General features: G+C 43.2%; 1 protein-coding gene and 1 long non-coding RNA gene across 8 annotated transcripts; one reads left to right on the forward strand and one right to left on the reverse strand.

The window, feature by feature from the left end:
* Positions 1-3,259: 3,259 nt before the first annotated feature.
* Hmgcr (3-hydroxy-3-methylglutaryl-Coenzyme A reductase) lies at positions 3,260-25,234 on the reverse strand. Of its 3 annotated transcripts, none has more exons than NM_008255.2 (20): positions 25,109-25,234; positions 20,819-21,006; positions 20,411-20,522; positions 20,108-20,195; positions 19,060-19,144; positions 17,327-17,432; positions 14,416-14,522; positions 14,192-14,308; positions 13,515-13,675; positions 13,169-13,416; positions 12,881-13,056; positions 10,861-11,055; positions 10,152-10,310; positions 9,848-10,005; positions 9,114-9,219; positions 6,956-7,126; positions 6,394-6,534; positions 6,154-6,312; positions 5,308-5,462; positions 3,260-4,931 (listed from the first exon to the last, which is right to left on the reverse strand). In NM_008255.2, the coding sequence occupies exons 2-20, from the start codon at positions 20,981-20,983 to the stop codon at positions 4,877-4,879; spliced, it is 2,664 nt and encodes an 887-aa protein (NP_032281.2). In that variant the 5' UTR covers positions 20,984-21,006; positions 25,109-25,234; the 3' UTR covers positions 3,260-4,876. The 3 variants fall into 3 exon arrangements, with proteins under 3 accessions (NP_032281.2, NP_001347094.1, NP_001347095.1); NM_001360165.1 differs by having other exon boundaries at positions 24,746-25,234; NM_001360166.1 differs by having other exon boundaries at positions 24,699-25,234.
* A 27,086-nt stretch (positions 25,235-52,320) lies between these two features.
* On the forward strand, positions 52,321-58,045 carry Gm33171. Of its 5 annotated transcripts, none has more exons than XR_382778.2 (4): positions 52,321-52,761; positions 55,799-55,899; positions 56,015-56,593; positions 57,130-58,045. It is a non-coding gene; the product is annotated as a predicted gene, 33171 (long non-coding RNA). The 5 variants fall into 5 exon arrangements; XR_382780.2 differs by having other exon boundaries at positions 56,314-56,593; XR_382779.2 differs by having other exon boundaries at positions 56,419-56,593.
* The last annotated feature ends 14,044 nt before the right edge of the window (positions 58,046-72,089 follow it).

Consider the following 72,089-nt stretch of genomic DNA (forward strand, 5'->3'; position numbering starts at 1 on the left):
AAATGAAACAATTACATCATAGTAAAAAATTTTTTAAAAATAAAGTAAAAAACCATTATATACATCTGAGATCACGTAGTGTCTTTAAATAGGTGATTCCATTACAGTCCAGTCCAGGGCCGTGAGGATCTACAAAATCACAGCACACACACACACACACACACACACACACACACACACAAACACTAAAAACCATGACGTTACTGTCCCCCAGAGGGTCCACAGCAACTAGAAGACACAAAAACTGCCAGAAAGTAAAATGCTTGTCGCTTCTTACACACAGCAGTGCTCAGGCCTTTAATCTGTGGTATCTGGGCAGGAACTATGGGAGACGAGGGCTGGCTGCCCAGGATACAGGGCGCTTGCTTCCCTGATCCACACAGCAGGTGGGTATTAAACTTAGTACTTTACTCATGTTAAGCAGTCACTATAGTACTAAACTCCTATTTGTATATATTTTTTATTTTTTTTTTGTTTAATATACATGAGTATAATTCACCAAAAATCACAAATGTATTGGGGTGGGTTCTCTTTGTCCCTTGCTGGGATGCTGAGGGTTTGAATTCTTGCCTGCAGATGTCAGACAGGCTTTCCACTAAGAGCATTCTATTTAAGAGCAGAAATCTCAGGGTAAGATCAGCAGGGCAATATTAAGCTTTTTTTTTCTTTTTCTTTTTTTTTTTTTTTTTACCAAGGGTTGTATGATTGTAAGCTTGGAGCCCTGGCACAAACAGGCAGGTGGGCAGGCTGGTTGGTATAGAAATATATACGGGATGGGGCACAAAAATGTGTGGGCACATGTGTTGGTCTGAGCAGGACCTCAAGTATCTTCCTTTGTTTTACTGCCTTGAGACAAAAATCTCACTAACTCAGACACTTGCCTTTCTGCCAGGATAGCTAGCCAGCAAACTCCTCATAATCTATTGTCTCCCCTAATGCTGGCAAGTTCTAGGCACCCCAACTTCAGCTTTTCCCACGGGTACTGGGGAATCTGAGTTCAGGTTCTCATGCTTCCAAATAAAGCTCTTACCTACTCAGCTGTATTGAGAAAATACAAATTCTTACATTATGCTGTACATTAGGAGAAACAGGCCAGATGTTCACCAAAACTTGACAGATGTGCACCAAAACTCTCCTGGAAGCACTTTATGAACCAGATCTGTGTAGGGCTCACCTCATGGGCAGGAATGCTGGGAAATGAGACACTTCCCTTCCGTGAAGCAACGAGAGAGTAATATTGCTTGCTTTATAGGTTCATGCTTTGAAGCAAAACTGAGCCAGAATTGTTCCCTCAATTTTCTGCCACCCCAACTCTTTGTCAAAGTAAGAGTGACAACAGAGAAGTTTCTTAACCATCACAAACTAGGTAGCTTCCTTTTTGGATCATTTCCGATAGTTTCTTGTCGGGTTTCCTCAACAAAGCGAAAGACACTGTTAGCAGCAGCTGGGAGTTTACCTATTCTATTATCTTTGCTACCTAAATGCATCAAAGCAAGTTTCCTGCTCATTTCAACCCTAGCAAATACAACAGAATAGGCATATACATGGGGAAAGGATGGACAGTGGAGAATGGTACATGCAGCCTGGCTTTTGCCTACCTCTGCCTCCCCTCTTCAAGCCCCCCACCCACCCACCCACCCACACACACTTAGCAGATGTGCAGTTTGGTCTTCATGTGGGTCTCGAACTGGAGCAGGGGCTGTCCCAAAAGCTGTTGCCTGTATATGGGCTAAGTTCTTCTAGCTGGGCTGCAATGTCTTGCCTGTGGGAGAAGCAGCACCTAACCTCATAGAGACTGGATGTGTCAGGGAGGGAGGATACCAAGGTGGGGAGGGCCCAACCGCTCAGAGATGGGGTGGTGGATGCGGGATGGATTGCAGGAGGAGGTGACCAGGAGAGGGGCAGTGAGCATGATGTAAAGTGAATACGTAAAGATAAATAAAATTAATAATTTGGCTTTTGAGAGAATGCCAAGATCAAGGGAAAGTTTCTCTGGAAGAGTTGGTCCACATGTGTGCTTGCTTTTAATTTTAATTTGACACAAGCTATTGTCACTTTGGAAGAGGTAACTTCAATTGAGAAAATGCCCCCAACCAGACTGGTCTATGGTGATTTTTTTTTTTTTTTTTTTTTGGAGATAGCCCCAACTTTCCTTGGACTTGCTACCAGACTGGTCTTGAAATCATAGATCTACTTTGTTCCCCAAGTGCTGGGACTAAAGGCATGCACCACCAAGCCCAACTTAAATGTAGCACATTTTCTTAGTGATGGATTTGAGAAGGCTCAGCTCACTGTGGATGGTGCCACCCCTGGCTAGTGGTCCTTGGTGCTAGAAAACAGGCTGATGGGGCTGGAGAGATGGCTCTGTGGTTAAGAGCACTTCCAGAGGTCCTGAATTCAATTCCACATGGTGGTTCACAAGCATCCGTAATGTCCTCTTCTGCCATGCAGGCATATATGCAAACAGCACTCATATTCATAAATAAGTTTAAAAACAAACATGCTGAGCAAGGCAGTAAGCAGCAGTTCTCCACGGTCTTTGCTTCAGTCCCTAGCTCCAGGCTCTTGCCTTGACTTCCTTTGATGATGGACTGTGACCAAAGAGTTAAAAGCCAGAGAATGAACCCTTTCCTTACCAAGTTACTTTTTGGTCATAGTGTCTCACCACGGCAATAGAAACCATAATTAAGACAGCATGTGAGTACAAACACTGACAGTGTGTCAGAGGCCTAAGGAGAGTCATACTAATGTAAATGTGTGCCAAAGAGCTGTTTATCACTCCAGGGTTAGTTCTGACTTGATTTGCCAGCCTTTGGTCTCTCCACGAGCATTCCCTGTGACTCCTGAGAAGACAACTCTCCAATCTTTCACCTCTAACAGCAAAAGTGGAGAAATTACAAAGGAATGGAAGTCAGTTCTGAGGAAGCCCCTTCCCTACCCCACGAAGCTGAAACATACTTGAAGGGGCCATTGTGTCAGCTAGCTGATCTTCCCTTCCTCTTAACTTGCCCCATCTGATCACCAAAGAGAATCTGGTTGAGATTATGGATCTGAATTTTAAAACCCTTAGTGTAAGAAAGATCACTGAGACAAACAACACTGGCCAGCTGCTGATGTTGCTGATAGTATAACGGATAATGGAGGGAGGACCTTATGACCCTCAGTGGAGAGGTCAGGCTACCACTTGGCCAGACTTTGCTAACTTCTGGACCTCAGGCTTGGGGTTAATCCTCAATTTTAAAAAAGCCACTGCTTACACTTTTCAATGTTAACTTCCTTTCATAATTTACTCAACTGGAAAAAGTATTCTATAACAAAATGTATACAATTTAGTAATTGTACAAAACATGAATTTAGCAAGATGACATTGGTTACAGTCACCAGCATAAAACACTCAATACTTTTTACTGCCACTTCCATGACAAGCTCAGGTAAATAAAATGGTACTGGCTGAAAAGTCACAAGAGGAGCAATTTGAAACTTTACATACAACAGCAAAGGCAATCTTCCACAATAATACTGACACAATCACTAAGAGGCTCCCATGCTGCCGCGGCACTCTTGGAATGTCTTTCAGAGTCCATCTTCTACACAAATGTCAGCTTCCCAAGACCAAACTTGAAGCATTAGATAGAATACAAAATAAGGAGCTCTTTATTATTATTTATACAAAACTGGTACATTAAAAAAAAAAAATTAAGATTCAACAACTCTGCTGACCCCCTGAGGAAGCTAAGAGCTTTTATGGGCCCATTAAAGGAGCCCATAAATGATTCAGTCACCAAACTCCTGGCCACAGGAACAAGGCACACAGCTCCAGGGCCATTCATGTGGCTCCATCATTGGCTCTGTAAGCTGACTTTCCCTTCATTGGGCTTGGAAAGCAAGCCAGGGTTTCCTGGACCAGTGCTAACGAGCACTGTCTTCTCTGGCCCAAGCTAGAGTATTTTATCAGTGTAAAAGTTGAGTTCTTTTATTTCTTAAACACTTCCAATAAACTCCTAGCATTAGACACTTAATTACAACATATACAGATTGATAGTTTACCAAAAAATCTAGAGTTCAGCTAAATAAGTTAAAATGTCTCTAAAAGAAACTTGGCTTAGAGAAATGGTCGTTTGTTTTTTGTTTTTTTTAAAAAAAAAAAAAAAACTGTTCCCACACTCTAAGTTCTGAGAGGTCCGACTTGCTTGTACTCTCCTCTAAGTAACACTAAGAGCTCTGATATCTTTAGTGCAGAGTGTGGCACAGCTGGCAGAATCTAGACTAAAGGCCTCTCTGAACAAAGACTCACAGAGATAAATGCAGTGACTGTTTTCTTCGTCAAGAACTATTTAGCACTACTTAGCACATTATTCTGTAGTTTGAGAATAAAAGTAATTCTTCCATGAAGAAGTAGGCCCCCAATCAATAGACCAGCACCAAATGAATTATTAGTTTACAAAAAATAAACTTAGATTGCAAAGTTCTACAACCCAGACTGAATAAATAAAGATCAGAAGTTCTGTCAGCTACAGTGTCATTTAAAACCATTTTTAACCCACGGAGAGGTGAGCCCCACACTGATCACCAGTTTCCAGCTTGTGGTAGCTTTCAGAAACGAACTGTAGCTCACATCTGTGGTGCTCAGAGCACCGGTACCATCCACGTGAGATCTCTCCAGAACACAGCACGGAAAGAACCAGAGTTCCCACATCTGAGGAGTCTCTGTGCAAAGAACCTCAGACGTCTCTGAAAGCGCCAGAAACCAAGCAGGGGTGTCACTGATCATGTCCATTCATCTTCCACTAGACAGTGCATTGAGATTTTTAATTCACAGATTGCATGTTAGTCCTTGAGAACCCAATGCCCGCGCTTCAGTTCAGTGTCAGGATCCTCAAGCTGCCTTCTTGGTGCACGTTCCTTGAAGATCTTGTAAATTTATCTTTGATCTACGTCAGAAAAAGACAAAGTAGTAACACAAAGAATATCAGCAATGCAAAACTGGGGAGTTGGGGTGCATGTGAATGTGTAGATGTCAGAAGACCACAAGGCCACACACTCGGGTCTCTCTCAGTAGCCTGGAACTTGCCAAGTAGGCTAGGCTGCCTGGTCAGTAAGCCCCCAGGCCCTGCCTGTCTCTATCTGCCCAGAGCTTGGACTTTAAAGATCATGACACTACACCTGTTTTGTTTTGTTTTGTTTTGTTTTCTTTAAATCTGGATTCCAGGGCTTGGACTGAAGTTGTCCAAACATTTTAGTGGTAATTCCCAGACCAGGATTATAAAACTTTCATTTGGGAAAATCTCATCTATGTGGAAGTCTTACCTGTTGTGAACCATGTGACTTCTGACAAGATGTCCTGCTGCCAAGGCTGCCATCAAGGACAGCTCACCAGCCATCACAGTGCCACATACAATTCGGGCAAGCTGCCGTGCGTTTTCTCCAGGATTGTCTTTGCATGCTCCTTGAACACCTAGCATCTGTAATCACAGGCCAGCATGGAAGATTACTGCACGGAGAAGGAGCCCTAAACTCCATTAGAAACGCTGGTGGCAAGCCAGCTGATGGTACTAAGCACTTGCTTGCTTAGTTTATCTGCTCATGATTTACTAGGCATATCGCCCAAACCATATATATGTGTGTATGTGTACACGTATACACACGCATACTTTCTTTTTGTTCTTATTTATTTTTGAGAAAGCCTACACTTATTTAGACATCCTGAGGCTAGACTGGCTGAAAGCAAGGGTAGAAAGAACAGCTAAAATACAGAATAGAGTGCTGTGCTATACGGGACACATTAGTATGATGGTTAAACTTGGTTGTCAACTTGACACTTGTAGGAAGAGGGAATCTCAATGATAACCTGGCTCCAGCAGTTTGGCCTATGGACATCTCCTCGGGATGTTTCTTGATTGCAAACTGATGAAGAACCCAGTCCCTGGGCCTGGGCAGTCAAAGAATGTGAGCTGAACATGAGGCTAGAACCAGCCAATATGCAGTGCTCCTCCATGGCCTCCACCTTAGTCCCTGCCTTAACTTCCCTTAGTAATGAATGTCTACCTAGATGTGTAAGTTGAAGTAAACCCTCTTTCCCAACTTTGTTTTAGTAAGAAACAAAGAACTGGGAGTCAGTGGCCTGAGACCAAGTTGTGTGCCAGACAATCATACCTGCAGGCAGGCTTGCTGAGGTAGAAGGTTGGTCCCACCACCCACGGTTCCTATCTCTATCGATGGCATGGTGCAGCTGATATATAAGTCTTCATTTGTGGGACCACTGGCTTCCATTAAAGTAATACAGTTTGAACTCCCCACATTCTGTGCTGCATCCTGGAAAGAAGAAAGGAAAGCTACAGTATAGCTCCTCCAGAGAACAGCAGAGCAGAGGACCGTGGGAACAGCGGAGCTCACCTGGCCACATGCGATGTAGATAGCAGTGACAATGTTTGCTGCGTGGGCGTTGTAGCCGCCTATGCTCCCAGCCATGGCCGAGCCCACAAGATTCTTGTTAATGTTTACGTCAACCATAGCTTCCGTAGTTGTCTTTAACACCTAGATCAGAGTATGTACGTTTTACACAGTCCCCGGGAGAACGGAGTAAAAGCCACTCACATCTACCGCTCTGTCTCTAGAAAGCAGGGGAATACCGGTAGCCCCATGTAAACTGTCCCAGGAGGGCTGACTACCTGCACACAGGCACGAACAATAATAAAACAACCATCTGAATGGAAAACTACTCTACAAATGTAATCTTATAAAAGGTTGCAGCATTCTCATAATGTTTTATTATTTTTAAAACTTACTTTCAGCCCTGGCTGGCCTAGACCTATACCCACCCTGGCTTCAGACTTCCAGGGCTGCTCCTGCCTGACTCCCAGAGCCGGGATTACAGCTGTGGGCCTCCACCCTGGCCTCAACTCAGCTAAAGACACTACCATGTAAAAGGCAGGCTGAAACATCCATCCACACTCACCTCTCTCACCACCTTGGCTGGAATGACGGCTTCACAAACCACAGTCTTTCCTCGTCCTTCGATCCAATTTATGGCAGCAGGCTTCTTGTCGGTGCAATAGTTCCCACTGACTGCCAGAATCTGCATGTCAGGAAAGAACTCCTGAAGCTTCAGCAGTGCTTTCTCCGTACCCTAGAAAGAAGCAAACAGACACAATGCGTGATGGAGCCCCGTTCTGACCACCTTAACAGTTGTAACGCAGCCGTTCCGGACACGAAGGTATTAGCTAGCCAATGTCCAGAACTCTCTGTATCTGTATCTGCCAATGCTAATGTTCCATAACCTGACAAAGCATCAATCACCCTTCCTGTCCCTGTGCCACTCGACTGGTGCCCATGCACTTAACAACTCTGGTTAGCTCAGATAAGTGGAACCGTGTAGACTTTGGTAACTGACGAGTTCCCTTAGAATGATGTTCTACTTTAATGCATCTCTCCCTTGTGCACGTATCCACCCAATCAACACTTAGCTTACTCCTTCCTGCTGGCTAGTATGAGTAATGAATGCTGCGAGCATGAATATACAGATAGCACTTTGAGACCATTTTCAATTCCAAAAGCAGAGCGGGAAGACAGATGACACAGCAGTTCTATTTCCAAGCTGTTAAAAAAACCACTCCCGAGACTAAACCACCAACCAGAGAGCACACATGGTGGGACTCGTGGCTCCAGCTGCCTATGTAGCTGAGGATGGCCTAGTCGGTCATCAATGGGAGGAGCGGCCTTTGGTTCTATGAAGGCTCTATGCCCCAGTACAGGGGAATGCCAGGGCCAGGAGGCAGGAGTGGGTGAGTTGGTGAGCAGGGGAATTGGGGGTGGGATGGGGGAGGGGATACCATTTGAAATGTAAATAAAGAAAATACCCAATTAAAAAACAGTATGAAAAATAAAAACCACAACCCCCCATACTATTTCTTACAATTTTTCATTCTTAGGCATTTAGTTATTTTCCTCTTTCTGAATAATCTTTATAAACAAAAAATCTGTAGCCTGACTAGATGATTTTAACATTTTGAATTTGTCTCTGGGTAAAAAGTTATCAGCAAAATGAAATGTATACCATATAAAAACCTCTCAGGAAACAAAATGAATGGATTATACAAACAAACTGAGTAGGTTTGATATCTTAAAGTTGGTGTTTCTTAGCAAGGTAACACCTGCCTGTAAACCAGCAGTCAGAGTCAGACACAAAAAAACTCACTATGAGTTGCAGGTTAGCCTGCTCTACACAATGTGCTCCAGGTTAGACCAAGGCTACAGTGAGACCCTGTCTCCCTCTCCCTTTCCTTCTCTCTCTCTCTCTCTCTCTCTCTCTCTCTCTCTCTCACACACACACACACACACACACGCACACACACACACACACACATTCACAAAGCAAGCAAAAAGTCTCTAGAAAAGGTCAATTTCAAAATTTGGAGACAATTTCTTTTGGGGTACCTTGGGTGTGCTCAGAACTGATCTGGGGCCCATACACCTCCCTACAACACTCAATCTGCACTGAGCTGAACCCTCAGGGCCACGCCTCCTCAGGAAGGAGTCGTTACTGGGCAACCTTCTGAAGTTTTAGCCCCAGATCCCTCCAACCCTTGTGAGGACATTTAGGACACAGACAGTGTCAGATCCACAGCAGTGCAGCTAGGCAGACCACTCTGCAGTCACGAGCTCTGGCTGCTCTTCCTGAGGGCCAAAGTCCAATTATCAACACCCACTGGAAGCTCACAACCATATCAAACTCCAGTTCAGAGAAATCTCATGTCCTCTTCTGGCCTCTATGGACATCAGGCACGCATGTGGGACAGACATTCATGCGGGCAAAAGACCCATATACACAAGTACATTTTATCTAACTAATTAAAAGAAAGAAAAAAAAACAAACAACAACAAAAAACAGAAACACTACCAAACCAAACTATGTTAGCTTTTAATAAAGGTGAAATCAGTCAACTCTGTTAGGTGTGTACCACAGGGATATGGTGTATCAATAGGAGGTATGGCTGGGTACGGTAGCACAGTTATGGTCTCAGCACTCAAAAAGCAAAGGCCCAAGAGTCAGCATGAGTTCAAGGCCAGCCCGGTGCCCACCATGGAGCCCTGAGAGGCAGAGCGCCCACGCTCACCTTAGAGATCATGTTCATGCCCATGGCGTCCCCCGTCCTGGACTGGAAACGGATATAGAGGTTGCGTCCTGCCATCGTCACGTGGAGTTTCTGTAGACGAGCAAATCTGTAAACACGAGGGTTTTATGTTAATCCAAGGTAAGAGATTCACATTTTACTCCTTAGTTCAGCAAGGAGTATTTTTTTTTCCTTTAGACACATGAAGGCATTCTCAGGCATGGAATAGAAGGTGGACCAACTCTTTAATACACGTGAAGTCCAGATGAAAGCAGACACACTAGCCTGAACTGGCCGGGAGCTTTCGATTACTCATGAGCTTCCGTGTGACTGTGACAGTCTTCAAAGTAAACACAGCTAGACGAACTCTCATGGTCTCTGTCGGAAATCCTTCTCTAGGGAAACTAACAGTCTAGTCACAGTGACGGCTTCTGTCTGTCTAATTTACTGTTACTGAGTGGCTCAGGCCACCAGGTCTGCACAGGAAGTGCTTTTACCTGCTGAGCCACCTTACCAACCATTAAAATCCAATGTATTTCTACGGGACAATTTGTCTGCATCAACATCTACCCTAACCAGGAATAAGTATTAGTCATATTAAATGAATGGATTCAGGGGGCACTACATTACCCTAAGCAGGCAATGTATTTAGCTAGCACAGAGAACAAGCTCAATATCCATATGAACACATGAACACACATGTTCTCTCTCACACACACACACACACACACACCTACCTGCTGGTGCTATCAAAGGCCTCCTTTATCACTGCAAACCCTTCAGGTGTTTCAAGCCAGGTCTTTACTTCTGCAGAGTCACAAGCACGTGGAAGACGCACCACTGGGCCTCGAGTCATCCCATCTGCAAGGACCCGGCTGCTGGCACCTCCACCAAGCTAAGCAGAGGATTATGGGACTGTATTAATCCACTTCAGTTTCTCCCATCGTCCTTGTGTCTGTCCCCGAATCTGTCCTGGTTGCCTTCCCCTGCCCAGCCGCCTTCCTCCCTAGTTCAGCAAGGAGTACAAAGTAAACAACTCACGCTTATGGCTCTGCAGCCTCTGTTAGTGCTGGCCACAAGACAGCCTTCCGTCGTTGCCATCGGCACCTGGTACTCCTTCCCATCCAGGCACAGAGGCCCTGCCACTCCAACAGGGATGGGCATATATCCGATCACATTCTCACAGCAAGCTCCCATCACCTAAGAAACACAGGTGGGCTACAGGTGAAACCCTGCACCGTAGCAGACAACCACTCATCTCAGTCCCTGTCGCTAACAATTCCTCAACCTTTCCCCTATAAAAGATTTCAATACTTTCAATGGATTCTTTTTGTTGTTAAGGTGTTAGTGATCAAACCAAGGGCTTCATCAGTGTTTGGTAAACATTCTACCACTAAGCCAAACCCCACCCTAAATTTACTTTAGAAATATTTAAATTGGCTGGGAGTGGGGTGGCAGATGCCTTTAATCTCAAACCCTTGAGAGGCAGAGGGTAAGTGGATCTCTGAGTTCAAGGCCAGCCTAATTTACACAGATCTAGTTCCAGGACAGTCAGGGGGACACAGAGAAACCCTATCTCCAGAAACCAAAATAAATAAATAAATAAATAAATAAATAAGCAAGCGAGCAAGCAAACAAACTGTTGGACTTTCCCAGGGATGATTATAAAATCATGAAAAACATTTTTAAAGTAGCAACAGAAGGTCGGCTACAAGTTACAGAGCAAGCCCTCCCTAATCAAAGAGCATACCAAGGAATAATTATAATCTCTGTAAGGCAGGTACTGTAGAGAGGACGGCTCTGCAAGCTTTGTGGAGAGGAGCTGCCGGCGAATAGACACACCACGTTCATGAGTTTCCATTAGAGTTTCCAATTTGTAAGCTGGGATATGCTTGGCATTGACCAACTGGATGATCTCTGCATCACTAAGGAACTTTGCACCTTTCTGCAGAAAGGAAGAAGAAAATGAAGAGATGGGATTAGATAAGAAGGGCAGTTCATGAGCAGAAGAGCAAAGGCTGAAAGAGCACAGTGCAGAGCTGTTCACAAGGCTATAAAGCAGTATATACCAACCCTGGGAACTATGACACTTAGCCAGACTATGCCCCATCCCCTCTGAAGAACAAACCCAGAACAAAGCCTTGCCCTCAGTCCAGCCCCCCTGCCTCTGTACAACAGGACCTCCTCTACACTTAAATGCTCGTGGACTGATCAATGAATATCAATCAATACATATTTACTTACAATGGACAATCAATATATACTCTCTTCATTTAATATTTTTGTGGGTACAAATTGTGGCCCTTAAATAGGATATATTTCAGCTGAGGATACCAATTCTCAAAAGAGCTAAAGTAAAAACATTAAGAGTAAAATTCAAAAGGCTTTGGGTTTGTAAAGGGGGAGATATTCTGAAAAATATCAAGAAGATCCAAGAAGTGCTTGCTATGCAGACATGAGGCAGAGTTCAAATCCCTAGCAAGCACATAAAAGCCAGGCACAGTAGTATACATCTGCAATCCCAGCACAGGGCAGGAGGAAGACACAGGCAGTTGCTGGGGACTTGCTATGTCCAGTTTAACCAAAATGACAAGCTCCACATTTAGTAAGAGACCCTGTGTACTGGCTGGTTTTGTGTGTCAACTTGACACAAGCTGGAGTTATCAGAGAAAGGAGCCCAGCTGTGGGGCATTTTCTCAATTAATGATCAAGGGGGGGTGGGGGAGGGCCCATTGTGGGTGGAGCAAGCTGAGCAAGCCAGTAAGCAGCATCCCTCCTTGGCCTCTGCATCAGCTTCTGCTTGACTTCCAGTCCTGACTTCCTTTGGTGATGAACAGCAGTGTGGAAAGTGTAAGCTGAATAAACCCTTTCCTCCCCAACTTGCTTCTTGGTCATGTTTTGTGCAGGAATAAAAACCCTAAGAAACCCTGTCTCAAAAAAAAAAAAAAAAAAAAAACCAGATAAAGCCAGGAGGTATTACACGCCTTTAATCCCAGCATTGGGGAGGCAAAGGAAGGTAGACTTCTGATTTTGAGGCCAGCCTGGTCTACACAGGGAGTTCTAAGCTAGCCAGGACTACATAGTGAAATTTTTTATTTACTTAGCTTGTGTTGATTACTCATAAAACTATGCATTCTAAATATCTGTAATTTCCTCTGTCAATATATCTTAGTAAATGATGGTAGAATGGAACTGTATCTTACCAAACATGGGAAAAAAAAAATCAATAGGCCAGGAAAACATATTCTTATTACAGAAAGAATTAGATTAAGCTGATAAGGCTGGAAGCATGAAGGGACATCTGTAAACGTGGTGAGAGAACACAGTGTACAAACACAGCTCACTTCAACACACACAGATTCAAAAGCTCCCCATGTCTACAAGACAGTAACTCACTACAAGGAGCTTTGATTCTGGGACCAGAAAATAAGAAACCCTGCTGCTAGCTTTACAGTTTCCTCAATGGTAAATATCTTGGTAAAGCCTCTTGAGCCTGGCCTGCTCATCCGAAGGGTGGGGATAACACCCCCAAAGGCTATAGGGATTTATATAGCTATGAATAAGCCACGTGACACAGAGACTAGGGCACAGTAGGCCTCGGTAGTACCAGTCTTAACTTCCCTTGATTAAAGAAAGGTACCAAAAACATCCTCTATAAAAGAAACCCCCAGTGTGAGCACACCCTTGTCCCTCCTCTGTATTCTCCCCCAGTGTGAGCACACCCTTGTCCCTCCTCTGTATTCTCCCGTGTGAGCACACCCTTTTCTCACCTCTGCATTCTCCAGTATCTGCAGACATTCTTCATTAGGTCGTGGCTCGATGGGGAGTTCAATTCCAGGCTCCTGTGTCCCCAGGGCGGATGGAGGGCTGGCTACAGAAGCCCCAAGCACAAACGTAGCTCTGCTTGTAGTCTCTGCTTCCACCACTAATGGTTTTATAACCTCAACTGTGTGAGAGGCAAAAAGACATCTCAAAGTCCTCAAATCACTTTCAGAGGAAGTCAACTCAGGGGGTGGCCTCGGACAAGAGGACCTGAGATGAAGAACACAGCACGGTACCTTTTCTCTCTTGGTTCGCTCCTGGATCCTCCTCTACTGACGAAAGCTTCTGGTTCCTTCTCACAAGCAGAGGCTCACGTCTACAACAGTTGTCTTGAGCTTTCTTTGAGGTCACGACGGGAGACGTGATAGGATTTTTTAATGACAGTGTCGATTCTGTCTCTGCTTGTTCAAAGAAAATATACTTGACAGCCAAAAGGAAGGCTAAACTCAGGGTAATCACTTGCTCAATGTCCATGCTGATCATCCTGGATGAAAGCCAAGATAAATGTTGTCAGTTCAGAAATAGTAAAGTCACAGCACAGCCCCATGAGAACACAGAGTATTGTGGGTTCCAGTCACTTACTTGGAGAGATAAAACTGCCAGAGAGAAACACTTGGTTCAATTCTCTTGGACACATCTTCGTCCAGACCCAAGGAAACCTTAGCCTGCTCCGCTGTGCTGTTCTGAGGAGAAGGATCAGCTATCCAGCGACTATGAGCGTGAACAAGGACCAAGCCTAAAGACTGAAGGGACATATTTTAAATTGTATACCTTCTGCTTTCTTTCTCGTCCCTCCCAACTCCATAGCCAGACACTTTAGTCCTCAGCCCCACTTATCATGGTAAGAAAGCCCCTAGTTTGTTAAATAAAAGCAATGGTGCTGTAAGGGTTCAAACATCCCAAAGAATAGCCTTTCAAAGACAGGGGTCTGTCTGTTCAGGAGAGCAAGAATAACAAAGACCATAAGCCCAATGGGGCATGGTGGCAAACACCTTGTATCCCAGCACTCAGGGGGGCTGAAGCAGGATGATTGAAAGTTCAAAACCAGTAAGATCCTGTCTCAAGACATCAAACTAAAATCCCCAGAACTTCAAAGCAACAAAAAACTAACTCAGAAAAAAGAGAAGACTGGAACATCACCGAAAGGAACAAATATTAGATAAACAAGATAGGAACTAAAAACACAAGCAAAAGCCCCCAAATACCCAAAGAATAAGACACACCGAAACTACAGATACTGGAGAAAAAAATGCCATTACCATAATCATCTTGACCCTTTGGGTTACGGGGTTTGGTTTATTTTCTTCTTCTTCTAAAACTCTGGCAAAATGGCTGAGCTGCCAAATTGGACGACCCTCACGGCTTTCACGAGAAAGCTACGAAGGAAGTGGGCACTGCGTTAGGAGGTATGAGGGGACTAAGGAGAGGGGCAGCATGGGAAGTACTACTTTACAACTAATGACACCAGGAAACCCCGCCTCACCTCTAGGACCAGCGACACACAGGCCGGGAAGAATGTCATGAACACAAAGTAGTTGGCCAACACTGACATGCAGCCGAAGCAGCACATGATCTCCAGCTGGCGGACGCCTGGGGAGAGAGTGAGACACAGCTGCTCAGTGTGGGTCTCTAACATGCCACTTAACTTACAGGCGCTTCATTATGCACAGCCAAGTCTCACTACATTACATCCTTTGTCATTTAGTACAACAAAATTAGCAACACAAAGATGATCTATGGCCTGAGGAACAGCAGTCCTGCCAGGACACAGACCCAAGCATCAGCACAAAGCTGTATGTAATGGGGCTGTTTCACACAGCTGGCAGACAAATGCTTCCAATTCTTCTATAAATGCTATCACTTTGGCTGAGACAAGCAGCTATAAGACCAGCTACTCTACAGGAATTACTTTATCCTCCAAACTACACTACTCCCCTAGACTCACTTATCATAAAAGCAATTAATTAGCCCATGTGTCCACGTTGATTTATAATATAATGCACAGATCAGTAGGCAGTTATGCCTTTCTGACACGGCATCTCAGTACACAGTCCTTACAGAGCACTAAGTGCAGCTCTCTATAACCCCACAGTGCCTACTGATGTTCTAAGCATTTTACTTCATTGACCTAATCTGAAAATGATACAATGCAAAAATGTTAATAACTCAAGAGTGAAAATTAACAAACATTTCACCACAAAATTATTTCAAGGATCAGTCGGTAATCTCAAATAGAAGGTGCCAAAATTGTACAGACCAGAAAAAAAATTAAGATCACCAACTCCTACTCTTTGGCTCAAATTAAAGTAAAAAACTACATTACATTATTTATTCTCACAACCAAGGGCATCTGAGAAACTGCAAGTTATACATATAATAAATAAAGCAAATCTATACATTCAACTTAAACACTAAATGAATAGATTTTCATAATCAATACTTAACCAATGCTTTTCACAAATCAATCACCAACTTTTTTTTTTTTTTGGTTAAACTCCCTGTTGCCATCATTCTTCCTGACTGTTCCAAAAGCAGCTGCTCTGCCACTTTGATGTCACACAGGCCACAGCTCTAGTCCAAAGACGTCTGAGCAGCTGTGGCTTGTATGTGTGCTGGGAACTGCACCCTGTACCTTTATATGTGCAAAGTACATAGTAGCACTGAGTTAGCTACACTTAGCCCAACCCTTTTCTGAACTGGCCTTTTCAGTTATGCCCAGGATGTGGCAGAATGTGTCCAAAGCACATACAAGCTCCAGGATCAATCCCTCACACTGTGTAAAAAGGTAGGCAGTGGGTTGCTGCCTAATTAATTTTAAGCCCTATTTCTGCAGATAAAGATGACTTCAGTGGCTTCTGCCACGACACACCCAATTCTTTGATTCATTTCTCTAATGATTCAAGACAAGGCATCAGCCCTACTACTTTCTGCATCAGATTCAAATACACAGCCTTTGCTTCCAGGCCTGTAACTTCCTGGCCCACCTGCAACATCTCAAACTCTCTTGTTTATGTGGCTGTGTTTTCACCTGATCAACATTTTATTTAGTGGTGATGACATGACAGTATCGTCATTAAAACTCAAAACTATACCTTTAAAGAAGGTAATTTTTCCGTGTGTGTGTGTGTGTGTGTGTGTGTGTGTGTGTGTGTGTGTGTGTGTGATTGTGGGGCACGTATGGAGTCAGGGGACAGTATCAGTTGTCTGTTATTGTATCTGTGTTACTAGAGACAGACTTGTCTCTTTGCGATACCACAGGTTAGCTACAGCTAGAGCTTCAACTTCTGGAAATTCTCTTTGCCTCTGCCCCATCACAGGAGCACTGGGAGGGCAGAGACGCGCTACCATGGCAGGCTTACGCGGGTCCTAGAAACCCCAACTCAGCTCTCATCGTTTCATGGCAAGTGCTTTACCTGCCATCTTCCTAGGTTACACAAAGTACATCTTAAAGTCTGAGAAAACATGTGCTATAGACTGAGCCGCTGAGCCCTATCCTTAGCAGTAAATTTTAAAACAATTTTTAGAATGTTTTTTCTTTCCTAAATAAAAACCTTTGTTGAATAGTAGAATATGTGTTATTACTATCAGAAATTTAAAGAAGTACATAATATTTAATAAATGAATACAGAGACAACCAAATTTTCTCCCAAAAGAAAGACAATTAGGGGTTGGAGTAGCAGATAACTCAACAGCTAAAAGTGTCTTGGGCTCTTGCAGAGGACCCCAGTTTGGTTCCCAGCACCCACATTAGATAGCTCACAACCACCTATAACTCCAGGGGCCACAGATGGATGGATGGACACACACACACACACAAAACCAGAACTTAAAAAAATCTAGTCTAAGACCAGGATGCCTCATAATAGCATGATACATTCACTCTGGCAAATCTCCACTGTACGTAATGGAGTCCTGTTTGAAGCTTAGTATTAATTCTCCGTGCTGCTTTAAGGATGAGGAAGTGTGTAGAGGTTGGTGCTGCGGCAGGCTACGATGTATGGCCTAGTACCTAATTAAACCTTCCCAACTACCTGCTTAGATCTGGCCTCTTGCACCACCTCCAACATGGCAATTAAAATACAAGGAAAGGAATCCCTACTTCAGCCCAGATAACAGCAAGGGTCTCCAGGCCTTGCAATACCATCTTGGTTATAAACCAAGAGCAAACCCCACGTACCACAAGTGGACACAAAAAGAGAGGACAGCAAGCATGGGCAATATCCGAAACCTGTTACTACTTTCTTACCATGCACAGAGGTCCATAGCTCCACACACTTACAATATCCCCGTTCAAGTCACTCAGGTCAGAATCCAAGAATAAACAATGTAAATATCAGATCTGCTATCTTCCCTTTTAATGACAACTGTAAGTGTACTAGAAATTGTTTACAAACCTGACATGGTGCCAACTCCAATCACAAGGCATTCCACAAGAGCGTCAAGAGTGAATGTGGGGCCCAGGATTGCCATTCCACGAGCTATATTTTCCCTTACTTCATCCTGAAGAATAGACCAAATATATCGGTGGTTGTAAAGTGCACATTAGCCTTTTAAAATGCTAGAGAGCATCCTGGGTCCTACATGAAACTTATTTTACTACGCAAACAAGATAGAATGCATTCAATAGTCAGAGCGGGCAGTGAGAGACATGGCCTACGGATCACTCCTGTGGTTAATCAATCATTGAACTCCTACCTGACCACACCCTTTCTGTAGTGGCCCTTCCTGGTTGTCAACTTGACTATATCTGGAATGAACTACAATCCAGAATTGGAAGGCTCACCAGTGACCCTTATCTGGAGGCTGGGAGATAGAAGTTTCTGATCTGGATCTTGGTGTGTGGTGGAACACACCTTTAATCTGGGCTACACCTTCTGCTGAAGTCCATATAAGGACACTGGAAGAAGGAAGGTTCTCTCTCTCCTTCGCCTGCTTGCCAGGTGGGACAGAGCAACTGCTAGATCCTTGGACTCCCATTCACAGCTGCTCCTGACCACTGTTGGGAGTTGGACTGCAGACTGTAAGTCATCAACAAATTCCCTTACTCTATAGAGACTGCCCCTAAGTCCTGTGACTCTAGAGAACCCTGACTAATACACTCTTTCACATTTCACATTACATTCTGGCTCCCACCGACAAAACCTTAGCTGAGATTCTCTGAGGTCACATTAGTACAATAAAACCTAGAGAATTTTTGTATCAAAATGTTCAAATGATCATAAGCAGTATCCAATATTTATAATTGGGATAGAACTATGACCTCTTTCAGAGCTTGGGGAAGGGGCTAGTTCAGTGACGGAGCACTGGAAGATCCTGCTAAAGGTCCTTAGTTTAATGGTCCGACAGGGAAGGAAAATCATAAAAGGACGAAATAGGATATGGTGGTGTGTATGTCCGCAGTCCCAGCACTCAGCTGACCACGGCAGGAGGAGCACTATAACTCAGGGCAGAATGAGATACAGTCTGTCTCAAAAAGAATTCTACTACAAGGCTATTTAACACAATGGTGAGTTTTTTAAAGTCACCAATGAACGTCAGGATGAATTTAAGATGAGAAATGTTAATTTGAGGGGCTTAGAAACAATGTGATGGGAGGCTCTAGTCCACTAGATCTGTTGCAGTGTGAAGGTGAGAAGGCCCCCAAAGGCTCTTGTGTTTGAACATTTGATCCTTAGTAGGTGGCGCTCCTTGGGAGGCTGAGGAAGTGGATCACAGGCTGTGGGCTCTGTGGCACCAGAGCCTGGCCCAACCCTCTTCTTGGCTGCACTGGGCCTCCAGGCCTCCAGGCCCTGGGTGCACACCTTCCCAGCTCCATGAACCACCTCCTGGCAACACAAGCCCAAACGAGGCTGACTCCCTGCAATTGTCCCATGTCCGGTATTTGGTCAAAGCAATGAGGAAGCACCCGGTGCGCTCACTCTTTCCCGAGGCCCCAACAGGCTATGTATTCACCTAAGTCACCAGGGCACTGTCATTTCAGAAGACTTTCAAAGGGGAAATGGGGAAGTGAGACACTCACACAAACCAGTTTTAAAACATTTGTCTAAAGGCTTGAGACAGCAGTTACACTTTGAACAGTAAAGAACTCTCTCATCACACTCCAGGGTTACAAACAATCAATACTCACCTGTGAATTTGAACTGAGGGCAAACTTTGCTAATGCACTCGCTCTAGAAAGGTCAATCAAGAGCAGAAAAAAGGGCAAAGCTTCACTGCGGGGGAGGGAAAAACAAGACAAGTTACATTTAACACAGGTATAATATAGTTTTAGAAACTTCTTAATATAATCCTTTCCATACCACACACATGTGGCATGACCACTTTCCTGCTAGCATTCTTAAGAAGCCTTGAATAAGAGATGCTCAAAGTATTTGCTAAAGTTTATTTTGTTTACTCTTTTGAGACAAAGCCTCATGAAACCCAGATTGACTTCTAACTTGCTGTGGGGCTGGAAGTGGCCTTGGATCCCTGGCCCTCGTGGAGGTACAGGCACTGTCATTATGTCCAGCATAACTAAAATACTGGACAATGTTAAAGTGTAAATGAACACGCACTGAAACACCTCTTCCGTGTTTTCTCAGCAAAGTGCTCTTCTATGTTTATGAAATGTACCTGGATTAACATTTAAGTAAACTGTGTAATACACCCACTGGTGAAGCTGCCCCGACCTCCCCCAAGGCAAGCAGCTAAAAAAGCACAAGCTGTAAAGTAAGCCCTCCCACAGCTGCTGCGTGACTCGTGAAACGCATCTACCCCTAGGTGATGATGGTGGGCATAAACACAAACTGTCTATACAAATACTCATCACTGTGGTACTGAGAAAGATTAACTTAATCCAACATTGGAATAACGAACTACAAAATATTTACACAGAATACCATACAGCTATCACTAGTAACTGACTTTAACACTAAGGTTAACATGAAAAGATGCAGATGAGTTATGTTGGGCAAAAAAGACTTGGCACAGCATGTACAGTACAATACTCAGAAAGCATGTCCAAAAGAAATGGGAAGAATATATATCAAAATGTCAGCACCCAGAGCTAGCTAATAGCAAGTTCATGAAAACTTTCCCCTACTTTTTAAACTTTTAAATGTACGCATCACCTTTAATACAGAGAATAAAGGGTCTTAAAATGTAGTTTAGAAGAACACACACTGGCCTTTACTTACTTTAAGCCTGTCAGTTCTTTGTCGAGGAAATGAATGACGACTGTACTGAAGACAAAGCTTGAGAAAATTGTGAAGAGGCCAGCAATACCTAAACGGCAAACGCCACAGTTAAAGTCTGCGCTCCTTACTACACACGGGATGCATGCAGTCTCTCTCAGTGCTCTAGAAGAGCACTGCCACGTTCCTCTGTATCACTGAGGCCTCTCATCTGAGAGTACTAACTGCTGAATGAACCCAACACTCTTTCAGTAGTGCACTGAAATCCAAAGTCTGCCAGCATGCACAGCCGGCGACCAGCCTTACCCAGAATGTACTTGGACCCAAGCTGCCGTAGGTTCTGGAACTGGAAGTAAATGTACAGGATGGCGATGCACCGCGTTATCGTCAGGATGATGATGTCGCTGCTCAGCACGTCCTATTGGCAGAGAAAGCGTTCAAACAAGGACCCAAGCAACAACTTTTACTCTGTCATTGGTTCACATATTATCACAAGAATAGAAACGCCACCATAGTACAACCAAATCAAAAGCCAACATAGAAACCAAAAATTGAATGCAACTTTTAAGCAATCTAATTCTTCACAATCATTTTTTTTTTCTGATAGTCCTTACAAAAGCTGTATTTCTCAAGGGAGTGAACTATATTCACTTGTATTTAAAAAAGAGAAATTGAAAATGAAATTCACTTTAGTCAGTATCGAAGTAAACTAACCTCTTCAAATTTAGGGCACTCATAATTCCAGCCACAGATCTTGTTGTTGCCGGTGAACATGTTCATGGACATCATACAGATTGTAAGTGTCACTGTTCCCACAATAACTTCCCAGGGGTGGGAGGCCACGAAGAGGCCATGCATCCGGAAAAGTCTTGACAACATTGTAGCCTCACAGTCCTTGGATCCTGGAAGGATATACATATGAAGAACACTTAGCATGCATGGGGCTCACTTTCAGCCCTAAGTGCAGCATCTCATGTACAGGACTATTCCAGCGTTCTGCATAATCCTGGAAAGTGAGTGTAATGCTCTATTAACACGGTGCTTGCCACTTCTTCAACCACCTAAATCCCTTATTACTCACTGGTAAACAACTTATATGCAAATGTTCCTTTAAGTTAAGTTTCAAGAGTAACTCCTTGTAGTTATGTGAGCCAAGGAGGAGCAGAATAAATAAAGCACAAAGCAGACATGAGACTATTCCCACTTTTTAGTTAAACAGAAAGCCCACGAGCATCCTCTTCACCACCACATGCCTAATAAAGGCAACACCAAAGAACCTTCTTCTCGAGCACCTTGCCATAAATCCTGCTTTTCATTTCAGTCTCTAGAATAAGGCAGAATGTCACTAGCACAATGTATAAGGAACTTCCCTAAGGTGGCTGTCACCAGAAATCTTTTCTGATCTATACTTCCACATTAGGAAAACGGGGGCATGCATTTCACTAGGATGGCTTTTCTCCTGGCAAAGTACAGGGGCAAGAAGGCCCATTTAAATGTGTTAGATGTAGAAGGCTCCTAAACTTTTACAGCCAGCCAAGACTGGAAAGTCAGTAGAAGTAGATGCTGGGTAAAATGAAACATGTATGTATCATACAGAAAGACCCCCAAGGAGTGAAGATACAGCTCATTGCAGGGCCCTCTGTTCAAAAAACCCCCAAAACTACGACTTCTTGTCTGACAAGAGGATTCAACAGAATAAATAGCAAGATCTGAGCTAATGAAATGACTGCCACCCTTCCCACATCTGATGGCTAATTAACAAGTTTGACATTCCTATTTGAAATGTAATCTTATAGTCTGATGGCCTACAGAGATATTTCTCATGGTAAAACTATAGAGCAAAATGAAAACTATTACCCATAACAATCAGTCACAAAAACTAGACCCCGGGAGATGGGCCTGTGGATAATGCACTTGCATCTAAGCCTCACTGCTTCTAACACTGCAGACTGAGCTCTGACCGCCACGCTCAGGCCACAGTACACACCAGTGCACACAAACACACACAATAGAATACAAATGATGACAAGAAACCAACTAACAGCCCACTGATTGTCAGCAAGAATTCAAATAGATCTCACACATCTACTAGGAAAGTGACTTATTGACTGATGACACCAACTAGCCAGGCAGTGGTGACAAGGGAGGCAGAGGCAGTCAGATCTCTGAGCTCAAAGCCAGTCTGGGCTACACAGAGAAACCCTGTCTGGAAAAAAACAAAACAAAACAAAAAAAAAGGGACCACCACCACCAAATTAAAGGAGGCAAAAAAGTACTGGGGCGAGGGTGGGGGTAAGAACGGTGGGAGCTGGGGCAAGGGTGGGAGGTAAGAAGGGTGGTAGCTAGGGCGAGGGTGGGGGGTAAGAAGGGTGGGGGCTTGGCTTTTAAGAATGAAGCCAATTAGCCAACATCATCTCTGATTCCAACATTCCATTTTTCCTCTATATTTCAATATACCAGGCTACACGCCAATATAACTGGTTTTCAAGATAGTCAGAGCAACACATTAATTCAATCATAAAAATCAATGTTGCTGATAACAGTTTTAATTAACTAAAAAATAGAAAGCAACATAAAAGTAGTTGACAGGTAAGGCAGGGAACACGGGTAAGTACCATGTAAACTCATGCGTCATGAAATCATTCACAACATTCTCACTATATTTCTTCCTGTGGGTCTTAATTTTGGAAAGAACAACTAGTATGGCATAAGATGTGGAAGGCATCAGTATTTATCTTTTTTTCAGTACTGCATAATGAGTTTTACCACTTTCCTCTCCGGCATCTTGCACTAATGTACACAAATACCCAAGAAAGGACAACCACACAGTACTTTTATGGAGGGCCTGGGTTTAAAGAACAAACACTTTAAACCTGTCTAGGATTCTCATGAGAAACCACATGTCCACTGGCCTCTCTCACAGAATCTCTTAAAATCAGAAACTAAAGCAAACTGTTGGAAAAGACTGGCTTCAAGGTTTCAGAAGGTAAATTAGTTTCAAATGTAAATCTAAAGCACTTCCAGTCCTCCACCCTTCACCACAAAGCTTCAATAGTCTTCCTTAACGAGTCAATTTTATTCATCACTATTAAAAGTGATTCCGCTGAGAAAAATGTAAATTGCTATCATGAGGAGCCCCAATGTGATGACCAACTAGTAACCCCATACCCACACTACCCCAGGCACACCAGACCTCCCACCCTGCTCGGTTCCCGGGGCCTGGCAATCTTGCCACTCTTCCCTGCACGTACATTGTCTTTTTTTATTATTATTAAATAATCTGAGGGGAAAAAATTACACAAAATCCTGTTCCACAATCCAACCAAGCACAGAGAACCACACCTACCTGGAACTACAAACTGAGCAGTGTTACAAAGGTATGTCAAAAGTAACCGTAATTATAAACTTGTCTCTCAGGAGCACCTCCCATTTCTCTGTGACTAGGCAAAGTGACACCGGTGTAGCAGTTTATGAAAGCTCGGAAGGTCCCTTTTCTGCTGCGCTGCAATAAAAGAACTTGCCTACTTATCCAAATACAGTATACAGCAAACATTTCACAGACTCCTCAAATGGCTGAAAATTTAAACTCACCAGACTTAAATTCTAATTCTATCTAGGAATAGAACCACCAACCACTGCCAAGAGACAGGCTTCTCTGAGATTCTTCCAGTCCATTCATTCTTCCGGTAGTACACAACCCACTCTTTGATTAGAAAATATCTACACTGATATGTGCAGGTTGTCCCTTTGAGGGTAAGACCCCCTAATCCTACACTGTAGCCACGTCTAATCCCAACAGGATGAACACTCAGCATTCTTAACCTACCCATCCATCAAAGGGGGCCATCATCACCTTGCACAGAAAACAAGTTCTGTACCCAACTTTACCATACATTACCAGTTTCTAAGTCCATCTCCTCTTCATGGTCAAGTTCTCTGACCAAAGTATTAAGTGGAACCATAAAGAACTACTATTTTAAGAACTTAAAAAAAAAAAAAAAAGCACAATTTCAAGATAGATTTAAGGATTCAGAAACTGATCCCAGAATATAGCTCACAGTCTACAAATTAGACAAAAATATAGCAGTGTGAGCAAGCACACCCTTTATCTTGCCTGGTCAAGTTCTAGAAAGGCACTACGACCAAGTAAGCCCACAAAACGCAGCCCAATGTAGATCCAAGACTTTTGCCCTACGATAAATAAAATACAAATAAATCACAAGTAACCAAACAAAATGTATTCCCTACTTCGTGTGATGCTTTAATTGTACACAACGACTTTGTAAGTAAAGAGCCAGTAACAGACGTTTCCTGTGCCTTTACAGGCCTTAGCCCGAAAAGATACAACCTCAAGAGAGGAAAGATTTCCATCTGTCCGCTTTCGATGAAAGACTATTAACTTCGCCCAACCTCAGAAGTCTACTGTTTTACTTGCGAACCTCTAAGGCCATTTTCTTCATTCAAACCAAATAATTCCAATAGGTGCATAAGGTAAATTGACATCAGTATCAATGAGACTACGCCCCTTAGGAGAAAGACTATAACATAAAGGTCGAGAGACCGACTTCGGAGGGCTAGCTGTGCCTGTACAGACCTCGCATCCTCCTCCGGGCCCACTAGGAAGAGCACAACCTGCCGTACCCACGCGGATCGGGTCAATTTGCAGCCTACATCTCCATCACTTTAAAGACGGGTCCTGCCGCAAGGCAGCGCCTGGGCGTGAACCCTTGTTCTCTAGGGCTCCCGCTGTCCCCTCTGCCAGGCACTCGTACACGGATGACCGTGACCGCCGGGTCAGCACAGCGCCCTCCGGACTGAACCCACGGACGCCCCGTCGCTGCACTGGCCCTCAGGCCCACCCGGCCCACGGGTTCCCTGGCCGCCGCCCTGCCGCCGGGCCTCAAGGACGTGTCCTCGCGGTCCCCTCGGTTCGCAGCCGCCTCGTGAGCCCAGGCGGAGCGCGAGACCCGCTGTCCCGCCGGTCCCCAGCGTCCGCCAGCTCACCTCCGGATCTCAATGGAGGCCAAGCCGGCCCAGCTGCCGTCTCCAGCCAACGGAGCCCCGGGCGGAAGGAACTGCGCTTACGCACGCTCCAGGCCGCCAGCGGGCCGCCAATAAGGAAGGATCGTCCGATCCCCTAGCCAATCGTCGGGCGGCTGCTCAGCCTGACGGCCTACGTCACGAACGGTCTCCCTAACAACCGCCCACTGCTCGCACCCGGGCGGAGAACGGGCACCGCACCATCTCTCACCACGGCAGAGCCAACCAATGACGGGTCGGGTCCCAGCATCGCGGCCTTCCTATTGGTCTCCGAGCCGAGGGGCGCCTGCAAGGACGCCGCCCGCGCGGGGAACAGGGGATGCCGCGGGTGGAGTACCCCGAACTCAGAGTTTGACCTGCAGGGTCTTGCCCCCGTGGGAAGACCACGGGAGGCCACCGTGTTAGAGTTGGAGCGTGAACGCGGGTTAAGGTTGAAAAGAAAAAGCCCAGTTAGTAGAGAGATCTGTGGGGAAGTAGTAGAGCTCTGAAAAAAAAAAAAAGAGGAATTTAAAAAAGAAAACGAAATGTGGCAGGGACTTGCAGCCCAAACCCCCTGTGACATACCCATCAGTGCTAATGGCTCCGGCTATCTAGGTCACCTGTCGCACACTGGATTCTTGCTGAAGAGTCCCTCTCCAGTGTCGTCTCTGAATTCCCTCTGCTCTCCTGCTGGCTGAAGGCCTTTATCAAGCCCTTAACTCAAACTTGCAATAACCTCTCCTAACTGGTCTTCCCACTCTCGGGTGCTTACACCTTCTGCTTCTGGCGTTTCTGCTGCAGTAATCTTCCTCTTATGCCATACACCTGCCCCTAAATCAGCCTCCAGTATGGCCCAACCCCATTTCACCTACACAACTCTATCCCTGTGTTAGCCTAGAGTAACTTACCCTTCGATTGTACTGAATCGCTTTTGACACCCCTGCTCATGGTCTTAGTTTAGCCCGGATATACCTACCCACTTTAAATTTTGAAATCCTAATTATACCTCAAGGATCATTCATATGCCACCTCCTTTCCTGATTCTCTCAAACATATGTCATATCTCTCTTCTGAACGCCCATAGCACTTCCGTAATAGTCTATGACTTGTCTTACTGTTTTATGTGGAAATGTCGTAAAGAGAGCAATTGGTACATAACTCCTTTTGTTTTTGTGCGCTCTCTGTTTCTGTGTGTGTGTGTGTGTGTGTGTGTGTGTGTGTGTGTGTGCTGCTGTGCACTACATGTACAGAACAGTGCCCAAGGAATAGCAAGAAGAGGGTGGGGGATCCTCTGGAACTGGAGTTACGTAAGATGGTTGTTAGCTGCCATGTAAGTGGAAACTGAATCTGAATTCTCTGAAGAACTGAAGTGCTCTTAACCGATGAGCCATCTCTTAAAACACTATATGTTCAGTAGTACTTTTCATAAACTAAAAAAGTACCTGGTTAGAGTCTCATCGTTGTTATAAAATAGGGATTGCTCCCATTTCACACAAAGAACATGCTCTAAACAACTTGAATCAATTGGAAAACTAAGATTTCATTCCACATCTAAAGCTGGGCTTCTAGAGTTACCTTCCACTGGCTTAATATAGAGCCTTTGTTCATATCTTTACGAAACACTCCAAAAAGTTTCTTATGTCCAGGGTGTGGTGGTTAGAGCTGGAAGTATAATAATAGACACAGTACACGTGGCACCCACCAAAGTGAAAGCAATTGAAGTGAACAGACTTCTTAAACGGGGCGGTGGAGGAGGGGGGGTGCGGGGGGGGGAGGAAATGGAAAAAGGGCAAGAAAGAAAAGTAAAGAAAGATGTAGGGGAGACAAGGTATAGATAAGTCCAAGAGCCTGGAAACCCTGTCATATTCTTCATGCCTCTAAAAGTCTGACAGGCTAAATGTCTCACATTACAGATTGTAAAAATTGTTACTAATACAGCCTTAAAGGCAAATGTGGTGGTACACGCATGTAATTCTAGCACTGGAAATTTAAGGAAAGAGAGGTCATGAGATTGAGGCCATCCCAGGCTACAAGGGAAAACCATAAATATGCTTAAATTTTTCCTGAAAGGACTACAAAGCTATTGCAGAAAAGATAAAATGAGGTTTGAAAACTTTTGTTCCCAATTTCTTTTTGAGAACTCCAGTAGACATATGAGTTAAAAGCCAAGCAAGAAGTAGCTGTGGGTAGAGTTCAGTAACAGGCTTACCCAACATTTTTGAATTCCTGGGTTTGAGCTCCAACACAAAAAAACAAACAAACACACACACACACACACACACATAATGAAATTCTATCTCATTTTATATTCGTTTTTTTTTTTTTTTTGAGACAGGGTTTCCCTGGCTGTCTTGGAACTCACTTTGTAGGCTGGCCTTGAACTCAGAAATCTGCCTCTGCCTCCCAAGTGCTGGGATTAAAGGCATGCGCCCGGCTTTGATTTCTTTTTTTCTTTGTTTGAGACAGAGTCTCTCCACATAACTCTGGCTGTCCTGGAAGTCACTGTTTAGACCAGGTTGACCTCAAATTCAGAGATTGCCTGCTTCTACCTCCCCAGCTCATTTTATATTCTTAAAACAACCTCAGTCGGTGTCATTCTCAGAATGTATTCCAAAAGAACTATTAGTTTGTCTCACCGAGAATCAGTGCTTTACAAATTGAATTTTTTGGCATGGATTATGTGTAAAGATGGTGACTTATGGCAAAAGGAAAAACAAGAAGATTGTATTTCTCTGTGTTTATTTGTATGTTATTGAGACAGGGTCTCATGTAGCCCAGACTCACCTCAAACTGTCTATGTAGCTGAGGATGGCCTTGAATTCCGGATCCCCTTGACTCCTGAGTGCCGGGATTACAGGTATGCACCACCATGCTCTGTCCTCTCTCTTTCATACACCATGCCCTGCCGCCCCCGATGCCCACACCTCTGCTACAGCTGTGAGTGCTTTGGATGCGCCTATGAACTCCCTTGTCAGCTGTCCTACATGAACAATAGCAGAATCTGCCGTGCTGTGCTTCTCAAGTGGCTAAACTTTAGGAAGGGGACACCTATGTATTATAAATATATACTATATTTATTATATATGTTATATAATATCAGCAACTTGCCTGAGTTCTCAGAGGAGAAATAGCAAAACAGGAATGTGACCTCTGGAACCTGGCGTGATGCTGTTACATAAGCAGGCTGCTTTGTCCAGGACATCTCGTATTGATTGCTCAAGCTTCTGATTCTCCATCACAAAAGAGGCTTCACAGACCTGGAGAGTCGTGTTTATTACCTGTATTAGGCCCTCGTTCCATTCAGGATGCTGTAGTCCAGTCTTGAGCAGTTCTCCCTCGCTCTTTGTTCTGCACGATGCTATTTATTTTAAATCTCTTTGAAATTTTTCCATAACAAAACATTAAAAGTAATAGCTGGTAACATCTAATTTTGGACAGCTATTATAATAGATTATCATTCCTGCTGAAGATCAGGAAGGAGTTAACAGGGACTTATTAGATTAGATCTTCATGGAGCTTCAAACTACAGAGTTTGAAAAAGAAAACTTTCAAAACCTAGATGCTCTCCTGGTACTGTGGTAAGTGTTCTGTCTGAGATATGCACAGGGTACCAGGGATATCATTTGGGTTGTGTTTCAAAAAGCAGGGAGGAAGGGGCTTGAAAGTTGTCCCAGGTTCTTCAAACAAAATCATGAGCTTAAGAGTAGAATAGCAACCGGGCATGGTGGGGCATGCCTTTAATCCCAGCACTCGGGAGGCAGAGGCAGGCAGATTTCTGAGTTCCAGGCCAGCCTGGTCTACAAAGTGAGTTCCAGGACAGCCAGGGCTATACAGAAAAACCTTGTCTCAAAAAAACCAAAAAAAAAAAAAAAGAGTGGAATAGCCAAGATAAGGAAATAGAAAATTTGTTTGGGAGAAAAATCTTAAGGTATTCATATTTAAAGGAGGTGGCAAAATGTGTGTTTACTACATGCATGACACAGGACCAGGGTTCAATCCACAGCACTGATAAGGGGCAGAGGGAGACTAGATTTAAAAGGGAAGCAGTCAGAGAGAGAGCTCAACAGGTAAAGACGATTGTTGCCACACCTGAGCCAGCACCTGAGCTCAAGGCTCAGGATCCACGTGGTGGAGCAAGAGAATTGACTCTCCTAAGTTTTCCTCTGACTCCCACATGTGTGCTGTGGTATGAACACATGCAAACAAATAAATAGAAAGCAAATAAATGTAACTTAATGAGGAAATAAATAAAAGGTGGGGACGTCACTAGGAGCTTAAAAGATGTCCTCATGTGGGTTCTCTGATTATTTTGGTGTGAGCTAAAAGTCTCACCTATGATTCTTCAGTGGCAAAACTAAACATTGGGCATTAAAGGCCCTAGCCAGCTATTTTTGCAAAGAGCCAACTCCCTTTCTTTTATAGACCTTCATTCTTTCTATCCCAGCCCATAGGAGCTGGCTCAGCCATGCTTTATGAAAGCTCCTGACAAAACAATCAAGAGGTCTGAATCCAGAATGAGCTTGTAAGGAACTGGGTATGATCTTGTCAAATAAGTCAAAGAAGACAGATTCATAATCGTCCAAGGGGCCAGCCTCAAGTTTTCCTGAGCAATCCCACTGAGAGAGAAACTGAAGAGTAATTGCTTAGGGAAATACATAGGTAGAAAATATCTTAAAACAGAACTACTGTTGCAGGTAAGTCCAAGGCCCTGATTATATTAACTGCAAAGGGTAAAGAATTTGGCTATACAGAAGCAGAGAACCCCAAAGAAAAATAGGATAAACAAGGTAAGCACCAATTGCCAGGCAATGAGCCAGGCAGCTCAGCTGCTCTGCTCGGTCCTGTCCCTGTCTGGATGGATCTCCTGCACAGGCAGAACCAGAAGAGGCCTTGAGAGAGAGAGAGAGAGAGAGAGAGAGAGAGAGAGAGAGAGAGAGTACATGTCCTTCTGACAGTAAAATTAACCAGCTCTGAGCTGGTCATCGTGGTGTCCCAAACAGTGTATGTCTCCGCCAGAGGTCACCTTGAACTCGGTAACTAGAGCTCCACCCTTCATATGTGCATCTCAATCCTTTTACAAGAAGAAAAACAAAAACAAAAGCAAAGGACGTGTGGGGCCCTCACCAGAGTCAGCAGTTTTCAGTTTACATCTTAATGATCTTGAACAACAATCACACCTAACAAGAAAGCTGTGTGATGGGGGACAAGAGGAGAGGGGTAATATTTATCTCTGGCTATGATGTGCTCAGATCAAAATCTAAGGGCACGCCATTTTGTATCTTCCATGGGATCCCAGGAAGGGGCAAATACCCACCAAGAACGCAATAGAGTCACTGATTGCCAAAAGTTAGGAACATGAAACAACTGTACCATCAGGATCTAAGGCATTAAAAAAAAAAAAAGACATAAACCTAGTACTAAATAACATAATAAAGGTTAGCTTAAAATCTTAACACCTAGAATTGCCTTTAAGCTAAATACACTAAAAAAGTATAATGTTATACATGGTCCAACCTAAGGAAGTATCCAAGAAACTAATAATAAAAAAAAAAAAAAAGTGCTCACAGTTAAGAACAGAATGAAAGGCCCTATCCATCTCTGGCACCTATGCTATCAGATGAAAGAGTGGCAGCTACTTCTTAGGCAATTTGAGGGTTTCAATTTCTGTATAGTACAGATCACTTCCTTGTTCGTCTACATTTTTCTAGGTCCTCGGAGCTAGTGTCCCACGACCTGCTCACACTCTGAATGTCCTTCCATCCAGGAGGGTTTCCTCAGGGAAGGACTCGGGGTCTTTACAAGTCCATTTGTCCAAGATGGACTGATCTGAAACTTTCAAGTTGCAAACCTTCCAAAGCCCATGGCCTGTGGTCCCAGTCAGCCCCGTAGAGTCTTCTTCCCGGAAGTCGCATTCCTCCCCAGGCCTCTGCATCTACTTTGTTCTTTGCAGACTTAGTAATGGTTGCTACTTCTTAGGACTATGTTATGAACTGTTCTTGGAAAAATATCCCCAGTTGCTTCATAGCATCCCTAAAGCTAATGTTTCACTTCTGTTGAAACTGAATGAGTTTAAAAAAAAACAACAAAAAAAAAACAAAAACAAAAAACCTTGTCAAGCCAAGTATTTAACAGGGGAAGGTGGGAAATGGTCCAATGGTCACAGAGCATTGCCTTTGGACAGGATTAATCAATATTCACAGGACTGAGTTTTGTTTCATTTTAAGAAAAAATTTACTATTTTTTTCTTTTTTATTTGTGGTAGCACTACTACAATTTATAGGATACTGTACCTGATATAATGAAAAGGAAGGCTTCAAGAGATGAGAGATCTCAGGAATGCACATCTATTTGACATTACAGTTGCATTGAAAAGTCAGTGAACTCTGCAGACTATGGGTGGGACAGTCCTGAGCAAAGAGAGTTTCCTGTTTTATGTGAGAGTAACCTTTCTATGACTCATGCCTCCTTCTGTGGCAGACTTTTACAGTTTAGGAGGATGCCTCAAAGTGACCTGCAGCTCGCTCTAACACCTCCTGATGCTTGCTGTAGCCCTTTTATGATAGTCTTAAGACCCCTTGTTAAACTCCCACCACTTGTACCACCAGATCCATAGCCACCACCATAGATAGGGTCTGCCTGAGTGTCCTCCACCACCATGACCCCTACCTGAGTCCTTTATTTAATTGTTATTGTCCACCATAATCTCCAAATGCAGTAGAGCTACCACTACCACCAAGGTTTTCTCCTTAATTGCAACTGTCACATCCTCTTCTCCCATACCTTAGTGTCCATATCTTGGTCCCCTATTGAGAACCTCCTCTACTCCTGTAACAAGACCACCACGTAGTTGCTTTTATCACCTCCAAAGACCTTATTATCTTCATTCTTCCACAACATCCTCTGCTGCCAACATCTTCACCAGAAGTGTCTACTCTTTAACCGAAGCTCCCACCCTAGCCAAAACTAACTCCACAACTCATAAAGTTGCCAGATCTACCCCATGGCCTACATGTGATCCAAGAACTACATTTCTTGTTTATAAGGCTCATTTTTCACTTTACAGTCAGGCTTACGAATAGTGTGAGATCTATATACCATGTCATCAACTTATTCTTGATCATTAAACTTATGAAAAAAATCCTTTCCTTTCTCCATTCTTTTTTTCTCATCTTCTATAACTTGTATGGTTTTGGTCTTACCACATATTCCAAAGTAGTCTATCAAATGATATTCTCCTGCATCTTCTTTACTACCATCACCAAAGTTTTCTACCCTGTTAAATAGTGTCTTAGGTTTTCTATTGCTATGATTAAACACCATGACCAAAGAGCAAGTTGGGGGAGGAAAGGGTTTATTCAGCTTACAGTTGCACATTGCTGTTCATCACCAAAGGAAATCAAGGGAAGAACTCAAGCAGGGCAGGAACCTAGAGGCAGGAGCTGATGCAGAGGCCAGGAATGGGTGCTGCTTACTGGCTTGCTTCCCATGGCTTGCTCAGCCTACTTTTTTATAGAACCCAGGACCACCAGTCCACAGATGGCACCATGCACAATAGGCTGGGCCCTCCTCCATCAATCACTAATTAAGATATTGCCTTATAGCTAGTGCCTATTGAAACATTTTCTCAATTGAGGCACCTTCCTCTCTGATGACTCTAGCTTGTATCAGGCTGACATAAAACCAGCCAGTGAACATGAACACGGAGCAAATAGGATTCTCTCTAGAGTCAGCTCTGGTTGGTACCATTACCCATGAGCCTTATATGGTCAAGCACACAGTGCTGTATCTATCTCTTTAACACAAGAGCAAGTTACAAAACTATTTGCTTGGGGGGCGGGCTGTGCCTTATTCTAACACAGTCTGCAAATGTGGTGGTGCCTTGCTGCTCAAATGTCCTCTGAAGAACCATCTGTAATTTCAAAGCTCTGACCACTTAAAACAAAACAAAACAAAACAAAACAAAACAAAACAAAACAAAACGGAAACAACCACCAAAGTTCGCACAGCTGCTCTGCTTCCTCTGCCGACAGAATTGGCAACTGAAGTGAGGCTGGAGACAACTGGGTTTCACCTCTTGTTTAAAATTACGTTTATTCACAGTGAGCTGGGGAGTCACTATGACGTGTATCATGTGTTGAGATGAGAGGACAATTTGGGGGAGTAGTTTTCTTCTTTTTTCACCTTGTGGATTCTGAGGATTAAACTCAGGTGATCAGGCATGGCTTTTACTGAAAGCCCCCTATCTCTGTTTTGAGATGAGATTTGCCTCATCTGAATCAAGTTCAATACAGGGCTGAGTTGCCGCAAGATTAGGTTTTGAGAGGACTGGAGTGATGGCTCAGTGGTTAAGAGCACTGGCTATTCTCAACTATTTTGAAAAGGTATGGCCCCCATAGACTCATGTGTTGGAATGCTTGGCCCATAGGTAGTGGCACCTTTAGGAGGTGTGGCCTTGATGGAGCAAGTGTGTCACTGTAGGGGTGTGCTTTGTGGTCTCATATGCTCAAATTATACACACTGTGGCACAGTCTCCTCTGCTGCTTTCAGATTAAGATATGGAACTCTCAGCTCCTTCTCCAGCGCCAAGTCTGCCTGCAGGCTGCTATGTTTCCTGTCATGATGATGATCGACTGAACCTCTAAAACTGTAAGCCAGTCTCAATTAAATGTTTTCCTTTATGAAAATTGCCTTTGTCATGGTGTCTCTTCACAGCAATAAAACCCAAACTAAGACATCAATCATCAGGCAGGTGGTGGTAGCAAATTATTTAATAACAGCACTGGGGAAGCAGAGGTAAACAGACCTCTGAATTTGAGGCCTGTCTGGTCTACACAGAGAAATCCTATCTCAAACAACAACAATGAAGCAGCAAAAAGATACCAACCACCTGTATTTCTACTCCTTCGTGATCCAATGTCCTCTTTGTCTTCTGTGGTACACAAGTGTACATGTTGGGAAACATCCATACACACAAAATGGTTTCAAAAGTCTTTTTTTTTTTTTTTAAAGTATAGGCTGTTAGAATGTAAAGCTGACCTGTGCACTTCTCGTGGTGGGTGCTTTGTCTCTGTACTAAGATTTAGCCTGAGTTGTGTTATGATATGACTTTCTAGCTGCCAGAATTATAAACCACTTAAACTTCTTCTTTGTATATTGCCCAGTACTGGGTAGTCTGTTATGAAAATAAAAATAGACAGAGAAGAGCATCTTGACTCAGTTAGACACACTTGGCTCCCTTAACTGATGGCTAGGAAGTTCCCTAGCTAACACGTGGAAATTGATCAATACATGTATTGGCTGATGGTTCTGAAAAATAACTGAATGTTCACTCCTTTTACAGACATTATTTGACTGGGAAGTGTCTAGTGTGGTGAAGCCAGCAATGCTTCTGTCAGGGAGTATTTCAAAGAAAGGACAAGGGGGCCAGAGCATGGGTTAGGTAGGCATTCACAGAGCCCTGCACACAGCTGGGTTAATGCACCGCCAGTGTCTAGCAGCTCAGCTTTGCCAAGAGAGGAAACATATTGTTTGTGGGAGTTACGTTCTAAAATGAACGCAGAAAGAGAAAGTCATGCCAGCAGATCACAGGCTTGGAAACAAAACAAAAACAAGGGATGGAAAATGTCAGAGTTAAAAAATACCCTGGAATCCCGATTTCTCAAAATAGAGTATGCATATTTAATTTGTGAAAATTTGACAGAAGTTCTCATTCACACGAAGTCTGAAAAATCCCCTCTGTGTTGGAAGGAATCTATGTGTAGACAGGTAAGCATTCCAGCCTTCCTGCTTTTGAGACATGACTATTCATTCCTTAAATGAATAGAGCTGGCCAGGAAATGCTACCACCGACTGCTAACGTGTACACTGTAAAATCACAATGGCCGGTGCCACTCTTCTCTGTATGATAGCTTTGAGATTTGATTTTCTTGTGGTCGTGAGTAGTATTAGACTCTTATTTGGGATATGTTTTGAAAATATATTCTTCACATATAGCACTTGTTTTATTTTTGATGTGGAAAAGGAAATAGCTTTGTGGTGCTAGGACTGGAATCCCAGGTCCACAGACATGCTAGAAATTCTACCACTGAGCCACATTCCAAGTCTTTTGAGTTTATTCATGGTGGTTTCTGGCTGTGTGTGTGTGTTCTCTTGTTGTATCTGACTTTTTAATTATGGCTATCCTTTCTACACACTCAGTGATAATCTCTTTCATCTGTTTTATTTTAGAACTTGTCTAATTTCATTCTTTATTATAATTTCTCTGTTCCCTTTGGAATCTATTCTTATGTGTGGGGTGTGTACCCAATTTTATTTTTTAATAAGTGGCTTTTCCCTGGTTTATAGACACAAACTACTCTGTTCTCTGAAGGAGGTTATATAAGTTTGCCTACTCATGATGAATCATTTATGTCCACAGTGAGTCACAGCAGATTTTTTTTTTTTTTGAGACAGGGTTTCTCTGTATAGCCCTGGCTGTCCTGGAACTCACTTTGTAGACCAGGCTGGCTTTGAACTCAGAAATCCACTTTCCTCTGCCTCCCAAGTGCTGGGATTAAAAGGTGTGGACCACCACACCAGGCCCACAGCAGAATTTTTGATTGGTTTGTTGGTTTCAAGGGTCCAAATTCTCCAGCTGTACTTGACCTGAGGCCTTGATGACACATCAGAAGTTTGTGGTGATTAGCAGGCACTTTTCAGTTTACCTAGCCCTGTTCACTGGCTCTGAAATTTCAGCTGTTTTCACAATCAAGCCCTTCAACTCACAGAAGAGTGCACAAAGTGATTAAAAAATAATTCCAGGCCAGATAAAACTGGCAAGGTCTATAACTTAAGTTACTGCTAAATGCATTTCTCCAGAGTGCAGAGTCTGAGCCGGTTCGGTTCTCATGGAAGACCTGCTTGGAGATTATTCACTTCAGTCGCAACTTAGAGAATATCCAACCTTGTGTCATGTCTCCACTCATGAAATCTGGAAGTGTCATGGGCTACCAGTGTCAGTACATTAGCTCCAGTGTAGAGGATGGCACCTCTATTGCTTTGGCCTTCTCTAACTCTCTCCAGCGTGGCTGCTGACACTGTAATTGCTACATCTGAGTTTTCAAAGCAGAAACACAGAAAAGAGGCCCAACCACCCCTGTGCTATCTCACTTAACAAAGGGAAAAAAAAAAACCTTCCTCTAAATTCTTAGAAATGCCTGCTTCTGTCTTCCTGGGATAGAGTTCTAACATTCCCTAGATGCTAAGAAATAGAATGTTCACGATTTCTAACTAATATCTAAGGGAACCATAGGAAACAAAGTCCTAGGAATGGTTACTCATTCAACTAACCAGTGGAGTCTGCCATGTGGAATTTCCCATTTCCATTTGCCAAACGGAATGCCTGGAGTGGTACAAACCTGAGTGTCCATATAATAATGTGAGCTAAGAAACAGTTGTTTCAACAGGCACCAAGGAGGAGTGTGAACCCCCTAAAGGACAAAAGTAGAGATCTTCAGGATAGGAGTTAGTCTCCAGAAAGATCATGAACTAGGTAGGCATCCTTAGATAGTTGGGGTACAGCTCCAACCCCCAACTCTACACATCAGAGACCGGCTAGCAAGTGAGTTCATTACAAGTGAGTGAGGTTTAATCCATTAAGCCTGCTGAATGAACGCTACATAAAACCCACTAAATGGAGTTGAAGGGAGTCTAGGTCTGTGGAAGGTATGGAAGTTCCACCCCTTTCCCACACGCCTTGCCCTTTGCATCTCTTCCATCATCTCCCTGTTCCTCCCTTGCATCCTGTATAATAAACTACTACTGCTAAATAATTCACTTTCACGAGTTTCATGAGTACTTCCAGAGAATAGTTATCAAACCCCAAAAACTGTGTTTAAAGTTTCTCTCCAGGCAGTCAGTCGTTCCACCGAACACTTGGAATCTGTGACTGGCATCTGAAGTGGGGGACGTCAGGGAGGATTGAGAAGCCTTTATTCATGGGATCTGGAACTAACGCCACACAGTGACAGAACTGTCCTGAGCTATAGGACACTCAGCCAGCATCAGAGTGTGTGGGTGAGGTGGTGTTGGAAGGCACTCTACATTTGCTACTCGGCATGGTATGAGCAAAAAGCTCAGAGGTTCTAACAGAACACAGTGACACTGGAGGCACCCCTATGGTGAAGGGAGACAAGCTTATTCAGCCAGAGGGAAGCAACCTTGACCTAGAGGCTCAGGAGACAGACAGTGATAGACATGAGAACAGCTGTGGATATTGAGAAACAAAGGAATGATAGCTCAGAGAGAACAAGTCAGTAGCTCTGGATTACAGAGTTTAGAAGGGCTTACCAAGTAGTAGGCAAGTTGATGACTGTATAAGTATGTGTTGTTTCTGTCTAGCTGTGTAGCTGAGGTCATGGGCCAGAGAATCAGACCAGGGCCTCAAACAGATCAGCAGCATCAGAGGCTCAGCATGAGTGCTATCCTTCAGGATCCCATGCCAAGGACAGAAATGGGTTTTAGGTCATATGCTTAAAACGCTTTCATCGAAAGTCAGTTTTCAGACTGGTCATGGTATCATGTTTGCATGCTTGAATCCCAGCACTTCAGAGGCGGAGGCAAGTGGATCTCTGTGAGTTTGAGACCAGCTTGGTCTATATAACAAGTTCTAGGCCAGGGAGAGTTGTTATGTGGTCAGACCCTCTCTCAACACCAAAACAACAAAGACCAAAACCAAATACCTATAAGGACTTAGACTCAAAGGCAAGACTACTTGTCTTATATGTATAAGGCTTAGAGTTCAATTCCTCAGCTCTCTCTCTCTCTCTCTCTCTCTCTCTCTCTCTCTCTCTCTCTCTCTCTCCACACACACACACACACACACACACACACACAGAGAGAGAGAGAGAGAGAGAGAGAGAGAGAGAGAGAGTTAGTTCAAGGTCATTTAGATCAGTCATTGTGGTAAACAGATCTACTGCCCACATTAGAGAAAGAGAGCCAGACAGATCTTAGTGACTTAGAGGCCAGTGTGGTCTACATAGTCAGTTCTAGACCATTCAGGTGCCACCACACCTTTAATTCCAAATGACCTTGAACTCGGAGATCTCCCTGTCTTAATCTTCTGGAATCCATAGCCACTATGCTTCAAGATCTCCATACCAAGATCCAGATCAGAAACTTCTATCTCTCAGCCTCCAGATAAGGGCCACTGGTGAGCCTTCTAATTCTGGATTGTAGTTCATTCCAAATATAATCCAGTTGACAACCAGGAATAGCTACTACACCAGTTTATTATCTAGCCAACTTATTGATAGCTACTTGAACATCTTATACAAGCCGACAGCATGTCAGTTCCTGAGTTTCAGAAACAGAGGTTGCATATTGTTGGGGGAAATATTAAAAAAGAACCGCCAAATTCCCGAGGTCAATCCAGCTACTGTATGCCTGTCAACTCCAGTGCCTCCATGGCTAGCCCTATGCAGCGACCAATTGTAGTCTTCCCAGCTCCTGTTCGCTGCCTTAGTGCTGCCCGTACCCTCTCAGCCATAGTCTCCCTGTGGTCAGTGGTCCCACCTTCCAGTAATCCAGTAAGGCAAAACTCTAGAAACTTATAATTAATCAGTCAGATTTGTATATCAACAAATTCTCAATTCACAAAAAGACCCCACAATAATTTCAGGGCCAATTGATAATGGTACAAGCTGCCCACCTAGATCAGACAAGATATCCCAATTATTCTGTCCCTATATTGTGGGTTTGACTATGGGATTCAGCCAAGTCTTGGCCTACAAGTGAGATAGTCCCTTACTAAACGTCAACAAACACTTATTCCTCCCAATTTATGGTAGTTTACTTAATTATACAAGTAAGCACGTTGAGAAAGTCATAGAATTTCTTGACATTCTCAGAGATGTCTGGGAACTCCAGTGGGAACCCTAGGCACAGGTTGGGCAGGCAAAGAATGCTGATGTATGTTCTGCCTCTCTCTGGCTCACTGGGTCACACCCCAACAAGTCTCCATTTCCCCGAGGCAGCTTTCAGCTCCCTGAAGAGCTGCAAAGGTGACAGCAGCAGAGGCAGACACAGACAGGGAGACACATATGGAGCCGGCCCACTCCTGGCGAGAAAAAAACAAGCCTCTACTTAGAGCCACTAGTTCTGCTTATTCAGTCTAGCACATCTCCCAAAATAGCAGGTACAGGGACCACAGTGTTGCTGTGGCTCCTTCCTGCACAGGTTATCTTGGCTCTTGACCGAGCTGTCTGTAAGGCACCTCTCTCCTCATCTCCTCAGCTGCCTTCTCTGTCTTCCACCCCCAGCCTCGCTACACTCCTGAAGATGGGATAACTGAGCCTGAGACCAAGGAGCACTGTGCCATTCTCAAGAAAGAGCGTGAGTTTGGGTGTGAGGAGACAGCTTTTCCCGTGATAAAAATATGCTGGATGGCCTGTGGTGCACGTTTGCGTGCAGAAGGGCACAGAGGCGCGGAGGCATGGAGGTGTGTGGTCCCCTGTATGTCTTGAATACTGTATTTGAGTAGTAAGTTGTCTCTTGCTCAAGAGACAAAAACAGCAAGCAAGCAAGCAAGCAAGCAAGCAAGCAAGCAAGCAAGCAAGCAAGCAAGCAAGCAAGCAAGCAAACATCGCCATCCAAACAGAAACAGAATTAGAAGCAGGATAGAACGGCTGAGCAAGGAAAGCCTCACGCCTTTCTTGTCTTCCTCTTAGCTGGTGTCATTGCTCTATAAATAGCTGAGAAAGCCAGGTGGCATTAGACAGGGCTGCTCACGGAAGCAGACCAGATTAGAGACACGGGGATCACGCACCTTAAATGAACCCACTAACAGTTTCTGGAACAGCTACGACCCAAAGCTAATCAATCACTAAACACTGTTTCTACTTCTTGCCTTGCTTTGGGGGTAAAAATCCCATCTCGACTGGTTGTTTTCAAAGTTATTTTCTCCCATTTCTTCCCCGCAGTGAGTTTTGCAAGTGTTTACCAAGAAATGTTTCATCCGGTCCTGATTCCTTGCTTAGAACCTGTTTGCAGTTAGCTATGGGTAAAGTTCGAAATTTAGTACCTCCTGGCTGGCTTAATTTCATAGGCATCCACGGTCAATGATAAAGCAATATCAAAGCGGTAAATTCCTAGCTCTGAGAAATTGTAGTATTTATTGCAACCAAAATGAATTCAGCCATTATCAAATGTTTCTGAGGGTAAATTCACCCTAAGTCGAAAACAACTGCTCTAGAAGCTAGACAGCCCCTTTACGAAGTAAGAAAAGAATTGGCCTGAAACAGGGTAAGTGTGCAAAACTAACTCACATGGTGAACTTAAAAAAAACCTTAACACGTAGACAGGATTACCTGCCAAAAGGCAATCATCAAAGTTCACAGTTCTGGGAAAAATCTCTAAATGTACTAACTGTGCTTTTGGGCTTCTGTTGTTCTGCATCTAGCTAACTGTCCTTGCTAAATGAATTGTTTTGTGCGTAAAAGCTCACCCTGAGGAAGGTTCAGGGCTCCACTGGAATCCCAAGCACCCAGTGTAATCTCTGGCCAGCTAATAAACACTTTCTATTGGCTCACTCCCATGCCTCAGTAGTCTTCTTTGGTGGATACCCCACAACACCAAGAGAAAATATAACTCCAGGAAAAAAAAATATAAAACATATCCTCCAAATTCTTTGTCATTATAAAGCCCCACCTCCACCCCAGGGTACAAAATCATCAAAACAAGAGCTCAACAGCTGGTTGCATTGCAGGAATAACTGGGAAGGAGTTTTTAGTACTAAGGAACTGGTTTCCAACACACCACCACTATAGAACCAATAAATCACAAATCTTAAGGAACTGACAAGACAGATCTGAGTGTAGAGTCATGGACACGGAGAAAGGCATTGTAGGAAATGAGGAAGAAGCAAGAACGGTAATTGAAATGGTTTAAGTTTAGATTACACAGGGTTAAGTGGCAGACACTGATGTAAAGAGTTCTTCAGGTGAAACTGAATGTTCAGGAACCAGCTGATCATGACGCTCCGTTGTCGACATGAAATTATGCTACGTTAGTCTTATATATTTGTGTATTATTTTATAATATTTATTTAAAAGTTAAACTTTTTTTTTTAAAAAGAATTTAAAGACATCAGAGAGTCACCAATGACTGGCAATTGAAAGAGGTCAGAAAAATAAAAGACAGGATGGCTATCGTTAATATGCTATCTGGGGCTAGAGATATAACTTAGTAATATTTACCTAGCATATGTGAAATCTTGGTTTAAGTACCAAGGACTGAGAAAAAAAAATAGATGTCATTGAGTTTGTTTGCTAACGTTTCTTATTGAAAGAAAGAATTATTTAGGTTCTTGGCACAAAAACACAAGGGGAAAAAGTGTCACCACCAGATTTCTGTTGCTCAGATTTCTCTGTGGTCACATTAAATGCCAGATGACAATGAAGGCATGTCTATAATCTCTGAACAAAAAGATGACCTTCAAATGTATGCGCCCAGTCACCCTGAGCTTCTACTTCCTTGCTTCTAAAAATGCAGCAAGTAGGCATTTTTAGGCAGGAAAACAGTCATGGAATCTAGCGTTTATGTGCCGTTCTTGGATATATGACAGACGATGAGTCTTACCCACAAGAAAGATGGTGTGGGAGTCAGTGTTAAAGACACACCGGCAAAAGCAAACGGGGGAAGAAAACGCAGAGTAACTAGACATTTTTCAGAAGAAAAATATGTGCGTCTGACCAAAGTCTCCACACACCGGGCAAACAGTTCTTCAGTATGAAGTCTAAGAAAACTTTAACAAGGGCAGAGAATGCCTGAGAGCACACTTGAAAATGCTACTTCATTAAGAAATTCAGGGGGCTGGTGAGATGGCTCAGTGGGTAAGAGCACCCGACTGCTCTTCCAAAGGTCCGAAGTTCAAATCCCAGCAACCACATGGTGGCTCACAACCACCCGTAATGAGATCTGATGCCCTCTTCAGGTGTATCTGAAGACAGCTACAGTGTACTTACATATAATTAATTTAAAAAAAAAAAAAAAAGAAAAGAAAGAAAGAAATTCAGTGACCCAAGAAATGAATGAAAACACAACTCTCAAGTATGAAGACAGTGTAGTAAGAAGATTGGCTAATTTACATACATTTAACACAGAACTAAAATAAGAGCATGACAGAGATTGTGATTTATTAAAAAAAACATAATAATTAAAAATAATGTAATGGTTCCCCTCTTGTTTGTTTCCAGAAAGAAAGTCTAAATTGGTAGCATGTTATCTTTAAAAGAGCTTTCAGGTTTTATTTTATGTGTGTGTTTTGCCTGCGTTTGGTGTATGTGTCCCATGTGTGTGCCTGGTGCCTTGGGAGGTCAGAAGAGGACTGAATCCTCTGGAATTGGAGTTACAGATGGTTGGGAGCCACCATGTGAGTGCTCGGAATCAAACCCAGGTCCTCTGGGTTTATGCAAATGTGCATAAAGTTAAGCCATCTCTCCAGCCCCCAAATCCGTTCTGGTTTTACTAATTTTAATCTGGTTGGAAAGATATTTACATACACCCCAAAGCTTCAGTTTTATGTACAGCATACTTTTACATTAAATTCAAGCACTTTTTCATCTAATGTTTTAAAATCCTAAAACAACATTTGTATTTTGTATAGACTGAAGATGGCTCTAAAATTTGCATGGAAATGCAAGGATGCTAGAAAAGCCACCATAATCTTGGGAGAGAAGAAAGCTGAGGGGCTCATGCCTCAGTTGAAAAGCTACTACAAACTTCCATTAATACTTGTATAAAGATAGATCCATGAGATAGATGTTATGTCTATGGTCAATAGTATTTTGACAAGAGTCCCATGTTCATTAAAAGAAAAAATAAAACAGTCCAGTGGTTTGGAAATAACTATATATCTACATTCAAAAGAACAGGTTTGGGAGTCAGATGGTGGTGATGCCTTTAATCCCAGCACTTGGGAGGCAGAGGTGGGTGAGTCTCTATGAGTTCAAGGCCAGCCTGGTCTTCAGAGTGAGCTCCAGGACAGCCAGGGCTATGTAGAGAGACCTGGGTCTTTAAAAACCCAAGGGGAGAGGGGAGGATTGGAACAGGTAGCTCTTCTATCACAGCAAAACTAAACCCAAATGGACCACAGACCTGAATGCAAGAGCTGTACTACACAGCTCATAGAAGCAGCAGAGGAGGAAAACACTGGTGTGCTTGAGCTGGGCACAGCACGTGAATGTCACATGGATGTCATATGAAAAGCTGCTATGACTATTTTCAGAACACATCATTCTGTGGTCGTGAGCTTTGGTTTCCTTTGGGTAACTTTACATGGGAGACACTGGCTTCGATTTTCAAGTTGTTTTCCAAGGTGGGAATCATATTTTAAGTGGATAGTCAGAGGTGTGAGGAGAATGCCAGCCGTTCTGCATACTTGCCAACCTGCTAGACTTAGCTTTTACACATTAGTTGTTGTGACAGGCATGCAGTGACATATTTACATTTCTGTGATGTGTAGTGGCATTTTTTTTCCATGTTTTTCAGGATATATATCCTCTTTGGGAAGCTTTAGTTAAAATCTTTTGTGCATTTTTTTGTTAAGCTGTTATACAAACACCTTCTAAGATGTGTATGTTTTAAGTAATTTCTCACTGATTAAAGCCTATATTCCACTCTCTTCTCCTCCTTTCTTCATGAGACAAGGTTTCACTCTGTCATCTGGGCTGGACTGGGACTCGGAGTGTAATTTAAGCTGGCCTGGAGCTCACGACACAGCCTTCTGAGTTACAGTTGTGTATCAGGCATGCCTACAAGCATAGAGGCCTTTCAGAGAGAAAGATTTTTTTCCTTTTAAGATGTTTTACATGTTATTGTGTGGCTGTATGTATATACATGTCCACAGGTGTGTGTACGCATGTGTGTGCACATATATATGCACACATGTTAAGGTAGGACGACAACTTTATGGAGTTATTTCTTCCCACACTTACATGGGCTGTGGCATTTGAATATAAGTCTCCAGCCTTGCACGGCAAGTACCCTAACCTGCTGTCCTATTCATTGCAGGTTGCCAAGGAGAAAAGTTTTTAATTTCGATGGGAAATGTTTTTTCTTTATTATGTTGACTTTTATATATCTAAGAAAGCTTTCCTTGGTGAAGGTTCTTTTCCTACACTTTCTTCAATTTTTTTTTTTTTTTTTTTTTTTTTGGCTTTAGGATTTAGGGCAGTGACCAGTTTGCTCTAAGTTTTGAGTAGTCAGTGTTCATTTTCCTCACACTCATATTCTGTCGATTCAGCACTTCTTGATGAGATTATCACATTACTATTGTCAAAAATTAGCTGACCCTACAAGTAGAGATTAGTTTTCAAATTTTATTTTGTTATTAATGACCGGGTCTCTCCAGCAGCCATTTGATCACTGAGCCATTTCTCCAGCCCCTTCCAATTGCTGATTCTGTTGCGGTAAATCTCCTCCCAAATATGCCCCGGCAATGAAAAAAAAAACAACAGAGTTAATATGAATACATGTTGTGCGCCTAGACTGGGAAGATCTACCACTACACTACCATCTTCCACATCTTAGAACTTGCAGTTTCTCCAGGCCATGTGCTTCTGCTCAGCTTTTTTCCCTCTTTCTCCTCCTCCTCTGCATCCTCTCCCTCTTCCATTTTCTCCTTCTCTCCCCACATTCTGCTTCATCTTCCCTTTTATCTGCTCAATCATCATCTCTCCTTTATTTTACAAATTAAAGTGGGAAACAGGTTTACAGGAAATTACCTGAGTGCTGACTCATTCCTTGTTCACAACCCCTGACAGGAGAATGGAATTAACATCAAATATAATTAGTCCCAGGGCTATCCACAACATTTTCCCCCTTTCTGCCCAATTAAAAGACTATTTTATCTCAGATATAATTGAATATAACTATTACTATTTTGTAATGTATAAAGTACAAGAGACCTAACACCCAGTCCATCATGTTTGTTAATTAAACAGAACCTCGGTCATCTATTCTTACTTAAAAGACTTCTAATTCTACATCTGACTTTGTCTTGGCTTTAGATTGAATGCCATCTGAAAACCATCCTCTCAAAACTGTTCCTCTCAAAAAAAAAAAAAAAAAAAAAAAAAACCAAAAAACAAAAAACTGTTCCTCTCAAAATAAAAAGCCTGGGTTGGCCAGGAGACTATGTAGTTTTTCAACTACAGAAATCCAAGAACAACTGATATTAACTGAAAATATATACGAAGATATATACGAAGCCTAGAACAGCATCCAAAACCTAGCCAATCCATAGAGACTGCTGATCCCCTAGACAGTCTCTTACTTCAATATGTTGGAGCATCGGTCTTCAGCCTACTGGCCAGTGTCATCTGACAGACCTAGAGAAACAGGAATATTAAGAACTAGCCTACTCTGTCTCAGCAGAATCAAGCTGTCCTAACCTGTAATTGTGTCCTTTCTTTGGACAGTGTTATGTCTGTAGATGAAACTAGGCAATTCTTGCCTAGTGGCTATTTTGCCACAACTGGAGTAACTCAAAGACGCTGAGTTTCTTCTTTGAATCCAAGACAGGGCAAGCTGTCAGGAGCAGACTGGTCTCAACAACAAATGAATAAATAACATTAAATGTCACATTCTGTGGGCTTCTGATATTATTGAAAACCAACTATCTATGTGAAGTAATCTAGACTGTTGTCTGTTAACTACTCTCAGCCATTTCTAATTAAAATAACTGAAAACACCCTAACAATAAACTTAGAGCCATGAATTTTCTATTTGGCCCTTAACTCACAGGATTAAACATCTCAGATCTGTTTATAATAACAGCAATAGAAGGACTGGGTCTAAGGCCTGTACTTCAAAATTTTTAGTATCAAAGACAACCTATAATAACCACCCCCAGCCCCAAAGCTTAGGGAACTGGGACAACAGCTCTTCATAACTTCTTCAAGCTGAATATGGGTGTTGAAATATTTTTGAAGGAGGGGGAAGGGTAGGGAAATGGGGGAGTTAGTTGGCCTTAAGATGGCAATGCCAATGATTGTATTCATCTTTAATGTCTGTGTCCTGACTGGATCCAGATGAAATACCAAGACATCAGGAGTTCAGGCAGGTCAGTTCAGCATATCTGACAATGAAGTTCACCAAGGCTGTATATTCTGTAATATATAAATCTCAAAACAAAATTTTAGCATCAAGATAAACTTTTTGTATGATTCTCTGGAATCTAGTTCTCAGGGATCTCCCTCTATAAAATCTAATTCACATAACTCTGGAAGGTGTAAATACCTTAATCACCTTTTCCAAAAACACAAAGACAAAACCCTTTCCCCAAATCAGCATATCCTTCAGCCAGTAACCAGGAAAACCTGTAGCTTGCACTCTGTCCCTGAAGAACAATAAAACCACCACAATACTCAAAATCACACACATCTTAGCCTGTTTAGGCCTTTCTAATTTGTCATGTCAGGATTTAAACCCCACATTACTCAGAATATGAGTATCCCATAAGACTTATTAGGGTACTCTCTACCTTGAGCCACAGACATTAATTTAATTAATACCCATTATAATATCTACCTGTTATGCTCTCTACCTGGAGCCACAGATTTCTATTAATTAATACCTATTCATAGCAGGTGATTATCATGCTCTCTCTACTTGGAATGAGTGACTAATACTCCCTATCTGGTTCTGAACCGCAGGTAAAATTTCTCATCTTTAGGTACTACACCTACTTATAAGAGACAGCTTGTCAAAACACATGAAACTCAAGAAGAAAGAAGACCAAAGTGTGGATGGATACTTCGTCCCTCCTTAGAATGGGGAACAAAATACCCATGTAAGCAGTTACAGAGACAAAGTTTGGAGCTGAGATGGAAGGAAGGACCATGCAGAGACTGCCCCATCTGGGGATCCATACCATAATCAACCACCAAACACTGACAGTATTGCATATGCCAGCAAGATTTTGCTGACATGACCCTGATATAGCTGTCTCTTGTGAGGCTATGACAATGACTGGCAAATACAGAAGTGGATGCTCACAGTCATCTATTGGATGGATCACAGGGCCCCCAATGGAGAAGCTAGAGAAAGTACCCAAGGAGCTGAAGGGGTCTGCAACCCTATAGGTGGAACAACTTATGAACTAACCAGTACCCCCTGAGCTCGTGTCTCTAGCTGCATATGTAGCAGAAGATGGCCATCATTGGGAGGAGAGGCCCTTGGCCTTGCAAAGATTATATGCCCCAATACAGGGGAATACCAGAGCCAGGAAGCGGGAGTGGGTGGGTTGGGGAGCAGGGCAGGTGGGGGGTATAGGGGACTTTTGGGATAGGATTTGAATTGTAAATGAAGAAAATATCTAATTTAAAAAATTGTTTAAATAAATAAAAAAAGAGGCAGCTTGTCAAACCAGGATTTAAACCCAAAATTCTCGGGGAGCCCACGCTAGACAGAATCCCGTAAAGACTTATTAGAGCACTATATCTTTATACCTTCTTCAAGTATCAAAAGGTTATATTTCTCTCTGTATAGAAATGAATTACCTGGTCCGGAGTCCTTTGTATCTTTGTCTTCCAATTATTTATTCATAGGGATAAGCCGAGTATAAAAAGATCCAAGTTGTCTGTGTTCCTGTTTGGAGATGGGGGAGGCAGGGTGGGGAGCGAAGGATACAGGGAAGCAAACACAGAAAGGCTCTCTCAGGCACAGATGCCTCTCTGCTGTTCTCTGTAGGCCCCTTAAGCCTAATCAGCTTCAAATCCATACTGCTACATCCCAGGTCACTGCCCAAGCCCCATTCAGGGGTTGGGGGCCAGTGAAATTTTATCTCAGGTTAGTTGAATTCAAATCAATATGTTGGGTGCCATTTTGTTGCAGTAAATCTCCTCCCAAATATGCCCTGGCAATGAAAACACAACACAGTTAATATGATTATATGCTGTGTGCCTAGATTGGGCAGATCTACCACTACACTACCATCTTCCACATTTATGAGACACCTTAGAACTTTCGGTTTCTCCAAGCCATGTGCTTCTGCTCAGCTTTTCTTCTTCCTCCTCCTCTCCCTCTTCCATTTTCTCCTTCTTCTCTCCCCACCTTCTGCTCCACCTTCCCTTTTATCTACCCAATCGTCAGCTCTCTTTTATTTTACAAATTAAGGTGGTAAGCAGATTTACAGGAAATCACCTGAGTGCTGACTCATTTATTGTTCAAAACCACTCACAGGAGAACAGAATTAACGTAAAATATAATTAGCCCCAGGGCTATCCACAACAGATTTCTGTTATAAAAAGACTAGACTCCTTTTCATATAGCTTTCTATTTCTGGACCTTGATGAATTCATGTATGAATTTTCATGGTTGTTTGTATAGTCTTAGGGATTAAATATAAATACAAACCAGCCTGGCAGTGATGGCTCACACCTTAATCCTAGCACTCAGGAGACAAAGGCAAGCAGATATCTGAGTTCAAAGCCAGCCCTGTCTACCTAGTGGGTTTTAGGACAGCCAAGGTTACACAGAGAAACTCTGTCTTGAAAGAAACCAAAAACCAAACCAAACCCAAGCCAATTAAACAAAACATCCCATCATTCCTGAACAAGGGCAGTTTTACTTCCTTTGTGATATTACAGTTTAATTAATTAATTATGGTTTTGTAAAGGTTAGTATTTTTTTTTTTTGGTCTTGTTCTTTCTATCACCATTAAATATGTCATCGGTCTCTCCCTCTCCCCCCACCTCTCTCTCTATGTATCTCAGGCTATCCTTGAACTTGTTATGTAGCTCTGACTGACTTCAAACTCCCAAGCATAGTCTCCTGCTGCAGACTTCTGACTGTTAGGGTTGCAGATGTGGGCCATGGTATCAGTGTTATGATACGGATTGCAATTTTTTTCCTTAGGCACTGTTTAGACTCTTTAGGTGTTTCCTATCTATTCTTAACTGACTAAACTATTTCTACCTGATGATGGAAAACTGAAATACATTATCTGCTCTTTTACACACAGATTCTACTGCTGGGAGCTTATGCTAATTTTTATACCTGCCTATGAAATTATTTATGTGTAAGGTTAACTACTGCGTCTTCACTTGTAATAGCAAACTATTGCAAATATGTTCTTTGTTGCGTTCTTGCAAGAGAACACTGCGCAACAGTGCTGGGATGAGCTTTCTGTACACTCAAGGACATGGTTTATAAACAGTACAAGAATGTGAAAAATAATGTCATGGAAAAGGAGGCTCCCAAATGATATTTGCGTAAGTAATCAGAATATGCAATCAAAATTTAATATATATCATAAATGCAATAGGGAGGAAGTATATTATTCAATAAACAAATGGTTCATTCTATAAATAATTGGGAAGTTGGGGGTAAAGTTCACCCAGTCCATGAGACATGTGTGTTTCAGTCTTATCTATGCAAAAACTAACAAACAAAACCAGACAAATTCTTGGGATCAAGGTAAGATATTAAGGGAGCAATTGGTCAATTACAACTTTAATGCTGTCTGTCTGTTTGTCTGTCTGTCTGTCTAATGTATCGAATACCATAAAACTGGAAAGCATTTCTTATCACCTACCTTAGAACCCCAGTCTGTCTCTGAGGACAACCTTCCCATTCAACACAACAAACTACAGTCATTGGTTCACCTATCTGTCTCTCCTACCATTTTGACAAATTGATCTGAGTGTTTGCCTACCATGCATGTCCTCCCTCCTCAGTTCAAAGTAATTGCTCAATAAATGTAGACTTAGTGTCAGAGGAGAGGAAAGGGCTCTGGCTGAAGTGAAGATTCCATCAATAGCTTTTGTTGCCCAACCAACAACTGCAGGTTAGGTTTCTCAAGAGTTCCCTTCAACTGTACAAGTCTAGACAATAGTGTTTTAAAACCAAGTCAGCGAGGAAAGCGACATCCACATCTCATGGTGTAAATAGACAAATCTTTCCTTAGATTTGACAAACCAGATAAAGTGGGAACATGAAGACAAACCCCAAGGCAATGTAGACATACCCCAAGGCAATGTAGACATGTACAAACTTCACCATGAACACGAACACAATCTCTCGCTTCTTCGCTCCACAGAGAGTAATGTGTCCCCTCAGACAAGTCTAACTGCCTCCTCTCCTCTGTTATTTCATTGGCTAATTGAAAAAGGAAAACCAAGGATTTTTTCTTTATTTAGTGTTGCATATTACTTCCCATAGAGGGCTGAGAGTATAAATTATTTAGTTGGAGGGTGGACAGGGGGAGGGGGGAATAAAATATGGAGTGTAAAAAATAATTTAAAAAAAACAGCATATATGCTGGGTGTGGTGGCGCACGCCTTTAATCTCAGCACTTGGGAGGCAGAGGCAGGCGGATCTCTGAGTTTGAGGCCAGCCTGGTCTACAGAGTGAGTTCCAGGACAGCCAGGGCTACACAAAGAAACCCTGTCTCGAAAAACAAACAAACAAACAAACAAACAAACAAAAACCCCAGCATATATATAAAACAAACAAAAAAAAAGCTTTTCAAAAAAATTAAAGTTTTCACTTTTTCTGTTATGTCCAAGTACCTGGCCACAACCCAACCCGAGGACGCAGACACATCCATTAGGCAGGGTGGACTCTGGGCAGGCCAGGCTACAGTGTGGTTCATGTGCAATCAGGTCTTCCATCTTCACATTTCTTTCTTCTTCTTCTTCTTCTTCTTCTTCTTCTTCTTCTTCTTCTTCTTCTTCTTCTTCTTCTTCTTCTTCTTCTTCTTCCTCCTCCTCCTCCTCCTCTTCCTCCCCTTCCTCCTCCTCCTCCTCCTCCTCTTCCTCCCCTTCCTCCTCCTCCTCCTCCTCCTCCTCTTCCTCCTCCTCCTCCTCCTCCTCCTCTTCTTCTTCTTCTTCTTCTTCTTCTTCTTCTTCTCCTTCTTTTTTTTTTTTTTTTTTTTTGGTTTTTTGAGACAGGGTTTCTCTGTATAGCCCTGGCTGTCCTGGAACTCACTCTGTAGACCAGGCTGGCCTCGAACTCAGAAATCTGCCTGCCTCTGCCTTCCAAGTGCTGGGATTAAAGGCATGTGCCACCACGCCCAGCTCATCTTCACATTTCTAATGAAATTTCAGATATAATCAACCGGGCACCAGAAATATAAGCAAAAAGATTTTCTTTGGAGGGGCCAGCAAGATGGCTTAGTGCAAAGAAAGCTTGCTGCCAAACCCAGTGACCCAAGCTTGAGTCATGATAGAAGGAGAGAAGTCACTCCTCCAAGTTGTCCAATGGCCTCCACATGTGTGTTGTGGTATATGTTCACACAAAAGCAATTAAATGGAAAAAAGAACGTAGTTACTGTATTTGATCAGGCTTGATGGTGCTCACCTGTAATCCCCATACCTGGAAAGCTGACTGAACAGGGTCCCAACTTTTTCTTGATAATCTATGAACTACACAACGTAAAAACTGTTTCTATAGCGTTTACATTGTATTGGGTTATTAGAGGAACTCTAACAATCAACTTGATGTGAACAGGAGCATATACACAGCTTCTTCACATGTAAAACACTGTTTTCTCTAGGGGACGCAAGGAACAATGACCCTCAACTCACAGTTAGAGAATTCTCATTTCATAATAACCTGAGTTATGAAATTCAGGCAGTTAATTTAAGAGCTTACAAGGTCAGTCAGCCCAGAATGGCAGGTGGACTGATTAAGGCTGAGAGCAATTGTTTTTTAACTAATTAATAAGAAAAGATTTTAGGGACTGGAACAAGATGTCCCCAATGGTTAAGAACACTTGTGGTGGCTCAGTTTTCTGTAACTTCAGTTTCAGGTGATATGACATGGCTTCTGACCTCTGTGGGCTCTGATTTGCACAAACACACATAAAACAAGTAGATATCTTTTTAAAATATTAAAATTGCATCTCTCTCTCTGTGTGAATGTATGTGTATGTGTGTATGAGTGTATGTGTGTGAGAGTGTGTGTGTGTATGTGTGTGTGTGTGTGTGTGTGTGTGTGTGTGTGTGTGTGTGTGTGTTCAGGCACCCTCAGAGTTTAGAGGTATTAGATTTTCCTGGAGCTGGAGTTAGAGGAAGTTGTGAGCTGCCTGTTATGAGTACTAGAAACCAAACTCAGGTCCTTCAGAATAGCAGCACGTGTTCTGAACTGCTGAGTCATCTCTCAAGTGCAGGAAGTGTGTGTATCCTGTAGATAAACCGCTAGTAAAGACAGCCCAGAAAAGAGCAGCCAAAGACTCTGTTCTCATGCATCATGATCCCCTGGTGTCCGGAGGATGGTGTGTGAATTTTCCTTCCCTTTGTCTCCACATCTCATTGGTCTCTCGAACAGAAGACCAGGGAGCCAAGGGGACCGCAGATGGATGGCAGAAGCTGAGTAAGAGATGGAGTTGGGTGCCGAGAGAAAGTTCAGAGATGGTGTCCTCAGGAGTTTCCTAGGAGGTGTCATGAACTCTGAGATACCCAGCCCTCACCCTTCCTTCTCACAATGCAAGAAAATCTGAAACTTAATACTATGGTGCATAGATTTTTTTTTTTTAATGAAAATGTGAAGATAGCTGACTTGGATCACACAAGCAACTGGCTGTACTCTGGGCTTCACCAAAGCACGTTGTTGACACTGTTTTCAAGACAGCCAAGCATCTGACATTTCTCAAGGTGAGAATGTAGGAGTGGGTCTGGTGGGTGATGAGTCCAAGCAACAGAAGCCATTTCAATAGCCACTATAGGAATAAAGCCATCGAAATCATTTGTTTAAAATGAGCTTTTTCTGATGACAACATTGAGTTAGGTAATGTTTCTTCATTACTGCTCTTTAAAATAAAAAATAATGTTACAAGTTGGTATCTGTAATCCTAACACTTGGGAGGTTGAGGTAGAAGACCCCCCCCCCCCCGTACACACACACACACACACACACACACACACACACTATTATGTGCTTTTCAAACTATCAAATTGGCAAAGATTAAAAACGAAGCTGCCAGTATGGCTCCTGACTGACATGTGAAGGTGTTAGCGCTTACAGCAGTTGAGGCAGAAATCAGTTGAGCCCATATATACAAAGCAATTTGGGAAGTATTCATCATAACATAAATATCTAGGGGCTGAGATATGTATGGCTCAGTACTTAAGAACACTGGCTGCCCTCTTCCAGAGGACTGGGTTTCACTCCCAGCACCCACTTGGAAGCTTACAATTGATTTTTAGCTCCAGTCTCGAGGGAACCCAATGCTCGTTTCTGGCCTTCGTGAACATTTCATGCACACGGTGCACAGACACATGCGTGGGTAAAACACCTGTACACCTGAGATAATAAAAAAGAAAGAAAAGAAAAAGGGAAAAATGGAGTTCCCACTTTTTGCCAAAAGAACCCTGACCTCTTAAGTATATTATAAACCACTATAAATATAAGCCAACACAGGGAAAAGTCCTTTTTAGGACATTGACCTTCAGGTAGCATAGAGCAGTGATCTGGAGCCATAGGAAATATGGAAATAATCCCTCCTCACTGCTAAAACTCATTGCCTAGAGACAGGGTCCCTGTTCCACCCAGGAAGACAAAGGCAGCTGGAGCCCAGTGGTTTCCCTGTGCTGAGAAATGGAGCTTTGAATTTGGGAGGCCAGGACAGATATAATTTTCAGGCAGAGTATCAGAGAGGAGGAGATACAGAGAGAGCACTCAGAAGTCTACAATGAAACCCCCCTCGGCCTGCCTGAGAATGCATCAGTGCAAACGTGTGAACACTACTAAGGGGTGGCCTTCCTCTCATACAGGTGAAGTGGCACACTGCACTGCTAGTCACACTATGAAAGATGTCCAATAGGTGGCTCCTTAGACCTGGAAGGGCTACCCAGCCACATATTGGAATACTAGAGGACCTTAATGATGGCCAGATTCCCAATATGCTGCTATGAACAGATGTATTATCCAGTCTGGTGGGATGGCTCAGTAGGTGAGGGTGCTTGCTGCAAAGTCCAGTGCCCTGAACACTATATTCGGATCCTTATAGTGGGAGAAGAGAACTACCACAAAGTATCCTCTCACCTCCAGTGCATATCGTAGCACCTGCGTACCCCACCTTCATGAATAATAAATACATTCAACAAGAATAAAAAAAAGATGCTTTATTTGACAAAATCAGAAAGTTTAACACAATGTTCTCTCTCTATAGGGAGAAATATGTGTGTGTGTGTATGTGTGTGTGTGTGTGTGTGTGTGTATGTGTGTATATATCTGTTCTTATGCATGCTTTAAGAAATTTTTGCAATGATAATATAGAAACCATTAAGTAGTTACTTCTGTTTATAAGGGAATTGAAGAACAGGGAATACTGGGACCAGTGTTGAGAAAGTAATTCCTCACGCATATGCATGTGCACACACACACATACACACACACACACACACACACACACACACACACACACACACACACACACCATGATAACATCCAGAAATCTATACATGTATACATGTGTAGGCGTATGCCCACCTAACGATGCCTACAATCTCTCCTATAACTGTATTTCTTCTTTTTTTTTTTCCATTTTTTATTAGGTATTTAGCTCATTTACATTTCCAATGCTATACCAAAAGTCCCCCATACCCACCCATCCCCAATCCCCTACCCACCCACTCCCCCTTTTTGGCCCTGGCGTTCCCCTGTACTGGGGCATATAAAGTTTGCGTGTCCAATGGGCCTCTCTTTCCAGTGATGGTGTATTTCTTCTTATACCTTGAACCTCTCACTTCTTACCCACTTTCTTATTGTCTGTTATGCAGCCATCAACTCATCCAATCTATTACCATTCTTTGTGACTTCCCTGAGATTATTCCCACTCCCACGTCACAAACCACACAGACACTACACAGGTCTCTTGTGACCCCACCTCTGGGCATCTTTGATCCTCTGGCTCAATCTTCCTCTTGCTCTCTGTCTTCTCGCCGCAGCTGCTCTCCCACACAGTGGCCCTGCCCTGCCATTGGATTGCTCCCTTTGTACTGATTGTCTTCAAAGTTTCTACCTAAGATGTTGTCTTCCTACCTCTTGCTTTCATCAACATCCGGTGATGTCTGACCTCTCCTTCATGCGTGTATGTGTGTGTGTGTGTGTGTGTGTGTGTGTGTGTGTGTGTGTAGCTGTCATCTCCAGCTTGAGCCTAGATGAGCTACTGGTACGCTGCAATTCTTCTGCTACACTGTGTTTAATGCCATATTTCACTCACTTGTTCCATGTAACCTCCACCCAGCCTGAAGCTGGCTGAGCCAGACCTCGATTTTGCTGCCACTAAGGAGATTATCTAGGGTGGAGCCTCCCTAGATCACTCTATTGTTTAGCCACTGTCGCCGCTACCTGTGGGAGGCCGCCTAGCTATTCCGGAGACTACACCCTATCCTGCACACGGTTACCTGCAGCTGGGTTCCAAGGATGAATTAGTGGGAATGGTTCATCCCCCTCCTTTATCAGTGCATCCACCATTAAACATTTGAACCTTGAACAGACTAGTTGTCTTGGTTTCCATTATTTCTCCACCCGCCTAGGTTCCCTTTTCTCTTTCAGCTCCAGTTGCCTCCCAGGCTCGAACCTGGGCATGAGAGCCACAGGCCGGCCCCAACAGTTCCATTTCCTGCCTCAGCTATTAAACTATGAGTTTCCTGAAGACAAGAGACTTCTTTCTCCTTTGCCCCCCAGGACTTACTGCCTCCGTGGTATAAGCGTTCAAAACTACACGCTGAATGAATGAACGAAGCATGTTTACAACAGGAGTCTGTATTATCCAGAGGATTTTCGAGGTATAGAGTGCTAAGCATCCCATTAAGACATATAAAGAGGCCCAAGGGTAATCATTTTTTGAAAAGAGTTAAAAATTATTTAAAAAAATAATTATGTGTACATGTATGTCTACAGGTATGTGCAGATGTAGTTCATCATCAGAGTCTGTCCTGGTTAACTCCCATTATCAACTTGACACAACCCAGAGTCATTTGAAGGAGTCTCAATTGGGGGATTGCCCAGATCAGATTGGCTTGTGGCAGTATTAATGATTGACGTGAAAGGCCCTGCCCACTGCAGGTGGTGCTATCCCTTGGCAGGTGGTCCTGGGATTTATAGTCCAGAGGTGGACCAAGGCTGCGTCTCAATCTGCCAGCTAAAGTTGTTAATATATAAGTGTCTCCCACATGATTCTGGCTTTGGCCACATGAAAGTTGCAGGATTGCAGGGGTCACAGAAAGAAGCTGAGGCTTGGCAGCATGTGTCAAGGTTGGAGTCCCTGAAGAAAGGCCAGAAGTCACCGATCTTCACCAATGCAGCCTCAGGTACAGTGGAGACCTTAGCATACTGGGGACACCAGGACTAAAGGATGATCACTGAGGACTTCGGCAGATGTAGCGTAGAGCCCATCTGAACCTGTGAGTCAAGCCGTGTGCTGTGAGCAGCAGAACTGGAGAGGTGGGGCTGTCCAAGCCCAGTGGAGCCCAGAAGATTGTGAGTTCTAGAAGTTGGATTTTGCTTTTGCTTTGATCTTATTGTAATTGTGCCCTGGTTCATATATATATATATATATATATGTGTGTGTGTATGTGTGTGTGTGTGTGTGTGTGTGTGTGTATAAATTTTTTATAGAAGCCCATTGTTAAGAGACTTTGGGTTTTTAAAGAAGACTCGGACTTTTAAAGTATTGAAAGTTGTAATGACTGTGGGACTTGTAAAAGTTGCGCTGTGTTCTATATTGTGATATTAATATTAACATGAGATCTTGTGGGTGGGAAGAAATGGAAGGTTGCAGTAATGTGTTTGTATATCAAGTTGACAAGGAGAGAAATGTCCTCTATAGCTACAGCTGACAACTTGTCACAGCCCTAAATAATTTGAAGGAGTCTCAAGTGAAGGCTTGCTCAGATCAGACTGCTTGGAGCCAAGTCCCTGAGGAATTGTCTTGACTAATGATTGATATGGGAAGGCCCCGCCCTACTGTGGGCGGTGCCACCACTGAGCAGGTGGTCTCTCTCTGTTTAAAACAGGTAGTTGAACAGAGAATCAGAGAGGAAGACAGTAAGCGGTGCCCTGCACAGTCTCTGCTTCAGTTCCTGCTTGACCTCCTGCCTTAGCTTCCTTGACGATGGACTGTACCCTTAAATAAAGTAAGCCCTTTCTTGCCCTAAGTTGTTTTTGGTCAGTGTTTGACCAGAAAGCAAGCTAGAGCAGATCCATTGGCGCCGGAGTGAGAAGCAGTTATGAGCCAGTCAGCAGGTGCATGGTAAACGGAATTCAGGTCCTCTTCAGAACAGTAAGGGCTCTTAACTATTGAGCTGTTTCTCCAGCTTCCAAGAAGGCACCTGAAAGTCTAGAGACACGCAGTCTCATACTCAGGAGCAGACAGAAAGAACAATCGCATTAGATATACAGAATTTCACAGTGGACAAATGGATCAATGTTTTCCACTGCTCTTAAGCAAAGCCTATCAACAGATGAGCCACTTTTCAGATTTACACTGTTGGATACACAGCAGAGCTTTTAAATAGTCCTGTGCTCGCTTTATTGTTACTGAACTTATAGCGGTGTACGAGTGCCTGTTTCCATAAGACAACAAAAGAACTTTACATTTGGATGTCACCATGGACCACATTTTATATCCTGCTGAGGCTGCTAACTCACATTATGGCTCTTGGTATATACGGTTGTCACATTATGCTTACAGAGCTTGACTGTGTCACCATTTGTTTTGATCTCTATAATAGCTCAAAAAATTGAGGAACCACACCGTTAGATGGAAGACAAGAACAAGCTGACTAATGTGTGGTATGAATTGTTGCTACAATTGATGGGAGAAGACAATCACGTCCTACAACAGGGCTCTGGGACTTTCATTGTTTTGTTTGTTTGTTTGTTTGTATGGTTTGGTTTTTGAGATAGGTCTCTCCCAGGCTGGCCTCAAACTAACGATGTACCTTGACCGTCTAATCCTCCTGCCTTCAATTTCTGAGAGCTGAGATTACAGGTGTGCACCAACACATCCAGTTTATGGGGTGCTGAGGTGGAATTCAAGGCTTCGTGCACGCGAGCCAAGCATCTACCAAACAACCCACATTCCAGCGCAGTCCCTGTCATTTGGTTCCCCAATTTCTGTCTTACTGCATCAGGAGAGTCAGATTATGGTTTTGGCCCTAGAAGATAGGCATCTCTCAGTCTTGCAGGTTATAGATGACCTCACTCAAAAGGCCAAAGCCAAGAGAAAGCACTGAACAACCTGGGCTAGCTCTAATATGATTTATTTAGTAGAACCCCTTTTCAAATTATTTGCACATTTTGTTCTGCTCCATGATAGAACCTATTACCATTTTTTTTTTCAGGCAAAGATAATTTATTTCAACACCAAAGACTGGCAAGGATATAGAACACTAAGAATTGTCATTCACTACTTTTTTATTGGATATTTTCTTTTTATTTACATTAACATTTCAACTGTTATCCACTATCCTGGTTTCCCCTCTGAAAAACATCCTCCGTTGATCCCCTCCCCCCTCCCCCTGCTCACCAACTCACCCACTCCTGCTTCCTGGCCCTGGCATTTCCCCACACTGGGGCATAGAGGCTTCATATGAAAAAGGGCCTCTCCTCCCACGGATCATCCAGCAGGTCATCCTCTGCTGCAGATGCAGCTGGAGCCATGATCCCCACCATGTGTGCTCTTTGGTTGGTGGTTTAGTCCCTGGGAGCTCTGGGGGTCCGAGCTAGGTCATATTGTCCCTCCTATGGGGCTGCACCTGTTACCATTCTTGATGGTTAATCCAGCCTTATCTCTGACCACGTAAATGCTACGTCTTCTGGGAAGAGATACAGCTTTTAAATCTTTTCATGCAAACATATAAAGCAGTACGTTTCTGTAGAAGGCACTCTACAGAGTTGTGTGGGGTCCCAGCAATCCGTAATTTCTCTAATTTTCAGTCCAGGTAGAAGGCAGACAGAGGTCAAAACAAGGCAAAGGTCATAATCGAAACAGTAGTGTTTACTCATTGCTTAGACACCATGGCCTGGTTTCTATATTAATTCTGACCATATGGGTAGGTGTGTTATCTCTGCCACATTAGCCAGTTGTCAGCTCCTGGACAAGTGATTTAATTAATATTAACATTGATTTTTTAAGAGGGAGTAATAGTAAATCACACCCATTTACTGTACACTGCTTAGAGATGAAGTTGGTGGGCATAATAGAGCACTTAGCACAGTGGCTATCATATGGTGAGCTGTGGGTCAGTGTTACTTAGCTACGCGTGCAGTGTGTAACCTTGGTGAAGTGTCGCAGGTTCCATCTGGAGGGTAGAGCTCCTCACCTGAAGTAGACATCCTCTCTGCGTTGAAGTCTTTGTGTTTTCATTAGCATGGACTCATGACAGCAGGGTCCTGTGAGGCATTTTCACACGACTATCATGTATTTTGCTCATACTGGACACCCATCCCTCTCTTTTGTCTCTCCCTCTCCTTTTCTCTTCTACTTTCATGTCACATGTTGGGGGCGTAGAGATTCTGGCACTCACAGAGAAGCACTAAGAGAAGCACAGAGAAGCACAGAGAAGCACAGAGAAGCACTAAGAGAAGCACTAAGAGAAGCACAGAGAAGCACAGAGAAGCACAGAGAAGCACAGAGAAGCACAGAGAAGCACTAAGAGAAGCACAGAGAAGCACAGAGAAGCACTAAGAGAAGCACAGAGAAGCACTAAGAGAAGCACAGAGAAGCACAGAGAAGCACAGAGAAGCACAGAGAAGCACAGAGAAGCACAGAGAAGCACTAAGAGAAGCACAGAGAAGCACAGAGAAGCACTAAGAGAAGCACAGAGAAGCACTAAGAGAAGCACAGAGAAGCACAGAGAAGCACTAAGAGAAGCACAGAGAAGCACAGAGAAGCACAGAGAAGCACAGAGAAGCACTAAGAGAAGCACAGAGAAGCACTAAGAGAAGCACAGAGAAGCACAGAGAAGCACTAAGAGAAGCACAGAGAAGCACTAAGAGAAGCACAGAGAAGCACAGAGAAGCACTAAGAGAAGCACAGAGAAGCACAGAGAAGCACAGAGAAGCACTAAGAGAAGCACAGAGAAGCACAGAGAAGCACTAAGAGAAGCACAGAGAAGCACAGAGAAGCACAGAGAAGCACTAAGAGAAGCACAGAGAAGCACAGAGAAGCACTAAGAGAAGCACAGAGAAGCACAGAGAAGCACAGAGAAGCACAGAGAAGCACTAAGAGAAGCACAGAGAAGCACAGAGAAGCACTAAGAGAAGCACAGAGAAGCACAGAGAAGCACAGAGAAGCACTAAGAGAAGCAGGGATGTTAAGAAGAAGCAGAGGCGTCTTCACAATGGAGGAGATGAAACCAAATACCCACATTCCATCCAGAAAGCTGAGAGTGATCTGGTGACCCTTTTGCTATCTGCAGGCAGACTTCACCTACCCCTTGCTATAAAGGCAGACATCATCCAGATCCCCCAGAATGATTTTCCCAGACTCCCCCCCCCCCCCAGCCCCCAACCCCTTCCATCCCCCTCCCCCCCCCGCAGCCCCCAACCCCGCATACCATTATCATTAGGGGAGGTGTCACATGCACTTATGACCTGCTGACCTATACTATCATCAGAGAGCACACTAGATTCTACACCTTTTGGCTATAGAATCTACCCTCACGGTCACGTGTACTTTGTGAAGTCGTTTCTATGTAGTCACATCATAAGCTTTATTGTGTACCTGGAATTAGACTAATTGGACAGACTGTTGCCTGGAAACTTTTTCCCAAATTGTACTGGGTTTTAAATATGCTGACAAGGAGTCACCTGGCATTAGATTGCCTCAAGTCTGATCCAAGTTGACAAAGTCAACCTGCACCAGGTTTTCATTCTTATCTCTTCATGGTGTGGGGAGCGGGTGTGGCGGCAGTCCCAAAGGCGCCAGGGACTGCAGCTAAGTCATATGACTTGCACCTGACTTCCTCATATAAGACACAAACATCTTGAGTGCTGCGCAGGTGTACCAGGATACAGGTGAATCCAATTTGGTGGAGATTTGCCCCTGCTGCCCTGATTAGCTGAAGCTGCGTGCCTGGTGAGGTGGCGTGGCCTGCTGTGCGTGGATGGGAACTGAGAGTATAAAAGAGTGAGAGGCCCAGGGTTGGGGGGAGATATAAACAAGAAGAATCAGGACTGAATAAACTGCTGTTAGAAGGACTGGTGGTCGCATCATTCTTGCTGGTCGAGAGCGGGCGCGACAATTGGTGGCCCGTACGGGGAACCGACTCCCCCACCGAGTTCAGAACTTTCAGCAGTCAGTGGTTGCCAGCAGGGTAAGTTCATGGTGAGTGAAACTTGCGACCCCAGGAGTTTGGGAAGGACCTCCGATAAAATAGAGGTGAGCATAAAGTTGCCAGGAAGTAGGCACAAAGTAACCCAGGAGTTTGGGAAGGACCTCGGATAAAATAGAGGTGAGCATAAAGTTGCCAGGAAGCAGGCACAAGGTAACGAAAGGTTCCTGGCTTTGGGACAAGTTAGGGTTCCCGGTTTGGGGACAGATTAAGGAACTATGATAACCTCAGTGTAGTGATCAATAGATCCTTGCTGTGTAGTTATGCTTTTTTCTCCCATTGACCCTTTGTGGGTAGGTCTGATAGTTTTGGTCTTGTTTGTTCTGATATATGGACTCTGTTACTGTTTGAAACTGTGTGTAGAGGCAGTCAAGACAGGTCAGAAAATCCTTACAGAGCAACAAGAAAGTATGTCGGAAGAGGAGAAGGGCTTAAAAAGAAAAAGGAAAAAGAAAGACACAGTGTTATCAGGTGGACAGAAAGGACAAAATAAAAGAGCTGAGGTGGAGGAGGAAGGCGAATTAGCTTCTGTGCCTCCTCCCTATGCCTCCTCAGCAGCCACCTATAGGTGGACCTTCTGTCCAGAGATTTGGCGTATTGACTCCCCAGATGGACACAAGGTGATTGAGGTTATGGTCTCATTACCACGAGGTATTGTGTCCATCTCCCCTGGGGATCGACCAGATCTGGTGTTGACTTGGGCGAGAAGGTCTGTTTGTGTTTCCACAGGACCAGACAGAACCTCTTTGGGTGCTGGAGAGATTGGTGAGACACTGCAAGAATGAGGCTCCTGATCCAGTTGCCCCTGTGGATGTGGTGGATGATCCCACAAGCACAAACGATGGAGCCGAGATGGGAGATCCTTTCGGTATTCCAGAAGCCGATACCAGCTCGACATGATATTCAAATTTTTCCACGCTTTTTGATCCCTGAATTCCCCTTAAAGAGATAGCCCCGCTGGCCATCTATCCCTTGCTTCAGGGAAGATGAGCGGGGATGAGAGCCCTGGGATGTATGCTTGTTATAGTGTGTGTGTGTTTTGTGTTTGGCACATGTGTTAGGTGCAGAGTGTGCGGCCCGCACTTTCGCCATGGTAGCGTAGGCTTTTGCTGCAGTGGAGGCGGGACAATCTCCTCAGATTCGGTTTGCCGCTCTAAAAGAAATTATGCTGCGTTATGCCGTGGGGTGCGAGGCTAAGCACTGCACAGAGGATAGCTTGCTGTTGGCATCCTGTGGAAGGCAGGTCTGATTGCATGAAGGTTCAGTGTCCTAGTTCCCTTCCCCCAGGAAAAACGACACGGGAGCTGGCCAAGACCTCTCTGGGTGATGAGCCTAAGGGATGGTTTTGTGTAGGGCCCCTATGCTTGCACACTGGGGATCAGACCTCTACCTTCACCCATGAGGCTTGCTTGCAGCAATTAAGATCTGGCCATAGGTTAATTAATATCCTGGCCTTTTGATGCACCTGCCGCAAGCAAAACACAATCTCCCCAGGTGTGGCTTGGCATAATAGAGAGGTAGTCAGTGATAAGACTCCCTGGGCATGTCACCAACCTAAGACAGGGATCAAACCAATGCTGTTTGTCACCCAAGGACGGGTAAGGGGCATGGCTGCGGGGGGCTATCTACAGACATTCTCTCTGCCAAAAAAGAAAAAAGGGGGAATTGTGGGGAGCGGGTGTGGCGGCAGTCCCAAAGGCGCCAGGGACTGCAGCTAAGTCATATGACTTGCACCTGACTTCCTCATATAAGACACAAACATCTTGAGTGCTGCGCAGGTGTACCAGGATACAGGTGAATCCAATTTGATGGAGATATGCCCCTGCTGCCCTGATTAGCTGAAGCTGCGTGCCTGGTGAGGTGGCGTGGCCTGCTGTGCGTGGATGGGAACTGAGAGTATAAAAGAGTGAGAGGCCCAGGGTTGGGGGGAGATATAAACAAGGGAGATATAAACAAGGGAGATATAAACAAGAAGAATCAGGACTGAATAAACTGCTGTTAGAAGGACTGGTGGTCGCATCATTCTTGCTGGTCGAGAGCGGGCGCGACATCATGGGTCACTGCCTGTACTAACATTTGCTGGGTCCCCCCTCCCTCCGCCCAATTACACACACACACACACACACACACACACACACACACACCCCTACCTACACACACACATAAACTCACAGCAGATCTCTAGTTTTTTTTTGTGGTTTTACTCATTAGTTTTTTGATTTTATTTTTGAAACAGATCTCATCTAGGCTGGCCTCAAACTTACGATGTTGCAGAGGATGACCTTAAACGTCTGAGAGCTCCTCCTCCACCTCCTGAGAGCTGCACTTGCAGGCCAGGCACAAACACACTCACTTTATGTAGCGCTGCGGTGGAATCTAAGGCAAGCACTCTACCAACTGTGACTAGTAAGGACAAATCATATGTATGTGTTTGTGTATACATACAAACATACGTGTGTGTCTGTGCATATATATATGTGTATATATGTATACACATATACATATGCATATATTGTGTTGGCCTGTTACAATGCCCTCCTGTATCATACAGATAAGAAAAGGCTTTATAGGAGGGAGGGTAGCTGGGTGGAGAAGATATAAGATGATGGACTGTCTTAGTCAGGGTTTCTATTCCTGGACAAAACATCATAACCAAGAAGCAAATTGGGGAGGAAAGGGTTTATTCAGCTTATACTTCCATACTGCTGTTCATCACCAAGGGAAGTCAGGTCTGGAACTCAAGCAGATCAGAAAGCAGGAGCTGATGCAGAGGCCATGGAGGGATGTTCTTTACTGGCTTGCTCAGCCTGCTCTCTTATAGAACGGAAGACTACCAGCCCAGGGATGGTCCCACCCATAAGGGGCCCTTCCCCCTGATCACTAATTGAGAAAAGGCCCCACAGCTGAATCTCGTGAAGGCACTTCCCCCAACTGAAGCTCCTTTCTCTGTGATAACTCCAGCTTGTGTCAAGTTGACACACAAAACCAGCCAGTACATGGACCGACTGGCTGCAGATGAAGGAGAGCCAGGTAGAAGTAGAAGAAATGAGACCACAGGCCTGAATGTTGACTCCTCTCCTTGGCTGCTTAGTCTCCCTGTTCCTGGGCTATATATTCCACGCTGAGTTTAAATAGTCCCATTCTTTTCCTGTGGACTTTCAGTTCCCACAAATTTCAGAACAGGATAAATTTAGCATGTTCTCATTTCTCAATTTAAAACTGGAAGCTAATCTATGTACACAAAGCTGTTACTGATATTTATCAGTGACTAAACTGAGAAAGATTTCCACTTTCCATGTTGTGCTTTCTCTAATAGATGAATCTTTAAAAATGCAAACCTATTTTATAATTTATGATTAGAAGAGTAAAAAGGCCTTTAGGAAGCCACAAGACCAATGATTCTCAACCTTCCTAATGATACAACCCTTTAGTACAGTTCCTCATGTTGTATTGACCCCTGACCAAAAAATTATTTTGTTGATGAAGATGTTGAACTCTCAGCTTTGCCTGTACCATGCCTGCCTGGATGCTGCCATGCTCCTACCTTGATGACAATGGACTGAACCTCTGAACCTGTAAGTCAGTCCCAATTAAACCTTGTCTTTTATAAGACTTGCCTTGCTCTTGGTGTCTGTTCACAGCAGTAAAACCCTAACTAAGACAGAAGTCGGTACCAGGGACTGGGGTATTGCTGTGATAAGTCTGACTATGTTTTTGTTTGGGAGAATGTGGGTTTTTCAACTTTGAATTTGGAAAGCAGTAAAATGCTTTAAATGGGGATTAATGGGCTATCCTATTGGGAATATGGAAGAATTTGTTACTGAGAGTGATTTGAATTGTGCAGACCTGGACCAAGATGTTTCAGTGGAGAAGAACTTCAATATGTGGTCTAGAGACTGTTTTGTGGTATTTTTGTGAGGGCTACTTTTTGCCCTAGTTTGAAGAGTCTGCCTGAAGCTAAGGTGAAGAGATTTTTGATGAATTGTTTTAAAAAAGGAAATCTCAAAACAGTCTGGTGTTGATTCTGTTGTGTGGTTACTAAAGTTCACTCTTATGAAGAGCACCTTAATGAAAAGGAGCAAGCTGAGAAAGGAAAAATACAAAATATATGGTTAGGTATTAAAGGGACACGAAGAAGTGAAATGGAACTGAATCCTGTGTTCAAGGATAGTAAATTGAATTAAGGGAGTACCTTGGGGCAAGATCTTACCCAGCTAAGTTTAGGTCCAGGCACTGTAGTTAGTACAAACCTTTAATCCTGGAAGACAAAGCCAAACAGATCTTAGAGTACAAGGCCAGCCTGGGATAGAGCAAACTCTATGTGAAGAAAAGCTTAAATCTAGTCATGGTGGTACATACCTTTAATCCCAGGAGACAAGCATGCAGATCTCTGAGTTCATGGTCAATCTACAGAGCAAGATCCAGGACAGCCAAGCTTAAGCAGTGAAGGAGTTGGAAGAGAAGAAGCTGGTGATAATGTAATAGAACAAGGGGCCCATGTTCCAGCTCCAGCAAGCAGCAGAACTCAGCCGCTTCAGCCATATGTCTCTGACTTGATAGTCAAGAGGAGGAGGAGACTATTGGGACAATTGATGCTGGTTATATAGAGCTATGAAATTAGTGGTAATAAAGAAGAGACCAGCATCACTGAGGTGAAATCTTCTGGGGAATGTTTTCTGAGAGTACAAAGAAGCTGTGTTCCAGAGATAGCCAAGGTTGTACCTCCTGCAGCAGCTATACTTAGTAATGTGTAAGAGTCACTCAGGTAGTACTGGCTTTGAAGGCATGAATGGGGTCATGAAGAACAGCTGAGGCTTGGCACTGTGAGAGGCCATATAAGGCTATTGGTGAAAGTGCAGTCTCAATTGCAGTTGACTGTCCAGGACTGAAGGGGTCATACACAGGAGTTGAGGATTGGCACCATGAAGAGAGCCTATGAGAGGCTATTAGTGAAGCCCAGATGCAGTGGAAGACCCCAGCATATTGGAGATGCCAGTACCATTGGATGATCACCAAGAACAGCAGCAGCAGTGGAGTAGATCAACCTGAGCTTAGAGTTGATACAGAGGGCAAAGCTGGAGAAGTGATGCCAGCCCTTTGGAGGAGCCCAGAAGATCATGTGTGGATCCCAGACATTGAAAGAAGAAGCTGTGACACTGAAGTTGCCTTGGAGACCAAAAGATGTTAAGGATGCCAGAAATGTGGGATACCTGCTGAGGAAAGCTGCTAACAGTGAGTGGAACCAGCTCAGGAGAAAAAAACTTTGTTGCAGTCAACAAAGATGGAAAAAAAGAGTGGAGATCTGAAAACCACTTTGACATCAGATATGAAAAATTTTGGAGTTTGCCCAGCTGATTTCCTGTCTTGTCTTGGAGATTGCAGTTAAATGATTGGCTGAAACTCCAAAGAAACTTGGACTTTTAACTTTGTTGAGACAGCTGTAGTCTATGGGGACTTTGGAAGTTGGACTAAATGTACTTTTTAATTATGTTATGTCTAGGTATGGTCCCCATAGAGTCATGAATTTGAACAAGCCTATGGGGGCCAGGGAGTGGAAAGTAATGGTTTATATATGCTTGACCTAGGGAGTGGCACTATTTGGAGGTGTGACCTAGTTGGAGTAGGTGTGTCACAGTGGACGTGGGCTTAAGACCATCACCCTAGCTGCCTAAGACACACCTTCCCCCACAGGGTTGTGCCACAATGAATTAGCTTCTATTGTCTTTCAAGGATCCAATGTTCGGAAAAGATCCTGTTTTGGATTTCATATCCTCCCTAGCATTTCTGCTTTATCCGGTTATGTTAGAATCAAGATGAGATAACTGTTGTTAAAGATCTTATCTCAAACATTTGTAATAAACTAGAGGTGTATTGCAGCAGAAAACATTTAGTTTTTATCTTAAACATAGAATATTTATAGATCTATTACAGCTAAACTTACTAGGTCATAAAACAATAGAAAAAGACTGGTTGGTTTGTCTGACTCTGTGGAATTAGGTGTTTGTCTGGAAAGCACAGTGTTTACTCTGTGGGTACTAAGAAATGTGGAAAGAGACCTGTTCCTCTAGCTTTAATAAGAAAACTAGAACAGTATAGTCACTAAAAAAAAATATATGTATGTGTGTGTGTATACATTTTTGTATGTATGCATGTATAGTTACAGTTAGCATCATCATCAAAGACCCTTCATATCTTGTATTCTTAAACGACTGTATCTTGGATATTCTGGGTTTTGTTTTTTGTTGTTTTGTTTGTTTGTTTGTTTGTTTGTTTGTTTTTTTGTTTTTTGTTTTTTTGGTTTTTTTTTTGCTAATATCCACTTACTAGTGACTACATAACATGCACGTCCTTTTGGGTCTGGGTTACCTCATTCAGGATGATATTTTCTAGTTCCATCCATTTGCCTGCAAAACTCAGGATGTCCTCATTCTTAATAGCTGAGTAGTATTCCATTGTGTAAATGTACCACATTTACTGTATCAATTCTTCTGTTATGGGACATCTAGGTTGTTTCCAGCTTCTGGCTATCACAAATAAGGCTGTTATGAATATAGTGGAACACATGCCCCTGTGGCATGGTAGGGCATCCTTTGGGTATATTCCCAAGAGTGGTATAGCTGGGTCTTCAGGTAGATCTATTTCCAATTTTCTAAGGAACCTCCAGGTTGATTTCCAAAGTGGTTGTACCAGTTTTCAATCCCACCAGCAATGGTGGAGTGTCCCTTTTTCTCCACATCCTCTCAAGCATGTGGAACAAATTTGGAAACCATTTCAAAATACGTTTCTTATTTTGTATATATCACATACTTAAATCCTACAGTTTGGTTTCATTTGTTTTTATATCAAAGACATATATATTGTAGACTTTTCTATTGTTATTATTTTATCTAAGGATTCAGTTTCATTGTAACATAAACATCTCAGCTTTCCCTAGAATAAAATCATAAAAATATAAAAATTATTTTGTTGCTACTTCATAACTATAATATTGCTAGTATTATGAATATTTTTTAATCTTTTTTTTTCAGAGCTGAGGACCAAACCCAGGGCCTTGTACTTGCTAGGCAAGCGCTCTATTACTGAGCTAAATCCCCAGCCTCCTATAAATCTTAATTCATCGCAAAGCTTAGAACAGGAGCTACTAATGTCTCAAGCATAAGAAAGATGAATGAACTTTAAAACACCTAAGAACATAGTACAGAGTAAGGAAAGCAAATTACTAACAAAGGCTAACTTATCATATCCTTAATAAACATTTCTGAAATGAATTAGGTGGTTTGTATTTTCTTTGGAGGTCACAAGTACCAAGACACAGGGATGAACCATTCCATCAGTCCCTGTTCGTCTCTGGCAGAGGAGGAAGGAGAGATGAGTCAGCAAGCAGCCTGAAGGAGGCTGTCCTCTTAGGAAACTGGCTTGTGTCTTCAAAGCTACTTGACTCGGTTTCCCATCCTCCCTCCCTCCCTATTTGCCTCCCTTTCTCCTTCCCTTCCTTCCTTCCTTCCTTCCTTCCTTCCTTCCTTCCTTCCTTCCTTCCTTCCTTCCTTCCTTCCTTCCTTTCTTCCTTCTTTGTCAACATGTGGGCATAAGTTTTTTCTTTTTACATATTATTTAGCTGGTACCTAACTACATCCTTTAGTATAACAAATATAGAAGTAAGGAGAGTAAAATATTAAGACTGACATCTGTATGATCTCTTACATTAAAATCCCCACATTTCAGTAAGAATTTATATCAATTTTCTATTTCTGTGTAATAAACCAAACACAAACTTTATAGCTTATTTATTCTCTCACAGCTCTATAGGTCAGAAATCTGGGTCAGGTTTATTTGGAGTCTCTCCTTGGTGGTGGCGGGGGCGTCTCAAGATACTAAAATCAAGAGTCAAGCATTGTGGAGCCCTCTTCATTGCCTCTAGGTTAGAAGAATTCTGTCCTTGGACTTGTCTAGGTTCTTGGATTTCTTGCTGACTATTAGGTGGAGGACATTTTCAGCTCCTACAGCCAGCTTGCTCTTTTCTGCCACATGACTGTTGACCCGTCCATCAGGTCCAGTTATTCGAGGGTCTCGAGGGGACCTTCTCCTAAGAACCAAATTGGGGGGTAGAGAGAGACGAGAACCTTGTGCAAGAATGACATGGAAACATTCTGAGTGGCATCAAGGTTCCACTGTATTAGCCAGGCCCAAGGTTTAAATGCACAAGCAAAAGGGGAAGTGCCTTTCAGCAGGAAGGATGGGGCAGTAGAATTGCACAAGCAAAAAGGGAAGTACAGGTACTTATCAGCGGGAGGGGTGGGGCAATAGAATTGCACATTCTTTAGGCAGTTACACGAGGAAGCAGGAACTTGGCGGTATCAGGGTACATCTTGAAGTCAGGACATCTGGCGCTGACTTAGGGCTGGAACATCTGTGGTTGTTCTCAGAGCGGTGTGTCGGTGGCCTGCTTTTGACCCCTTTTTCTTCTGGGGGGAGAGGCCCAATTCAAAGATCAGGACAATAGTGTTGTCTTAATAGCTCCCAACAGACTGTCTCTGTAACATACCAGTTGGCATTGTTAGGGCCAGCAGGACTGCTGTAGCTTAAAATCATTCTGCATTCTTGTACTTCTGACCATTAGTCCTTCTTTCAGGTAGCCTCATCTGATATGATCACATTTATCAAGGATAACCTTCATTTTGATGAATACAGAGCAACTGATTAGGGGTGTGAATTATATCTGAAAAAAAAATCCCTTGTAGCATGTAATGACAACACTTATAAATTCTTCTTGAATGTTAGAGTAAAGGCTTATAAAAGGCACATTCCCTCCAGAACAAGAATTCTACCTATGGCTATCCTCTGTCCCTAGCTCTTTTCTTTCCGCTCAGGTACAAAATATATTGGTCTAATGAGATGGCTCTGTTGGTAAAGGTGCTTGCCACCAAACCTGGTGACTTGAGCTCATCTACATAGTGTAAGGAGAACCAACTCCCTCTGATTTCTATATATGTGCTGTGGCATGTACATGGTACATACATAAACACATGCATAAAATAAAAGAAATAAAATATAAAAATTTTAAATACATATATATCCACCTTTTTGAAATTGCCTAGGAGCATCATACCAGCAAAGTATTATTAATTTGATGGCTTAAATCTCACCATCTCAAAGTAAAAATCTCTCCATATAAAGTGTCTCAGTCTGAACACATGGGGCTCCCTGTGCAACCAGGAACTCAGGGCTACAGTTTTACTAGGCTATGATACCTCATTGACTCCTATTTGTTATATGTAATTTCACTTAATGGTAGATTGCTGCTGCATGCCTAGCTTTTATGGGCAAGATAACATCTAGCTTCTGGTGGTAAGACTCAGATTTCAAAATCACTTGACCTATAAGCAGCTAGCCTTTTGCAGGATCCAGTAGCAAGCCAAGAAGCTATTTCTCAAAAGGATAGTATACACTATAGAGGACATGGATTTACTTCTCATCTTTAAAAATGTTTTCCAAATCTATTGGCACCTGAAAGCGGCTCTAATGGACGCTTTGAGTGTCATGGTCATTAGCAGCAAGTTCATGAAGCCTAAGTGAAAGAGAAACTTGAAGTGTAAAATATATTTATCACCTGTGTTCTAGATTTATTTCTGTTGTGTCAAAACACCATGAAAATCAACTTAGGGGAGCATCAGGGCAAGTCAAGATAGGAAGTTAAAACAGCTAGTCACATTATATCCACAGTTAAAACCAGAGAGAAGCAAATACTTACATGCTTGTTTGCTTGTTCTCATAGATTTGTCCAATCTTAAATAGTTTGGGACCCCTTTCTTAGGGAATGGTGCCACCCACAGTGGACTAGGTCTTCTCACATCAATTAATTAAGGCAGTCCCACATAGACAACCCAAGTTAACCTTCACAACTTACTCAAAGGTGCCAGATAGTGTATAAAAAGCAAACATCCCATGTGCTGACTAGTTTTTATGTCAACTTGACACAAAAGAGTCATTTTGGAAGAGGGAACCTTAACAGAAAATTCCTATACCAGACTGGCTTGTTGGCAAACCTGTGGTACATTTTCTTAATTGATAATTAGTGTGGGAGTTCCCAGCTCACTGTGGGCAATGTCACCCCTAAACTGGTGGTCCTGAGTTCTGTAAGAAAGCAGGTTGAAAAAGTCATGAGGAACAGGGCAGTAAGGAGCACTCTCCTTGGGTCTCTGCTTTCGTTTCTGTCTCTGGGTTCTTGCCCTGACTCCCCTCAGTGATGGACTGTGATGTGGATCAGTAACCTGAAATAAACCCTTTTCCCCCAAGTTGCTTTTGATTATGGTGTTTATTACAGCAATAGAAAAGTGACTAAGACACCCCTATGCCACCTTCCCCCCTCCTCCCCCCCCCAGTTCCCACCCCCCCAAAAAAAGCCAAATAAAACAAGAACAAAGCCCCAGAAAACTAAATGAGCCAGGAAGAATAAGAGCTTTGTACCTTGCTTCTTCCATTTCAATGTCCATAAGGAATTCAGTCTATAGGATGCCAAAATAGCTTGGCTTTCTAAATTGAATAAGTCTTGAATAAGTCTTTTATTCCCAGTAGCAATGGGGAGTTGAAAACTCAGTCAGCTTAAATTATAGTGACAAAAATTTTAAATAGAAATCTTC

Source organism: Mus musculus, chromosome 13 (genome assembly GCF_000001635.26).
Source record: "Mus musculus strain C57BL/6J chromosome 13, GRCm38.p6 C57BL/6J".
In the NCBI taxonomy this organism is placed as follows: domain Eukaryota; kingdom Metazoa; phylum Chordata; class Mammalia; order Rodentia; family Muridae; genus Mus; species Mus musculus.

Excerpts from the sequence above, each read along its gene's own strand:
- Hmgcr (NM_001360166.1), bottom strand. Across the intron at positions 17,433-19,059 it reads CCCTCAGTTCAAATTCACAG|GATGAAGTAAGGGAAAATAT; the intron begins GTGAGTATTGAT and ends TCTATTCTTCAG. Across the intron at positions 5,463-6,153 it reads CTCAGCAAGCCTGCCTGCAG|ATGCTAGGTGTTCAAGGAGC; the intron begins GTATGATTGTCT and ends CTGTGATTACAG.